Below are 72,089 nucleotides of genomic sequence, written 5' to 3' on the forward strand. Positions count from 1 at the left end.
TCTAAAAGTAGAAGTTGTGGGTGTAAATTTTTGATTGTTGCAAGTAGTCGTAAACCAAGAGAAAGACCTTGGACGATAAGGGTGTGTCCTGGTGAAAAAGGAAGACATAACCACCCGTTCTTAGTGTACAGAGATGGTCATGTAAGGGCAAATAAGATCAATGTAGATATTCGGGAGCACATACGACAACTTAGTGCAACCGGCGCATGCAACCGGCCTTTATCATGACTTCTATTAGAGAAAAATTTCCTGGTTTTTTTACTAGTATGAATCAGATTTATAATGCTAGGCAATCAATAAGGAGGGAAGAGAAGGAGGGTAGGACTCCCCTTCAACACTATCTTTATATGGCCACAGAACTTAATTATGTGGTCTGGACAAACTTGGATAATGAAAGGGGATTGCCGTGTGCTTGTTATTTATATATGTCCATCGGTTCACATAGTGCTTTGTATTTGGATGACATTCATCCATTTTGGAGTACTTTGACGCACACAGAGGTAGGAGATGACACCAACAAAGGAGTACGACACGCGAACGCTGATGACAAAGAGTACTTCCAATCTTTGGTCGATGAAGTTTTAAAATCTGATCCCGCAGTTGTATGACATTTGTCTCAGGTACTTGAGTATGAACTACACCCTGATAGAGCCGATATACTTGAGCCTTACGCAAGTCCACCTAGAAAGGGAAGACCAACCACAAGCAAAACCCTTAGAAGAAATAAAAGCGCGTTTGAATATAGTAGATCATCTTCTTGTGGTCGAGGGTCTACATCTTCATCCCGCAGGAGATCAAGTGGTAGATCTAGTGGTCGGGAAACACAAGCCTCAGTTGGAATTAATTTTAGCTTCAACTTATCTGGTCGAGTCGCGGGTTTCCTGCGACTGACGACTCGACCCGCGGTGGGCTCGGATTTCATGCGACTGGCCCAATTTTTTAATTTTTTTTCGTTTTTTTTAAAATTTAAAATAATACGATTCGAATAAAAATTACCTCGATTAATTGTTTGCGGATTAAATTTCTTAGTTTTTGCTCCAAAAATTTTATGTTGTAATTTTGTTTTTTAAGTGTGATAAAGGAGTTATTTAGTGAGGTTGGAGTATAAATAAGAAATTTTAAGTCCAGTGGCAAATTCGTAATTTTTTAAAATCTAGGGGCAAAATCGTAATTTTATTGAGAGTGGCGATAAAATAAAAAGAACGGCGATATTTAAAAATTGTTTATTATTTTCCACACGTAATCATTATTCATTATATTCTAAAATATCCGCTACTTTCTCTAAGAAAAATATATCCACTACTTTAATTATTCAAGTCTATTATAGTATTTTAAGAATGACATATCATACTCCTATATCACTGTTCTTTGTCTTTATCTATAATTGCTACTTCGGATAAAAAAACTGTGCTTGCTGTTTAAAGCATAGCTTAAGACACCTACTTTTATAGAAGTATTGGAAAATTGACAACAGTGTACTTTGAAAATACTTAATTTGGATCTTAAAATATATATTTTGAGTCTTATAACACATATTTTAGTATTTATAACAACTTTTTTGCATCTTAAAACATCTATTATTTTTATTAAAGAAATCTACTTTTGAGTCTAAGGAAAAAAAACAAGAGTGTAGATCCTAACAAAATAAAATAATGCAAATTTTTATAACAAACTAAAAAGCAAATGAGGTTATATCTTTAGAATAGAGAAAGTACCTTAAAAAATATAGAACACCTACTTTGAATTTTGCTTTGCACCGGGCCTCAAAAACATTAGAGATGGATCTGACTGTACACTACCTCTAAGTTTAAAGGTTAGGGTTTGAAGTTTTAACATATATAGTTATAGTCATATAATACTCGTACACCTTAAAAAAAAGGACAAAAAAAAGCGTATAGTCAATTAAGTTCTCAAATAAAGAAAACCCTACAAAGAAATAAATGATTGACACTAAAAGTGCATTGAGGAAAGCTACTAATATATTTTGGGAGAACAATTGAATATTAAATGATTTAGAACTTTTTAATACCCCAATGCTCCGTCATTAACCCCTTTAGGCTTCAGCCAAGACGACAAATACTACGATTGAAAATAATAACGAATCAATTAAGCTGGTCGGCATCTATATAATACAAAGCTAACTCTATCATTGTACGTCAATCCATAGGCAAATACATTTTAACTTGTAATTCACTGGTCAACTTATTTTACGTTATTTAGGAAAAAAATTCTCATGTGCATTGTAATCTTATATATAAAATGATGGTACAAATTAAAGGACTAGTTATTTTTTAGGTACGGTTTTCTGAGTCGACTTATTGGAAGCTATTCTCAGATCCTAGTAATACTAATACCTAAAGTACATGCATGTTGATTATTAAAGGTGTTTATTTTCAAATTAGATATTTCGGGTCGGATCAAAATTAAATTTTATGTTTGCATTGATTTTCATGTCTTTAAAGCAAAATCAAAGTCTAATCGATTGTATAAGACTGAATAAATATCAAAAACTGTTTTACAATCAACATTTTTATAGTGAAAACATAGCGAGAAATGTTGATAAAAGAAGCTCCATGAAAAGTAAAAAACTCTTGGCAATTAAAGTGGTCAACACTTGTATTTCACCTTAGAAATGAGTCAACTTTTTGGTGATGACTGATGATTGAGAACGAAGACGAGCTAATGTTATTTTAATAGTTATTTAATTAATCAAATATAATAATTAAGACAAATGTCATGCCAACATTGGGTACTGAATGATTCCCTAAATGAGCATGATTTTGTGGGAGTTGTCAAAAATCAAAGTTCACCATGTTAATGGTCCTATTACAAAATTGACAAAAATGAATAATCTCAAAATATTCTCTTAATCGGAGTAAATACTCTTTTACTAAGATAAAATCATGAGTTCGATTCTCAACTAGTCAATTCCTTCCTTCAGTCTGTCTTCTAATTTAAAAATTAACAAAATAGTCGTAGGGCATACAAGGAATAACACTACGAAGTAATTCGTTATTGATTGTTATTATTGGTTTTTTAGTTGGCTTGTTTGACCAGCTGAATATGCTAGCTGATTTTCTTGGTTTTTAAGCCATTTATTTATGAATATGCTTAGTAAAATTAAGTACTGATCGTTGACTGTTTATTAGAGAAAAAGTGAGCTAACAAACTAAAAGCCAAAGCCAAAAGCCAACAAAAAAACTCACCGGGTTGGCATTTGACTTTTGGCTTAATAAACAGCTATACAGCTGACTAAAAAGCTACCTTAATAGCACTTTTATATTGTTTGAGCAACAAATAAGCTAAAAATCAAAAGTCAAAAGTCAACCAAAAAATCAACCTAAAAGTCAATCTTCAAACACCCCAAATCTTTAATATCACATTTCTAAAGTTGATTTCAATTGGTCATATGTTTGATATCGATGTAAATTTTTATCTTAAGTTGTAACTTTTAGAAATTATTTTTGATTTTTATTAACTTATTATGTAACACTAACACCTTTATAGTTAAAATACTAAATGGTACATTGTAATGACTAATTATAATGAAATGTCGTGTGACATTACCATAATACTATCTTCCTAATTAGTAATGAATGGGTATGAATTATGTGACGAAATAGAATGATTAGAGTAAGATAAGAATAACTTCAAACCTTGTCAAATAATTTTCTAGTAAAATTATATTGTATTTCATTTTCATTCTCATTATTTTATTCCAATAAAAACACCATAAGAAGTTTTGTTACATCAACTAGGCCTCATTGCCCTTTAACTTCAAACCATGGTACATTATATTTTCATTTTCATTTTCATCGTATTCCCATTATTTTTATTTTCCATCTTACACCAATAATAGAATATCTATTTGGTCAGAATCACTTAATAAAATGTGAGAAGTTTTGGAGTCATTGCCCTTTTATACTATGTCAAGATCTGCTAGGCCCATCAACCAAACTAGACTTCGCTAATCTTCGAATTAAGGGAATGTTTGGTAATTAATTGTTGGTCTTCAGCTATAGGCTGCTTTTAGCCTTTTACCAATAGGTAATATTTGCCTTGTTTGTTGTTTAGACAATATGGAGTATAAATTAGATTTAAGTTATCTCTCATAATAATATTTTGTAAAAATTATTTATTAGTTTTTGGCTATTTGTTAGTCATAAAAGGTTTTTTTTTTGTTTATAGTTTGTTTTTAGTTAGTTTTAAATCATTCGCACAAATTTTTAAATTCTAAAAGACGATATTGTAATATTAATATTAATTTTTTACCACTCAAAAAGAAAACATTAATTTTTTAAAAAATAAATAAAATGAGATATATTACAACAATTGCCCAAATATGTGTAATTACTAATTACAGATAGATCACAATTTCCCAATAAAGTAATCATCCTAAAATTCACATCATACAACTTACAACTACCAACAAATCTAAAAATAAACACAGGACATCTGAATACAATATCAGCTACAACAATGATACCATTTTGTTCCCAAAAGACTTATAAGATAGTCTCTTACATAAACCAATCGATCAGTTCTACTGGCTGTCCATGTGAAAATGCAAAGACTAGGCCTTGCCTTCGATCCTTGCATGAGTAAGACCAACACAAGCATCCACAAAATCATAGTCAATAAAATCGGTGGAGAGAATCTGCAATCGATCAGCAATATTCTTAGCAAAGCATTGCTTGATGAACAATCTCAAATACCCATGAATTCGATTAGTAACAGGTTTCACCCACAAAATTGGGTTGTCTGCTTGAGGTGTAACTGTATTTTCCACCCGATAAAAAAACTTCCTAGACGACACAAGAGGTTGATCCGCCAAATGCTTGAGATTACTCTTGAATTTCGTAGATGGCATATCAGTATCAATCCAATTATCTTTCAAGTACCCTGAACTCCAAAGGGCATCACCTTTCTTTGGGGCAGCAGAATTTCTTGGCTTCCATACACAAATAGCCCGTTTAGGTAACACCTCGGAAACTGGCTTATCAAAAACATGATCATCCTGGTGAATAAGGTAATCCTCAAGTTTCTCGATAAGATACTTGTCGAATTCAGGTGGATCATTACGCCCAAACTCTGTCCTAATATCAAGAATGATAATCTCAGATTGAGTTTCGGACAAGAACTTCTTGACTTCATCCAAGACAACATCGACACTGTAAGTCGTGAGGATGCCATGGCAAATCCTACGTTCCTCCTGAACCCGGATGTCAATAACCCGAGCACCCTTCACAAGCTGCTCATAAATGGTCAAGGATTGACATTGAGCGAAGGGGCGGGTTATAAATGGTATCCCAATCCTGTTGGTGGCTGAATCATGAGTACCAGGCCAGACAATCTTGTTGATCGTGAGCTTACCAAGGTCAAGACCTGCCATCCAGTTTTTCCTGTCAGAAGGGTGATAATCACATCCTGGAAAATCACATCCACAACTTTCTTTTAAATCAACCAAACATTTTTTTTCTACTGATAATAATTTCCTCTTCTCAACTTGTTTAGTAACTTGACCACCCATTTTCAAATATGATCAAAGAAGGCGAAGAAGATCGGTGAAGATTGAAGAATGGTTATGATCTTCTTGTGTGTATGTCTGTTATGGACAGGTACAAGTTGTATTTTAATACCTAACATTTTGTTAATTGAAGACTCAGAAAGCTCAGTTTGATGAAGGAATGACTCATGTTAATTTCTGTAATATTTTTTCTTTGCACAGTGAGTTAATATTTGATCATGACTTGAAACACGTGGCTTTGGACAATTAGTTTATATCATAATCATATATTTACAATTGTTCAATCTAACAAATGAATTAATGGTGGAGATTTTTTATCAAGGATCTTTCCCATGGTTGGTCCACCCGTATTTAACAGCTTTTGTTGGCTTTCTAATTAATCTGTGTTTGTGGTTTTTATTTTTTCTTATGTAATACTTAATTAATTAATTAATTAATTAATCATATTAAATGATGGCTAAAGCAATAATATCAACTTTGACAACCCAGTAATCATATCCTTCTGGGTCCTTGTTCCCCAATTAGGCAAGTAAAAAGTCGATGACTTTATGTCAACATAGTGCAAAAATATAAGTTCAATCATGGCAGCAGTATCGGTCGCAACACGACTCTTGTGCTAGTCTCAGCACATAATATTGTGGTCGTGGAGGGTCATGTGGGGCGTTTGTACTATGGTCACACACAGTGTTCATTTATAGGCTTTTGGGTCGGCTTATTGATTAACTTTTCGTTTTTGACTTGTTGATTGGTAAATGGCTTTAAACCCAAATGAGAGACTCAATGACTGTTTTCTATGAAAAAATAAAGAAATTCATCAACTTTTGGTACATTGGCCCACAATCTCTAACAAATAGTGAGAATAACATCTCCATGAACAACTAACTTATGCTGCTAACTTAACAACCAACAATAATAATTAATAATCAATGCAACTTATTTGTCAAACAAGTCAACTGAACTAGTCGCCAACCAATTGTCATACACCTTGTGTGTAACAACTCCCTCATGAATACTAAATCAACAAAATGCTCAAGCCAGTTATTAGGTCATTATATATTGTAGTTGTGGTTTCTCCATCCCACAAAACTTGTATCCAATATTCAAGTTCAAGTAATTACTATTTTCAATTACCCAACAAAAATTCAGTCATTTCTAAGAACATGAGATTTATTCCCAAGCAACATTCATAGTAAATAAACAAAGGTTAATTCACAATTGATAGCAACAAAGACGAAACATCATCTTCTTAGTAAGAGCAAAGAGTAAGTTCAAAGTTTTACCATTGCTGGCGGCAGAAAGACTTCAAGAGATCAATTCCCAAGCAAAAAAAAAAAAAAGAAGACTTGAACCTTGATACCAAGCAGAACATGTGATAGATTCTAGAATATGAGTCTTATTAGAGTATATAACATCTTATGTTTTTTATTGAGTTGGTGCCTTGATATAGTACCAAAAGTCAACATGATAAAAAGGCCACAGGTTCAAATTCCAACTAACCCTAAGATTCAAGTGGAATATTTCGCCCTAAGGTACGAGAAGGATTTGTGCTGCATCCACACTTCTAGCCCAAAAGAGTTCTCGTGTGAGGTGGCTTGTTAGAGTATATAACATATTATGGATCTCAACCATCAGTTTTAGCTTTTGGTTGAGTTGGTTTCATGACAATGAGGAGTACTAGTTAGAATTCTCACCTTGGTTTTTGAATAGGGAAGTACTAGCTCAAAGACAAGGTGATAACACTTCAATATTCCTGCAGCCATTCATAAGAATACTGCACTTCTGTTCCTCAAAAGAGTCATTGTTCTTTAATCATGCATTGATGTTCTCTTCTTAGTTCTACTTGGAAAGAAATATCCCTTTAATAAAATTGGATTTCCGGCCTATCTACACATCAGAGTATAATAATACAGGTCTGCACTCTGCACTCAGGAACATGAAGTATAAAAAACTGCAATTAAGTTAGCAAAACCTGCACAAGGACTTTAATATGGCTTAGTTCCATATGGCTTTCACAGTGCTAAGGTAAACTCATATTCACATCAGGCATCTGACCAGGTACAGCCATCAGCAGTCTAAAACAATCAAAAGCAGCAAAGGAACAAACATTGATAATTAACAAGATAAGCATGATCATCCCAACATATGGAATCAGCTACATGATATACAATTCCTTCCTAAACTCCCAAACCTTTCAATTTTCCCCCAGCAGTCAAAACCCTAGAGAACTGAAACCATTATAATTATAACTCCTTTCTAAACTCCTTATAAAACCTCATTGCCTCTCAATAATTTGAAATTTCCACCTTATGGATACCCTATCACTAGACCCGAATTTATTCAATGAAACAACATTTTTGCAATTATTTTAGCAAATAATTTCCAAGAAACATCAATCATTTACTATAACATACCCAGATAGCACATTATTCCAAATTGAAACAGACATTTTATCAAACACCTTTCGTGCTTCAACGTGATCACCACATTCAAAATACACATTCATAAAATGATTAGAAACTAATGTATTGGTGTGTTTTATACCAGGACACTTTAAACAAAGATGCACCCATTTGCCCACTTAAAGAGATCTAGCCTTCGCACACCGTGTTAAGAGAAATTTAAAAGTTTTAGACTTTAATCTCATACCTTTTCTAGGTAAGAGACCGAGTCATTTAACGGTTTCTTTAACCATTCCTTGGTTGCAAAGATCATTCAATGGTACATGGTTGAACTTCTCAAAATTAATTGTCGGGTCTTCAAAGGTTTAAGACAAAATTGAGAAAATCATGCCCTTTTTTTGATGGAAAAATGGGACTGGGAGCATTGCAGTACAGCACCAAGTCAAGTTTGAGATTCTTGATTAAAGAACTAGTTTAGAACGTGGAAATTTTTACACTTTCTGTGGCGGTTAACGAGATTTAACATCGCCGGAAAAAGATTTTTAAGTCTTGTAGTTCCAGAGGCTATTTGTTTGACCCGTCTCATGGAAGGCAAAACGGGTGGCGGTTGCGGTATCTTTCTCATATATGCACCGCGGGAATGATTATGAAATGTTGGTATAATTTTGATAAAATTATTTCTTCATAAATTTTGATAACTATATTTATTTTTATTTAATAATTTTATTTTTTTCACAAAACTTTATTTCATTTCAATATATTAACACTTAAATATGTGGTATTAGGAGGTAATAAAAAGTTATAAAATAAAAATTTTTTTATGATTAAATTTTCATTACTATACAAATGACATGATACATATTATGAAAATTTACATCACAAATCATTTTCATTACCACCAAATAATATCACTAACCAAGCAGGAAGTTTCTACGAGTTATTTTGGTGAGAGACTAAATTTTAATGAGACGACCTCATATTAAAAAGTTTATATGTTAAAATTTTCTATTATTAGACTATTTAACAAAAATATGAGATACGATTTTCGATAAAATTATCTCATACAAGAATTTGAGAGAGAAGTTAACAAATTAGAGTTAAGCATCCAATGAATATTCATCCTTATGTGCTATTGTGTTAAAAAAAATTAAAAAAAAAATAAAAAAAAAATAAATTCTTAAGATAGCATAATAGAAGTACATGTGATATTTTGTATGCGCTTGAAGCTTGGACAGCCCATCACTATTTTGGTGAAGAAAATCTTGTAAAGTCTCATAAAATATGTAATATTAAATGCTTAAACATAGTGAGCAATAAAGCTACAATGTTATGTACACTCAAATGAAAGAATAAGAAATTACTTTTATTAGGTTCTTCATAGGCTAACCTACTGTTATGAACTACTTTAGCCATTGATTCTCCATCATTGAAATTCTTAGCATTTACTTCAGCTTGCATTTACTCAAATTATTTACTCACAAAAGATCTCACGCTATAAATAAATCATAATTACTTATAAAAGACAAAGGTCACTGTGCACTTGTTGTTGAGTGAATTATGCAATTTTTCTCATATATGTACTGATTTATTTGCTATATATAGCCACCAAAGACAACCTTTAAACTAGTTAGACATTTATTACATGTCAAGTCATTGAAAATGATCTTACATGAAAAAGAGTTAGATATATAAAATTTAAACCTAACAACCAACGTACCGTTCACATTCTTAAAACTTAGCATAAATCAATTTTGCAGTGTTTGCACTAACTTCATTCTGAATGGTCTAGTTTCGACCTAGACATATATCATTCTTAAATCAATTTTATGTATTTTTTTTCTACTTAAATTCTTATTTTCTTAATCTCTTTTAGTTTGCTTCGTGCATGTTTTATGTATTAGTTGTTTCTATATAAAATATAAGTCTATATTTTTTATGGGTCAAGTCCACTTTCTAGAAAAGGCCCGCTACCTCTATAAATACACCCTTTTGGAGTAAGTTTAAAAAAAAAGAAAATATGATTTTGTTTACTCCTAAGGCAACTTATACTCTCTTTCTCTCTAAAATACTGCTACATCATAGTATAGCTATATGTCTAAAATACATATATGAGAAAAATTGCATAATTCACTAATTTGGAGGTGATTTTGCTTACACCTAAGGCAACTTATATTGTCTCTCTCTAAAATACTACTACATCATAGTAGCTATATGTGGGTACTAATTTGGGCGTTAGAGGTACTACCCCGGGGTTCTAGGTGTTATTTTGAAGATATTTCGTAATTTTTCGGCCAACCACCGTTCTACCACCACAATCACCCAAAGATACCCCTTAATTTGATTGTTTTCTATGTTTAACTGGAACAAAAGCTTTTATAAGAAACTATAGAAGAAATACAATGAATAATAATCGCTCTATGCCGCTTAATTGGTCTCTTTTTTATTTTAATTTATCATACTGCATTTACAATAGTTTTATTTTAAAACATAACACCACCACAATAATATATCATTGTTCTTTATATTCCTTCTCTCATTTTTAAATAACCCCACCAATAATATCCAATCAAATTTATTGATCTCCGAAACATACCCAATTGAGGCAAAATCTCAGGAACCGAAAATTATGTTCTATGTATAATTGTAATTTGTAAGAGAGTCATAAAGGTGTAGAGTAAGTAACAAGAGATTATGTCTCGATATACAATGTGAAAGCTTTGAATCTAATACATCAACCTCCACAAACTTGGGCAGTGAAATGATGAATCTCATACTTGGAAGTTAAATCATAGAAAAGGATGTTTACTCATAAAGGCACATGATCATTCACACTACTATCTTTGGGTCACTACTCACATGGCATGTACAAAGCTACCCAAATGGGATTATGAGTAGATAAAACCAAGACCAAAATTGCCAAATGCAAGATGCAAACAATATTTAGCCAAAGCACCGAATATAATACTTTATATGTTCCTTTTAATTTACACCAATGATTTAAATATGTAAGAGTGTAATGATTTAAATAGTGTGTTTTGAGTTATATAGTCATTATTATCGTATTTAGTGTATCTTGCTCATAGACACTATCTGGGGAGAAAAGGAAGACGACAACTCATACTCATAAAAAAGATGCAATTAAAGAGTTCGACTATCAGATTGAAAAAGACTTTTATATGATGTAAATTCAAAAAGACGAGATAATATTATTCATATATATATTTTTTTTCTAGACAACTAATAACATCTAATTATTTAAACCATTATGTTAATATGTTTTGTAGCTATGTACCTAACAACCATATCTACAATGAATTGTACACGTGAGAATAATACATTAGAAAATAGTTCATTAGTCATACTTTGAATTTTGAAGCTATGTTGTGTGGATTAGTGCAAATCTATTCCTTACCTCTTTAAATATCCAACCTTTCTTTTAATTCCTATCAACATTGACATCATCAAATCAACATATATTATTCAAATGCATAAAGAAAGACTTGTGTTTTGAGTAAGAATATTACAAGAAATGAAACAATTAGTCATTAATGAACATAAAAAAATAAATAATTTGTTTGATTATTAGAAAGCGGAGAATCTCTAACTGAAATACTTGGTTAATGACTTTGACTCTACTTCTATTAGGAAGTGGAGAATGTGTTTTATTAACTTTATCTTTACATCAATTGGAAGTGATTTATATTAATGACTGTTTAAAAATAAGATTAACGGTTCTGATAAACATGAATGAATAGGGTAAGTTTTGATAATGTTCAATATGTTTGATCCAATAAATTTGGGGGTCTCAATACTAAATTACATAGTATACGTTAGAAAAATATCATAATTTTTAAAATTGTGTAGGGCCTTCAAAAGCTTTGTCAATTTTTACTTAGGCCTCTGCAAATGAATTGTATAAACTTATAATTGGTAGTAATTTAAATTGATGACTTTGGTTAACTAATTAAATAAATGATTTAGATAAATAAAAATATTTTATAAAAATAATTGATAAATAATATTTATTTATTTGTTTGAACAAGTAACATCACATGCTATAAAAAGACATTAATATTCTATTAGTTTAAGTAGTACTCTAAAAACAAAACTTATATGAAAATTAAAAGACTCGTTTCATATGGCTATTTTCAGTTTTAGTTGCTTTAATCATGTTTAACTTTTATAAATAGCTCAACTTTACAAACTAAACATGCTGATTCACCCAATACTCTGTTTAATTTATGTATGGTTAATATTTATTGGTTGTTCATTGTTTATCAGTGAAAACGAAAAATATTTTTTTTTTATGTAACTTGAAAAAACTTAAAGTTTATTTAGGGTTTGAATATTTCTAAACATGAACCCCAATTGCAAAGACCATGCCACATCAATAATTGGGGAGTGAAACCAAAAAATAAATGGTAAGTGACCCAGAAAAATATGAAGAAATACTAGCAAATCTACAGGGGTCGGACTAACAAAAAAGAATGCAAGTATGCAACAATAAACCGCGAAGGTAGGCTGTATGGGCCGAGTCCCTGTCGACCACCCGATCAAATTTCCATTATCTTTTTTTATTATTCTTATTATTTAGACTCATACAAGAATCTTGGCAGCTATATTACATTTTATCTCTGAACTTATTTTAAGAGTTTTTGTGAATAATTTAGAAATTTGTTATACACAGAGTTTTAGTACATTCTCAATGGTGGGGAAAAACATTCCACATGTAGAGTTTTATTTGCTCAGAATCTACTCTCATTGGTGAGAAAAATTCTAAAAGCTCATAAACTTTTTTTACACTCTATATAAGTGGAAATTTTTTAAGATATAACTTTTTTTAGCAAACAGATTAGGAGTTCACAATTTACTTCCTTCGTTCCAAATTACATGCAATATTAAAAATATTGTATTATTTATTTATCATCTTTAATATGTGATTAGTTTCTAATCTATAAGTTAAAACAAAATCAAGTAAGATTTTGTTTGATTCGTCTCAATACAAAAATTATTGATATCAATTTATTTTTAATTTTCATTATATAATATAATTAGAGATATTAAAAATTAAATTATAGTATGAATATGTATTATAACTTTAAAGTTTCGCACTTTTGCTAATTACAGACTCAATGTTTATTTTCTGCGAATTACAGCTACCAAAGTATCAAACTTTACAGGTTCAGGCTAAAACACAAAATTCCGACTATTTTGGTGGTCAGACTTTTAGGTTAAGTGGTCCGAGTTCTGTGTTTTTGGCCTAAACTTGTCAACTTTGATACTTTGATTGCTGTAATTCACAAAAAATAAACATTAATGATATGATTTGTAAAAATATTAAATTTTAAAATTGTAATTTGCAAATTATTTTTATGGCATTAAATTGTCAAAAAAAATTAAAATGTTACTAGTAATTTAAAAGGAGGGTACATACACTGGCATTTTACACGAGGCTACCAATCCCCATTTTTACAACCGTCAGATCCCATCGTCAATCTCTACCCATTGATCTCTTCTTATCCGCTACACCTATACTTTTTTTCACGACCCAAATTTTTTCTCTCTCGTAATACTTGGGCAGATAGCCATTTCGAAGCTTTTTTTTCCCCTCTTTTTCTCTCACCCTTCAACAGTCTCTTTCTTTTCCCTACATTTGCCCAGGTTATTTTTATCATCATTATTTATGTTCTCTTAATTTATTGCTTTTCTATATCATTAGCTTTTATTGTATTTTCTCTTGCATTAAAATGTAATTAATTATTTTATAGATTTGATGTTTTTTGTATTTGATTGAATGACCTGCTCTCAAATTCTATTCTTGAATGCTCACATGCCCATTTTTGCTGAGTTTTTTGTTTTAAGAAAAAGTGAATTTTGATTGATTTTGTATTAAATACAGATGATTTTATATCTGGGTGTTTATGGGATTTGGGTAATTTTAGGATTTTGTATCGAAGTACCATTTCGGGATGGAAAATCAGGTGGGTGTTAATAATATATATGGAAAATCTGCTTTAAAATCTTGTTCTTGTATGTTTATATGTCCTATAATTTTTTGGAGTTGTTGAATTTCTGTGATTTTCTTCGTATAGCTGGCTATTAGGGTTTATTGATGTATGCTAAAAAAATTAGTTCAAAAGAATTCGATTGGTTCTGATTGGTGTATAGTTGATTTAATGCTTGGATTTTGGTTAATTTTAGGACTTTAAGAAGGTAATTCGAGGATGGACCATGGGGTGGAACATAATGAGGAAAATACTGCAAAAGTGAAGGTAGTTGATGATGGGTTGACAGAATCGAAGGAGGTTAGTGTTGATGATGATGGGTTGTTGGAAACAAATCTTAAGGAGGAAGCTGTTGGTGTTACTGCTCATGGTTATAACAACTCTCAAGAGTCTGAGGAGTTTGAGGAGGCAGTTGAATTACCTTTAGACGACACGAATGATGGGTCAAAACTGGATTCAGATGTTGTTGGTGTTGGTGTTGGTGTTAGTGCTAGTTTGAATGGGGAAAATGATGCAGATTTTTCGGCTGCTGAGGGAAGTTCAAGATTACTAGATGAAGCCGAGATGACTGATGCAGTAGAGGAATTTAGTGAGGGAAGAGATGATAATACAGAGAGTAAAGAGATTAGGGAAGAATCATCAATGGCAAACAGCCACGAGGATTCTGTGATTACTGTGAGTGATGATGGTAGTATGATCAATGATTTTTCCGCGGAACAGTCTCAAGGTGAAGGGTCAGAAGTTGTGGAGATTGAAGCTGTAGAAGGTGATGAGGACGCTGTTGATAAATCTGTTGTCTTTGAGGCATCAGAAAAAAGCAATGTTGGGCCAGTGGATCAAAATGATACTGGTGCTAGCCTAGCCGAGGATGTCAAAGATGTAATAACAAATGGAGATGTTGATCATGTCAATGAAACAGAGAAAGACGTAGGGGATCCTTCGGATGACGTTCATTTCCAGACTCCAAAGGCGAAGCCTGATGAAACTATTTTTAGGAATTTGAAAACTGATGATGGTGATGCAATTTCATCAAGCATTAGTGAGGAGAGTGCAGGAGTTGTATCCGAGAAAGTTTTGGACAAGACCAGTACAGAGAATGATGATAGTATTAAGGAACTTGAAGCTGAGGTTTTAATCCCCGAGCATCAAGATGATGATTTAAAGATAGAGGACAAGTCGTCAGATACTAGTTCTTCACTTAATGTTGAAGCTTTAACTTCTAAACCAGAGATCTCCACTCCTTCTGTTGGATCCTCGTTGAAGGAGATAAAAAACGAGAGTGCCTCTTCTAATTCGGGAATTCAAAATAATGCTGTTAATGAGATGCAGTCTTCTGGGACAGTTGGTCGTGATAACAATCCTTTAGAAGTATCAAAAAATGAGCAGGAGAAACCAAACAGTCAAGCAAGGGAGGAATCAACGGTTAAGCCTGCAGAAAAATCATCTGCTGCGTCTGGGAAGTCTGCAACTCCATCTGTTCGTCCTGCACAACCTGCTGGACTTGGACGTGCGGCCCCACTCTTGGAGCCTGCAGCAAGAACAGCCCATCATTCGCGAGTTAATGGGCAAGCTTCTCAGGCACAAATCAACAGTGCTGAAGACACTACAAACGGGGAGATTGAGGAAGGTGATGAAATTCGGGAGAAGCTTCAGATGATAAGAGTGAAGTTTTTACGTCTTGCTCATAGGCTGGGGCAAACTCCTCATAATGTTGTTGTTGCTCAAGTGTTGTACAGATTAGGCTTAGCAGAACAACTTAGAGCAAGAAGTGGGGGCCGTGTTGGGGCCTTCAGCTTTGATCGCGCTAGTGCCATGGCGGAGCAGCTGGAGGCTGCTGGACAAGAACCCCTTGATTTTTCTTGTACAATTATGGTTCTTGGAAAAACAGGAGTTGGTAAAAGTGCAACTATCAATTCCATATTTGATGAGGTGAAGTTTGGCACTGATGCTTTCCAAATGGGTACAAAGAAGGTTCAAGATGTCGTGGGTACTGTGCAAGGGATTAAGGTGCGGGTGATCGATACTCCTGGACTTTTATCATCTTGCTCTGATCAGCATATGAATGAGAAGCTCCTTCACTCCGTGAAACGTTTCATTAAGAAATCTCCTCCAGATATTGTGTTGTACCTTGATAGGCTGGATATGCCAAGTAGGGATTTCGGTGATATGCCGTTGTTGAGGACTATAACGGAGATATTCGGACCATCTATTTGGTTCAATGCGATTGTTGTCTTGACCCATGCTGCATCAGCACCCCCGGAAGGGCCTAATGGTACTCCTTCTACTTATGACATGTTTGTCACTCAACGCTCACATGCGGTACAGCAGGTTATTCGCCAAGCTGCTGGGGATATGCGGCTAATGAACCCTGTTTCTTTAGTTGAAAACCATTCAGCGTGCAGAACGAATAGGGCTGGTCAAAGAGTTTTGCCGAATGGTCAGGTTTGGAAGCCTCATTTGCTGTTGCTCTCATTTGCATCCAAGATATTGGCCGAAGCAAATATACTTTTGAAGCTACAGGATTCACCACCTGGGAAACCGTTCACTGCTCGTGCACGAGCTCCACCTTTACCATTCCTCCTCTCTTCACTTTTGCAATCAAGGCCTCAATTGAAATTACCTAACGAGCAGTTTGGTGATGAGGATACTTTGGACGATGATTTGGATGTATCTTCCGAGTCTGATGAAGAGTCGGAATATGACGAATTGCCTCCATTTAAGCCTCTAACTAAAGCCCAGCTGTCTAAGCTGCCCAAAACTCAGAAGAAAGCTTACTATGATGAGCTTGAATATAGAGAGAAGCTTTTTATGAAGAAACAGATGAAGGACGACAGAAGACGACGGAGGATGATGAAGAAAATGGCAGACTCCGTCAAAGAAATGCCTACTGAGTACAGTGAAAACGTTGATGAAGAATCTGGTGGTGCTGCATCATTACCAGTACCAATGCCCGATTTAGCATTGCCTGCTTCATTCGACTCCGATAATCCTACTCACAGATACCGATACTTGGATTCATCCAATCAGTGGCTAGTCAGGCCAGTTCTCGATAATCATGGTTGGGATCATGATGTTGGTTACGAAGGTATCAACGTAGAACACATGTTTGTAGTCAAGGACAGGATTCCCTTGTCTTTCTCTGGTCAGGTCTCAAAAGATAAGAAAGAAGCCAATCTTCAGATGGAAGTAGCCAGCTCTATAAAACATGGGGAAGGAAAAGCTACAACAATGGGTTTCGACGTGCAGAGTGTTGGGAAGGACATGGCCTACACGTTACGCAGCGAGACAAGGTTCAGCAACTACCATCGAAATAAGGCTACAGCTGGTCTCTCAGCTACTCTGATGGGTGATGCTTTATCAGCTGGAGTGAAGCTAGAAGACAAATTAATCATCAACAAGCAATTGAGGATGGTAATGAGCGGTGGTGCTATGGCAGGTCGTGGAGATATCGCATATGGTGGAAGTTTGGAAGCCACTTTCAGGGATAAAGACTACCCTATTGGCCGTTTCCTTTCTACTCTCGGGCTGTCAATAATGGATTGGCACGGGGAACTCGCTCTCGGATGCAATATCCAGTCTCAGATCCCGATGGGACGATCTACAAATTTGGTTGCTCGGGCAAACTTGAACAACCGAGGATCTGGCCAAGTCAGTTTTCGTTTAAACAGCTCAGAACAGCTTCAGTTGGCACTTATTGCTTTCCTTCCTCTGTTCAGAAAGCTAATGGGTGGTCAGCGTCAAGATCACCCTCTTGAGTATTGATAAAAGAAGTGATCGATAGCATTATGCACGACAATAGGAAGTAAGTTCGACAATAGCTTGTCGTCAAAGTTTAGCAGTGAGTAATCTCTTCCAATCTTCCTTTTTTTTTGGTTTTCCATTGCCATTTTAATTTCCTTGTTAGATATTTGCGTGACCTTTATGCGTTTAAGATTGAAAACTCAAGTTCATGATCTTAGTATAGCTTTGCTTTTTTCGATTTGAAGGAATTGCTTGTTACATGTGAAAATAGTATGTACTTTCAATGCATATGAAATTTTGTTCAGTAGTTTCGATAACGACTCGTCCTCAGTTTGCTTTTACTGTATACCTTTAAAATCATGAATTGAAGGTTTGCCGAACTGTAAATGAAACTGATGTTTAGTACTCCCTTCGAGCTCCTGAAATCATGATTAGGGTTTGAGAAGGATTATATGACAACTCACCAATGTCACCATACCCTTTTATCAAACAAGATAAGGAGGTTGGAGTTGTCGAGACTAGAGTTGTTTATTCGGGTCATCTGGTTGATTTTGGGTTAGGTCTTTCGGGTCCCGTTCAATATAGGGTTTTATGTCCATATTGACTTTTACATATTTTTAAATTCATTTTGAAGTCGGTCAAGTCGGATTCGGTTATAAGATTGGATAAGTATCGAATTATTTGGTCTGTTTTGAATACCTCTAGTTGAGAGATGCTATTGTATTTGTGACTTGTGAGTGAAAAAAATCATTATGGATAGGAAACTCAAGTATATGAATTTGAGAAGAATTTATTTGCTACAACCTACAATGTTTTAATCAATCAACTCAAAAAAGTATCTCCATTATCATGGCCTATTCTGAACCGATGCTGTTATGATTATGTGTCTGTCTTTTCTGCTAGTCCTTATCATGCATCATACTCTTTTATCTTCTTGAGTTTGCGGATGAAAGTAACATGCCGATGAAAGTAAGAGGAAAAATGTTACTTTTATTAGCAAATTTTAAAGAATAGAAAAAAAAAAGTATTTAGACACTGTATCTTCCCCATTTGGACATACATGATGATGGATCGACCCTATTAACACAATTTAGCCGTCATTTTTTACTTTTATTATTCAAATGCAATTTGACATGTTGAAGCTTTTGTCATTAACAAATTTATAATGTTTTCAAGCATATGTTCTTCACAACTAAAATGCTTTCAAGCATGTTCTTCAGAGCAGATAAGAACTTTTTCGAGTGAATTTATTTAAAATTTACTTCTGGCTTTATTTGGTTGTTAGAAAGTCCTTTAGAATTCATCTGTTTGGAACATCAATCATCTCCAATTTATTAGTGTAATTAGAGCCTAATTAAATATTCTGTGTATAAATATTGTTGTAATTACCTCATAATATAAAAAAAAAAAAAAAATCACAAGAATTTTACTGTATTTTTAGCTTGGTATCCGAGTTGATGGTTCGATCAACAATTTAAAAATGGTAGGTTCGAAAAGAATGGCGTTCCTACCCTAATTGATTACTTCCACATGCGAACTTGACGGGGGTTCGCATGTGAGGGGGGTGTTGGGATGAGTTATCCCACATCGATAAATTGAAAATGGTGTGCACGCTTTATAAGCTATTAGAGACCTTCTTCCCATTGCCATATGGTTTTGGGATGATATATATCTCCTTAACTTATGAAGTGTGTGCACTTGTGTCTTCCCGTTAATATGCTGGCATTCACAATAAGTCCAGCCTAATTTAACATGGTATCAGAGCAAGGTTCCGATCACCGGCCGCCGGCAACCCATAAGACTCATCATCTACAATGGAACCCGATAACAAAGCTGTTATTCAAAACCCAGTAACTATGGAAGATTTAATGCAACTGTTTACACAGTTAAACTCCAAAAAATCCACCACAGAAACTCAGAATTTCCAACCTATTCAAATTCCAGAAAAATTGAATCATAAAAATTTCACAAAATGGGCAAAGCTAATGCAACTGGAACTCGGCGGCAGGGGAAGGCTCAATCACATCACAGCCTCCCCGCCAAGCCAAGAGGATCCAGATTACATAAAATGGTCACAACGGGATTCTTTAGTAATTTCGTGGATAATTGGAAACATAGATCCAGAATTGCAAAATCAATTCTTGGATTACCCTACCTCGAGAGATTTGTGGAAATGGATCGAAATATTATACGGCGGGACCAAAGACGGACTCCAGGTTTTTGACCTCATGATCAAAGCAAACAAAATCCAGTAAGGAAGAGATCCAATCGAAATATACTATAGCAAACTTACCGGAATCTGGAAGGAGATTGACAGACGTTCACCAAATCCGATGAACAGTCCAGAAGACAAAACGACTTACAATCAAATAACCCAGCAAAACCGATTGTATCAGTTCTTAGCAGGGGTAGATGAAACCTTTGATAAGGATCGACGGGATATTCTCAATCGTGAACCTCTTCCAACACCAGAGGAGGCATTTGCAATAATAAGAAGAGAAATAAACCGGCGAGGGATTATGAGCACCGAACCACCAAAACCCTCACAAATCGAATCATCGGGAATTGGTGGTGGGTTTACTGTAAGGGGAAGAACGGAGAAACCCAATTTTCGTTGAGATAATGAGAAATCAGGACTCAGATGCACCCATTGTGGGGGTGCGAGACACACCAAGAAGGGGTGTTTCGAGATTATCGGCTACCCAGAATGGTGGGGAGATCGAAAGAAGAAAGGAGAGAGGAAGAGCATGGCGGCTGTGGGTACCAGTGAGGCACCAGCAACAGGCGGAGAGCACGGAGGAACGGCAGGCGGCTGTGGAGCCTCCCTCTCTGCGTCAGGTATGACAAAGAAAGCAAAGGAGGAAGGTATGACTTTTGGTCTCCAAGGATCAAATTTATATGGCTCAAATTCTCTTGTTTGCCCTAATTCCACACGTAAACCTAAGTGCTCAAGCCCATTTTGTTTTAGGCCCAATACCTATATCAATTCTATCGCACAAACTGTGAAACATGAAAATAAAACCAACTCATACCATGTAGGACTAGTTTGTAAATCGAATGAAAATTCCAGATGGATTTTTGATTGTGGAGCAACTGACACTATGACATTTGATTCCAGTGACCTTGAAACTATTCTCCCACCAGGAAAAAAAAATAACGTACAAACAGCCAATGGAGAGGTAGTTAAAACAGAGGGGTTTGGTGTTATCAGGATTTCAGATAACATCAAATTATCAAATTGCCTTTTCATACCAAACTTATCCCACAAGTTACTTTCCGTTAGCCAATTGACAAAAGAATTAAACTGTATTGTTAACATAAATTCTTCTAGTTGTACTGTCCAGGATGCTCAGACAGGGGAGATTATTGGGCATGGTATTGAGGAGGGAGGACTATATTATGTTACTCAGATGTCTCACCAGGGTAAAGCAATGCTTGTTCGTGGGACGGTTGAACAGCAGCTTTGGATGTGGCATAAGCGACTAGGTCATCCGTCTTTAGGATACCTTAAGAAACTCTTCCCTAATCTTTCTAGTTCAAATGTTCCTTTTGATTGTGAAGCTTGTATCCTTGCTAAGAGTCATAAGCATTTTTATCCGAACAGTGATAGTAGAACTGATAAACCTTTTGTTTTAATTCATTCGGTTGTGTGGGGACCAGCTCCCGCGTTCAATAATCATGGTTTTTTATATTATGTTACATTTATTGATGATTGCACTAGAATGAGTTGGGTGTATTTCCTTAGAAACAAATCTGATGTCTATAAGACTTTTGTCTCTTTCTATAAAATGGCACAAACACAATTCCAAACCCAAATTAGAATTCTTCGATCTGATAATGGTACTGAGTATAAGAATATTGACATGAACCTTTTTAATGACACAAATAGCCTTATCCACCAAACCACATGTCGTGATACCCCACAACAAAACGGGGTAGCAGAAAGAAAAAACCGAACTCTATTGGAAATGACCCGGGCCATAATGATCGAATCCGCTGTCCCTGCTTATTACTGGCCTGAAGCCGTCGCCACAGCCACTTACCTTGCCAATCGCCTTCCTACAAAGAGCCTAAATTTTTCTACCCCGTTAGATACCCTAAAAACTCATACTAATATTCCTTCTACTCATTCATTACCACCTCGGGTCTTTGGTTGTGTTGTGTATGTTCATTTGCCTAAACGAGAGAGGAATAAACTTGAACCACGGGCTGTTAAGTGTGTCTTTGTGGGATATGGGATTACTCAAAAAGGATATCGCTGTTTCAACCCAATTACTAAACGATTATATATTACCATGGATTGTGATTTTGTTGAAACAGAATTCTATTACCACCACCTTCCATCTAAGGGGGAGACACCTAATGAGGATAATATAGATCTAAGTTGGTTAGTCTACCCAAAACTGAGTGATCTCGACCCAAAAGAACAAGGAGGCGATACCACGAAGGCAACTGATAACATTATACAGTCTGATTTCACCAATATTGTGCCTGATTCTACTGTGTCTGAGTCTCTAGTTCAGAAAGACATTGAGGTACGTACTTTAGACTTGGGCCATATTAATGATTCTTGGACACCTGAACCTGCTGATATACCTTCTGACAGTGAAAATGTAGATTCTGTTGATATACCTTCTGATAGTGAAAATGTAGAATCAGGCAACACAGATCAATCAATGGGTTCTAGGTATGAACTGCCACCTAGGAGCACAAGGGGTATTCCCCCAAAGAGGTATGATCCAGAGTTTGAGTCTCAACGTTCAAAATATCCTGTGAACAATGCAAGGGAAGGTGACTTGTCTATACAAGCAAAAAACTTCAATACAGCTCTTTACTCAGAAGATATTCCCAATACAACAGAAGAGGCATTAAGGAATGAAAACTGGAGATCAGCCATGGAAGACGAAATAAATGCACTAATCCGGAACAACACTTGGGAAAAGTGCACATTACCCTCTGGAAAAAGACCTGTTGGCTGTAAGTGGGTCTTTACAATTAAGCACAAAGCAGATGGCAGCATTGAGAGATATAAGGCGAGGCTGGTAGCGAAAGGGTATACACAGACTCATGGGATAGACTATGATGAGACCTTCTCTCCAGTAGCAAACTTCAACACCATTAGAGTTCTTTTCTCGATTGCAGCAAACAGAGACTGGCCCTTGTATCAGTTTGATGTAAAAAATGCATTTCTTCATGGAGACCTGTCTAATGAGGTATATATGGAAGCTCCACCAGGTTTCTCGCATGGTTTTGGTAAAGGTGAAGGGTGCAGACTAAAAAAAAGCTCTTTATGGGTTGAAGCAGTCACCAAGGGCATGGTTCGGAAGGTTCACTATGGCAATGAAGAAATTTGGGTACAAACAGAGTAATGCAGATCATACCCTGTTCCTAAAGAGAAGAGGCACGAGAGTAACCTGTCTTATCATATATGTTGATGATATGATTATAACAGGAGATGACAAAAAAGAAATAGAACAGTTGAAGAGCAAGCTGTTCAAAGAATTTGAAATGAAAAATCTCGGAAGTCTGAAATATTTTCTGGGAATAGAAGTGCTTAGATCAAGAAGGGGAATTTTTATATCACAGAGAAAATACATCTTAGACCTCTTGACAGAGACAGGTATGATTGACTGCAAACCAGCTGATACTCCTATGGTGATGAATCATAGACTCCAGATCTTTGAGAATGCTGAGTTGTCAAACCAAACTCAGTACCAGAAGCTTGTTGGGAAACTGATATACTTGTCTCATACCCGACCAGATTTAGTCTATGCTATGGGAGTAGTTAGTAGGTTCATGCACAAGCCTCAGAAACAGCATCTTGATGCTGTATACCGAATTCTGCGATATTTGAAGGGAACTGCTGGAAAAGGGGTTTTGTATAGAAATCATGGACACCTAAATCTACATGCCTTCACAGATGCAGATTGGGGAGCAGACCGTGATAGTAGGAAATCTACTTCTGGTTACTTTGCCCTTGTGGGAGGGAACTTAGTCTCCTGGAAGAGCAAACTACAAAAGGTAGTAGCTATGTCCAGTGCTGAAGCAGAGTTCAGGGGAATTGCGAAAGGTATCGCTGAAGTTCTTTGGCTCAGAAAACTCTTAAAGGAACTTGGGTATAACCCCAAGAAAAGTTGTGAGTTGTACTGTGATAATATGGCAGCCATACGAATATCTGAGAATCCAGTGCAACATGACCGAACTAAACATGTAGAGATAGACAGGCATTTCATTAAAGATCATCTAGACGAAAAAGTAGTAACTCTACCATTTGTTCGGTCAGAAGATCAACTAGCCGATATTTTAACAAAAGCTGTTTCCACACAAGTGTTTAATCAAGTGTTGAGCAAGTTGGATGTTAGGGATGCTACCATTCAACTTGAGGGGGAGTGTTAGAAAGTCCTTTAGAATTCATCTGTTTGGAACATCAATCATCTCCAATTTATTAGTGTAATTAGAGCCTAATTAAATATTCTGTGTATAAATATTGTTGTAATTACCTCATAATATAAAAAAAAAATCACAAGAATTTTACTGTATTTTTAGCTGTTGTCGATATTATATGGTGTGAACGGTAATGGAAAATTCGTGTAATTTTGATAGAAATCTTTTTTGATAAGTTTAATGGTCATGCATTTCATACAGATTTGTTCTGCTTTAATCATCTTATTTTCTTCGCAAAATTCATTTCATACATTATTAAGAAATGTAGTACTATCAATGCGATAATAGAATATTATGAACATAAAAACTTTCTTAGGATTAAAAGTTTCATCACCACGGACATTACACGGTAACTTTTATCAAAATTTACAAAAAAAAAAATTTAGCCTTTAGTTATTAGTTAAAATCCTGAGAGTTGAATTGTGAAAGTGTTAAGTTGAATTGAATTGAATTACAATTAAACTAAAGGAGAATGCAAACTTGTAGGGAATTTTTTTACTTTCGTCAATGAAAAAGGAAAATATTTGTGAGCTTTAAGCTTTTTGGCTGCGGAGGCTTTTTTTATTTTTTTTTTTAAGAAAGTGGAGCCTTTTTTTTTAACATGTCATATTGTCATTTGTAGATGTAGGTCATATATTTTAGTACAAAACTATGTTAGATAGTTATGTCCAGGAACATATTACTCACGTTGTGCTACTTAATTTGTATTTTTAATAGTGATATAAGTATTAATTTGTAGTTGATAATAATACAAATAACAAGTATATTGAAGAAAAATATGAATTTAAATATAAGAGAATGGATTTCTGATGAGATTAAGTAGATTCATTGTCAAAAGAGGAAATAGAGTAAAATAAATTAAAAACCGAAAAAATAAAAATTGAGAGCAAATTAAAGAGAGGAGCGTATTGATAAAAGCTTAGTTTGATGTTTATGATAATGTTAGAAACTCCAGATGAGATACAAACTATCATATTGTAATGTAAATGAATGTGTCTTAGGAAATATATTTAATCAGAAAACAAAGCAAAGAATTTGATCAAGTTCTTTATTTGTTCATGTGTAGACTGTAGAGTGAATAGTAAAAAGGAAAAATTACCTAGAATAATTTGATTTTTTCATGATTACTCAATAATAATTTTAACTATTGATTAACCATAAATAATCTGAATTTTGGAGAGTATCTTCCTAGAGTAAATCCGTTAACATGATGACTTGCTATAGCAAGTTTTTTTTTAAAAAAAATTAAAATAAAATATTGAAAAAATATTGAAAAAAGTGAGAAAAAAATTTATGGGTTTTTTATTATTCAGAATTTTTATGTATATTTATAAAATTTGTCTCTAATTTTATATTAATTTTTTGGTAAATTACCTAGTATAACAGGTTATCGAGTTACCCAAGTAATCTAAAGGGAAATAGCCCAAAGTTGAGGTTGTTCATGGTTAATCAATAAATAAAATTATTGTAAGAAAATCATTAAAATGTTAGATTATTTTAGGTAATTTTTTCTAGTAAGAATCATTTCTTAATTGATTGTTGTAAGTAATCCTCGTACATATCACTTATTCATAGTGAAAATGTATACTTTCATGCCTCTAAATTGTATTAAAAAATCAATTAAATATGAAGCAACACAAACCTTACGAAACAAAGCAATATTTCACGAAAAGACAAACTTAAAAAGTTAGTATGACAATATTGTTGAACGAGCATGTTTGTCCTGGCTACTGGTTCAATTGTTTCAAATTACTTTAGTTGTCCCACGGCTCACCACATATATAACATAAGAGATATGCTAATACACTAAATATTTCAATACCAATTGACTTACGCTTCTGAATACGCTCAAACAGATTTACTTGGATTTGCTATAGCCTTGTGAAGTTGTGGACTGTGGTTATCTGGCCATGGGTATCATATTCTTTTCTTATCACGCTCATCAACCTAACATCCTGCGTAGTGCATAGTACTTGAATAATGTAACCCTATTATTCTTCACGTATGTGTATGTCTCACTATAATTTGATTGTTCGTGTTGAGTAATGTAACCCTACTCCCATCAACTTGAATAACATACTCTCACGGCATGTTCATAATTGTTGTTAAATGATGGGAATAGAAATATCTCTTGACATATTTGATGGCCATGGTTATACTTGTAACCGTTACTAACCAGTAAACAAACGGGCCGTCAATGTCTTATAAAATTAATCTTATTTTTTTAGTTCGTTTCATATAATTTGTTTCATTTTTATTATTATAAATGATCCACACCCTTTAATTCACATCTACACATTTAACTTATATTTTTATATCCATATACACATATGTCTTAATACCCATAAAACATACTTTGTTAACTACTTTTACTCGATTTTCTTGATTTTTACTCCATTTTCTTGATTTTTACTCCATTTTTACTTAACGCTAATGTACTTTATATAAGTTCATGTGGTAGTTTGATCTTTAACTGAGGTCTCGAATTGAAAAAAGAATTATCTTTGTACCTAATTTAACAGGTTCAATTCGATTGAGATATGATCAACCTGACACATTCTTTTTGAATTTGTATTTTAATATTTTCGAGTTTTACAACAATATATTTGATTTAAAAATATAATATTTCCTATGTCAACTTTTAGGCTTTAAGCTAATAATTCTAATCACACAATTATGAATTAAAATGGTATTATTGGTCCACTATCCTGAGAAAACAAATATTGACTTTTTAACAAAAAATTATTGCAAGAGTTTTTTGGACATTTTAAGTAGCGACAAATTGACAATTAATTGTTTGCAATGCATCATAGTTACTTTTTAGAATTATGATGTTAGCAAAGCAAATCCTACATATAATTAAGATTACACCTTAAAACAAATGTAACTAATACACAAACTACAAAGCATGACGATAACTATATTACTACTTTCGATTTAGTTTATTTGTCACACTTTTGATCAAAATAGTAAAATTTTCATTATTTTACAATGGATGTTAATTTTTTTTTATCAAAATATTAAACTTTTTGATTTTAATAAAATTGTAACAAACAAATTAGAAACAAAAGGAGCAACTTCTTAGTATTCTCAATGAACAATAGTAACATTATAACCAACAATGGCATCCCCTTTATCATTAAGCCAGTAAGTTTGAGCCAAAGCATACCCACGTGCCATCCGAAAAAACCCAGTTCCTCCTACTATCGGCAATTCTCTTACCCGTTTCATAATCGAGTTCCGGCCCATTATGCTTATGGAGCTTCCATTCAATTTTCCTTCACAAAAATTGTAACTCAGAGCCATCACTAGGCCTACTTCATCCTGGCAAGCAGACCCATAAAGCCCTTGAGCCCGGCCCACGAGCTTCGACTTCGGGTCAGGCCCTACTGTAAGCGGGTCATCCGCCATCACTAGAATACCAAACCCATTTGACACGTGCGGGTTTTTCTGGATGGGTTTAGCTACCGGAATTGCAGTTGGATACTTGCCACTAACAATGTCATGAAAGTAGAATTGAAGAGTTGTTGTTCGCTCTTTGCCGGATACAACTGTTTTCGCCCACCCATGAGCATGGTCATGGGCCCGAGACAATTCTTGTTCTCTGGCCCAACTCGGGTTTGCTACAAGGGTGGTAATTAATATTATAACCAACCTCAGAATTTGAAGTATTTGCCTAGCCATTTTTTCAAGTGGCTAGACTATAGTTGGAAGATGTGTTAGTTAATTTGTTGCTATTTTGTGAGGAGAAGAGATGAATGAAGTGTATATATAAGGTGAGACATTGATGTTTCTAGAAAGATTCATAAAAGCTATAACAGAAATGAATTAAATACTCTTTTTATTCTTACGATATTGAATTAAAGAGAAAATAAATAATTTTTAAGCAAAATTATAAAAAATTGAGAAATTGTAATTTTAAATGAATAGAGATAATAAATTATATGGATGGTATTCAAAGAAAATTTAAATACATAATTGAAACTAAAAAGAAAATAGTGATATCCACTTTTAAATAAAAAAATAATTCAAAATAAAAAATAATGTAATTTGAGTAGAAGAAATGGAGTATGCTTGGGGTGGGGGTGGTCAACAACTTTAAGAACATGGTTCAATTTCGACTGTAATGCTTGCTGATTAGGTGAGGTAGCAAATAAAGTACTCGTCTTTGTCAAATGTTAAAGATTTTATTGGTATGAAAGGAAGTAAATATTTCTTCAATATATAAGAACTTTGTAGGAAATATATGGATCATATTTTGTGGAAAGATAATTGAGTTGGATTCATTGAAATTAAGAAACATGAATATTTTTCTAAAATAATATTAATTTTTATTACCCATGAATAACTTAAGGAAGCGTTTTACTAGTGTTAGAGTGATTACTTATAACCTTAAAACGATTACTTACAATCTTAAAGTAATCAATTAAAGAATGGGCTAATTATATGGGTCTATCTCATGGTGAAACGGTTTCATACTAGACGAGCTGTGACATGTTAAAAATCAAGCTATAGAAGATTATATGACCAAAAAAAATTAGTAAATTAGTTAATAAACTAAAGTTGATATTATTTTGGAAAAAAACCCCATAAGTTAGTATATTCATGGTTAATCAAAAGTTCGTATTATTGTAGGGAAATTAACGAAAGATTATATTATTCACCGTAGTTTTTCCTATAAATTATTAATTTTAGATAACTATTTAAATATTAGATATTTTTATTAAAGTTTTGTAAAATTTGTATGACATGTCAAATATACTTTCTCGCCAATCGCCATCTCAAACGAATATATGTTCTTATTCTTCAATTTTATTTTCTGTTTTATATTTTTCACCTATATGCACATGGTACTAATTGTGAGGAATATAAAGAGTGTTCCACAAAACTAGTCGGAAAATTAAAAGGAATTGGAAATGAAAGAGTTGATTAATTATTGGCAAATTATCAATGATACCTCTGAATTTTGACACTTTAATAATGGTATCTTTAAGTTTTTTTTTTTATCAGTGGTACCCTCGTATTATTGAGCGTTTTACAACCGTAACCTTATTTGAATTTTTTCTTCCAAAATCATTCAAAACCGTTAACTTTCTTATATGTTTTGAATTGAAAAATAAAAGAAAAAGAAAAAAATTGACGATCTTGGACAGAAAAAGTTTAAAAAGGTTACAGTTGTAAAACACTTAATAGTACAAGGGTACCATTGATAATAAAAAAAACTTAGGGGTACCATAGATAAAGTGTAAAAATTCAGGTGTACCATTAATAATTTTCATTAATTATTTTACTCCCTTTGTTCCATACTTTTAGCCCTATTTAGGTTTTGGTTACTGTTCATCAACATGTTGTAATTTATTTTGTTCTTAATTTATAAGTCAAAATATAGTCAAATGATTTTTTTTGATTCATTTTAATTTGTACTTCATTATATTAATTTTTTATAATTTTTAGTTATATATGTATAATTAGAACTATTAATAGTTAAATTATACATATAACATTAAAAAACGTAAAAGGTATAAATTGGATTAAAACTATGGGATGAGTCCGTTTCTTTAGAAAAGCAGTCAAGCATGAAGCACGGGCCACGCATATGGAAAAGTGAAAAGACAAAGAAGTTTTAGAAATTTTGTTTGGTGGAAAATGGAAATAACCCTTCGTTCATATTATGATCATTTGAGTGGAATGGACAGACAACTAGAATTATTGTTACGAGAAATGCAAGAAAAATAAACAAAAAATAATAAATATTACATATGGATTCGATTTATTTATAATGTGTTGGCTATGTCTATAGGTAGAAAAAAATTGGAAACATGAATTATTGTTACGAGAAACGCAAGAAAGATAAACAAAAAATAATAAATATTACATATGGATTCGATTTATTTATAATGTTGGCTAATACATTATACAAATAAGTAGGTTAAGATGTATATATAGAACACTAAAAACCCTAATTAGAATAAGTTCTAAAATACCTAATTAGAATTGATTCTGGTTCATTACTGAAATTGTTGAACAAATACGGAGATCTCCGCCTTTGCACATCTGTGGAACGAGTACATAAAGATATCTCATATTATCACAGTTACATCATACTAATGCGAAATACTTCATCTATTTCTTTAAGCTTGTTGGTTTGAATTTACTATAAATATATATTTTTTACTTACTTTTAAAATTAGTAAAACAAAAGTAATTAGAGATAAGATAATAAGATAAAAATTATGTGGATGGACCATGAGTAGATAAATTGATAAAGTGAATAGGGTTGTGGGTGATATTATAAGAGCCATTCGAGGATTGAGACTATTACTAAAAATAATAATTTTGTAGCAAACCAAATTAAAAACTCTAAATGCAAAAGTGGGCCAAGATAAAGAAAAAAAAAAGAAAAAAGAAAATGTACTATACAAAAGAAGCGATTAAAAAAGTAGTAAAGCAAAAGTGTGTAAGACCGAGATAATCAATCTAGCATATTTTCTTTTACCGTCAAGCTATTCTCTTGACACAATGTTTTGATGAAATAACATTAAAATAAGAAGTTTATATGTTTATAATTGTATTATTTGATCTATTAATTTATATATGTAGACCGTGTTATAGAGAGACCGTCCCACACATAAATTTGGGTTTATGCATATTTTAAATGAGACGGTCTCATGATGAGACTATTTTTATTAAGCTGCCTTAAGTATATTGATCGTCATAAAATTATCTCTTATGACTCTAAAATAATTACTTATAATTTTAAAAAATTATTTTTTATATGTATTTATTAATATAAAATCGTCTCATGATGAGACAATCTCATAGAGCTCAAATGTCCAAAAGGACCACCTTCATTAATTTTGGGCCAAGCCACTAAATACTTGGTGAATCTAAAATCCGTTATTCTTAGCGGATGTTGTCCCATGACGTTTTCGATCCAATAAAATACCTTCGAAATTTCAATTTCAGGTAAGCCAATTTGAATTTTCTTATTAATCAAATCACCTTTTCTTTAGAGAACATATATCTCAAAAATCAAATTTTTAGCTATATTGTATTTGTAATATTTTAATTATACATAGTCTAAAATTATAAAAAGTTAATATTAATAATAATATACATATTATTATGAATCAAATAAGAATTCACGCGACTATGCAAATTAAATAATATTTTAAGAATAAAATACGCCCTCTAATTCACTACTAGTGTCACATTTGCTCTTTGAACACTATTCATACTTGATGTTCTTCACCGTCCCTAAGTCTTGCCTCTGCCTGGACATGACTTTTGCAAACATAAAAATATGCTTCATCCCTTCTTTGTTATCAAGCTTCTGGTAAAAGTCCTCTTACGAACGATTTTTTGCATTAGTATTAATGGAATTAGACTAATTTGCATGTTTTACATTTATCATATATGCAAATTTATATTTTTGGAAAAACTCATACATTAATGGATGCAATAAATCAAATTATTCCACTTACGCAGTTGTATTTAAATGTACTGTTTAAAAAATTATAATGGGAAATATATAATGTATTGTATAGAACATTATATATTGTTTGATAAAATTCTGGAATTACACCGCGTAAAAAATTATACTACAAAATAAATTACATTTATTCCAATGTAATTGGAATTTGGAATCACACAATTTAGAAAATTATATTGCAAAATTACATTGTGTATAAAATTATACAACAATTTAGGAAATTGTTTGAATACATAATAGCCCCTTTTCCCATCAATTGTTATCTAAAACTAAAATGACATAAAATTCAATTAATTGATCATTAAAATCAGTTATTTATATTGTTAGACTACCATAACTACAATTTTAAATTTTAGGAAAAATGTGAAATATGGTTTGCAATCTAAAATTTCATTAAAATATTAATATATTTAAAAATTCGTGCATTACACAGGTTTCTATCTTAGTATATTATAATAACATCAAATATGCGACTAAAGACCAAATAAGTGTCATTAAATCACTTTATAGTGAAGCTTAAAATAAAAATCAACAATTATTATCCTAAAAATATAAATCAGTGGCATTTTTTAATGTTACTATATTTAATATTGCAAAAAGTTAAATTTATTAGAGTGGGTGGCTAGTATAAAAAGAAAATTTGAAATACTTAACCAAAAAAAAATAATTAATTAAATAAACTAAGTTTTAAAAAATTTCAAAAAGTAAGCGTGAAAATCTCAAACCTGTGGTTTGGAGCTGTTCGCAGTTACTAACTGAGAACAGCATGTAAGACAAAATAGCTGTTCGCAGTTAGTAACTGCGAACAACTAATTTGTCTTACTTGTTGTTTGCAGTTACCAACTGCGAACAGACCTGCTTCACAAATACGCAGATTAGTTTCTGTTTTTCGCATTTTACCCCATTTCTCAAAACCCTAACTTCATTCGACATTCTCCCTCTAAAACCATTAATTCAATCCATCAAATCTTACATTTCTCTTTCAATTTGGCACTTCAAAATTAGTGTGGGATACTCTAACTTGCTCAAAGGTAAACTTTTGTGTGTTTTTTTGGTTTATATGTAGTTGTTTATGGTTTTAACCAAATTTTCTTATTATTTCAAATGTAGGTTACTAGTTGTTAAATCAAAACTATTCTTAATCATCCATAAGTTTTGAAGGTAATTTTTAATTATTTTTATAGCTTTATGTTGTTTTTTGAATTAATGTTGTTGAATTAGTGGAATTCAATGTTGATAATATTATTAGAAATGTTAATGTTGATGTTGGTATTAGAAATATTATTTATGAATTGATTTATTATTTGGATTTTATGTGCATTATATATGTATGAACTTAGTTATATTATGGTTTTTAATAATTTTTAGACCAAAAAAGATTATAATCAAATGAATGTAATGTACTTGTATGGGCATGAGTTGATGTTGATGTTGATTTTCTTTGTATTAATGTAGAAAATAGCATCATTTCGCGTGACTATAGTATGTTTTTGGAATGATTGTATTCGAGAAAGCAGTAGCAAAGTTCATTATGTTGGGGGAAGACGTAAGTTGTTTGCTTGCAATTCGAACATGGATTTGAACCACTTTAAACGTTTTATATGTTCTAAGATTGGTTTGGACTCTACTAGAAGTACCGTAAATATAAGCTTTAAATATGACAGGAGTGGAGAATTGCTTGTCTTTCCTGTTGAGGATGATGAGGTTATAGATGCTATGTGGGAGCATTCAAAGTCCACCCAAATTCCCTCTTTGGAGTTATACGTAGAAGAAGTACCATTAGGGAATGTAGTTGCTTCTAATCCTACTCCTACCCCTATGCCTATATTAACTCAGGAAACTGTAAATCCCATCGTTTCTTCCGCATCTTGTACTTTTTTTCAACCCCCTACGAATCAAGTTCAATTGATTTAATAGTTAACTTAGGAGAAACTGCTGAGATGGGACCTTGGGATGATGGAAATGAGAGTAATGAGCTCATTGACGATCCTTCTGAGGACGATATGGATGGCGATGAGTATGCGCTAGAAAATGACACAACCTTAGGCAACATTCCTACAATCATAACATGTCGATGAGGATCTTACAGAACCGTTGGTCGTGGTGATACTGCTCCTCCACCACAACCCCCACCAGATGTTGCGTACGGTTCGAGGTGGAATTTTGCACGCTGGACGCTCAAGCACACCGATAGCGGTCTCGGATTCTACCGAGATCAGTTAGACCTGCTACAACCCAACCAGGTAAAAATTTCAGTACTCATTAACACTAGTACAATTTAATTAACATATCACTTACCTTTTCATAACATGTATTTTAGTTTTTGTGGGACCCATACTCTGCGGAAGACTACGCAACTGTACCCGAACACTCGGGGATTCATTCAAGTGCGTGGAGGGCTTCTGTGCCACTCATATGCTTCGACATTGTCAAAGTACATCTACCAGAGTGCATAATGCGCCAATATGGGTTGGTACAGGGCATTCCACCGCCTTGTGACACTGAACCCTAGCTGCACCTAATTTCGCGCAAAAATCAGGGTAGGGCAAACTGGATGGAGATCAATTGGCGTCACATCGCTCGTTGGATGGTAGACTAGAGCTGTTGGCACAAGGTGCACCGATCGATGTTCATGGCGCACCTACTACACCAGACTACATGCCGTGGTTCCTCTCATCACGCACCGATGGATGACACCACGTGCCATCTTCGCAGCAGCACATTACGCACCTGCTGCGCCTACGATGACCCAATTTGTAAGTCTTCATTTGCATTTATATGATTAAGTTGCCGATTAAATAATATAATGTTACATTAACTAAATATTAATTGCAAACACAAGGTGCAACAGAAGTGATGCGGTACAGCCACAAGGAACCGATGAGGAAGATTGCGTATGGCATGCTCGTCGGCTCGCAGTTCCAGCACTTCGTACCGGAAGTCGCTGCTGAGTCCTCACCGACTACCGCCCATACGCACGTCTCACCTCCTGCTTATGACTACCATTTGGAGGAGATGGACCATTCATACCCCGTTGACGTTGCGGGGACCTCGCAGGCTGGGCCATCACAACCATCACAGTACCAGTCCCCTCCACTGCCAGAGCGACACCCGAATGCCTCTTACTATCGTAGGAGGCGTAGGAGACCAACTTAGTTGGATAACGTAGATGAGGGTCGTGAGTGTTAGCGTTTAACTTTTGCGTATTTGGATCGACTATGTGTGTATATATATATATATATATATATATATATATATATATATATATATAGTTGTATATTTCAAATATTTGTATATATTTTGTTGTATATATATGTTTAATTACTTTATCATAGCCTCCAGGCTTTGACTTATGAATGATCGGAGTTTTGGCGATGAACCATGCCGCCTGAAACATACATTGTCTTGTAATTACTTATTCTAATGTCTCTAGTGCAAATACAACAAATAAAAACTCAAAAATTAAGGAAAAAAAAATATTAAATAGCAAGTAAGACAAATTAGCTATTCGCACTTACTAACTGCGAACAAATATTTTGTGTTATAAGTTGTTCGCAGTTACTAACTGCGAACAGCTTCAAACCACAGGTTTGAGATTTTCACGCTTGTTTTAAAAAATTTTTGAAATTTCGTTTGTTTAATTATTATTATTTTTTTTTTGCTTTAAGTATTTTAAATTTTCGTATAAGAAAGACATAACGCCATTTGGGTCGCAGTAAGCAAAGCTCAAACAAACACGTCCGGGCCAGTCGACCCACAGTATGATGAACTTTCAAACAAAAGATAGAAATTTGTAGTCTCTGCTTGAAGGTTGTGAAAAATGAAATCTCGGTGTGAAATGTGAATTGATCGAATAAATTGACCTATGCTTAATAAGGATTTATCACGCACCTAATTTAACGTGGTGTAATTTCAATATTTTTTTCTTAAATATATATATCTTTATCATTTCAAATTATTCTAAAAAATACTAGTGCGCGTATTATTTATATAAGTGGACAAAAAGTTAAAATTATGACTAATGCATGTAATTCAAATTATTCTTACAAATATCTCTAGTACGTACACATAAATTTCGTTCAAGTAAAGTTGAATTATTACTCCTATTTATTTAATTCCAATGCAAAGATAGTATTTATCCTTTTTTGAATTTTAAATTAGACCAAGATTCATAGGATTTATAAGGATCATTTAAGATCTGAAAATAGATACAATATATAGATTTGTTTGCATTTTGATAACTTTTTAGTATAAAAATTTGACCTTTTTTTAATATGAAAATTTGACTATTAAAACTTGTTAAGATTAGATTAATGCTATCAAGTGAAAAACCATTTAAAATTGTAAAAACTTAAAATCAATTTAAAGGATTTGTTTTTCATAGCTACAATATTTTTATATTTCCAATGAAAAAAATAAGTTTTTATTGGCAACAATATTTTTATATTTTTTTTGTCGCATCTTCTTTTAATTTACTGGTATAGGTTTTCGTCTTTCATTCCTTTCAAACCTTTTTAACAATATCTAAAGCGGAATAAACTAAATACGATCAAGATAATAAATGAAAAAAAAAATTAGTGAAGCAAAGAAAACATATAACCTTTTTTAGCCTAATACGTACCATTGTAACTGAATGTCTGAATATGTAAAATTAATTTTTAGTTTTTAATATTTTAAATATATTCAGATGGAAATTATTTCTTTTTATTTATCCTTTTTTATTTTTTTCACGTTTAAATGATTTTTGAAGTATATATATTGTAGATAAAATATATATATGTGACATGTGGGAAAGATTCAACTTGATATAAAATACGTATTTAAAGATAATAAAACTCGAAATTTATTTTGAAAAGCATAGAAAAAATAATTTGGACAAACAAAAAGTAACTACTTAATTTACCAACTATTCGGTGTTGAGCAAGTTATTGAAAATATCAGGTCAAAACACATACTACTACTCTGGCAAAGAAATTTAATTAAAAGAACTGATAAATTGAGTTAAACACAAACTAAATTGAAATTAATTGTACATCATAATATTCCAAAAGCTTTCTAAGGGTGTATAATGGTAACATTATAACCAACAATGGCATTACGAGCAGTACTATTATGAGAGTAAGTTTGGGCCAAAGCATATCCACGGGCCATCCGGAAAAGCCCAGTCCCACCAACAACCGGAAGCTCCCTCACCGAATCGGCGATCGTATTCCGGCCCAACATAACCACGGAGCTCCCATTGTAAATCCCGTCAACAAACCCATAAGTCAAACTCATCATATAACTCACACCTGTTTGTGAGGCTGATCCATAGAATCCTTGGGCCCGGCCCACAAGCTTTGAATTCGGATCTGGACCATCAGTAAGCGGATCATCTACCATAAACAAACGGCCGAAGCTCGACACGGATGAGGTGGGTTCTATGGGTTGAGCGATCAACGCAACGGTTGTGAAATCCCCGGTTTGGTTGTCGTGGAAGTAGAATTGTAAGACGGTTTTCTGCTCGTGACCATAATCTTCTGTTTTTGCCCATGTTTGAGTGTCGGGCTTTTGAGCCCGAATAAAGCCCATGTAAGATGTGAATGTTACAAATATAAAAAATGTAATTAGTACAAACTTGCTCATGCTTGCCTAATTTGGGTATCCGATTTGTTTTTTTTTTTTAATGAAAAATGGTTTCTTTGGGTTTGTTTAGGGAAGGTAAGAGAGGGTATGTAGATAAAGAATGGATGATCATAGAATATAAAGGAGTGGAAGACACATGTATTATGACAATAAAGTGAATGCTTATAGTTAAAGAGATATTGACTTTTATCAGAAAAATTAATATTGACTTTTATCAAGTTTATTAGATTCAAATTGGATTTTATTTTATGTTTGACCAAAAATATATTGACTTTTCTCATTTCTTAAATACTATTGTGAAAGGTATAATAGAGCATAAGAGAACTAATGTGGGATAATTGAATGCTTACAAGTAATGTTTGAATGCCTTTAAGTTATGTTTGAATGCATGATGTTTCTTACCATATTATTTTGGATGACCAACAAATTGATAATTTAAAGTTAAAAATGCAATATTTCTAATGTACATGTATTGAGTAATTATGTTATTTGTTTCTTTTCAGGATTTAGAGTAGACTAGAAATTTTTACTGACAAGTGAGAGAGATAGTTAATAATTCCAATAGATAGTGAGAATTAAAATTTATCACAAAAATAAAAAAAAAGGCTTTCAAGACTCAAGAGTTTCAACCACTAAATTAATCCAAAATTTTAGTTTATGACTTGTATTTTGGTATCTTGAGTCCGGGTCCTCATATGTGTAGGGCTGTCTCTGAATTTTTTGGGACCCTAGGGCAAATAATAAGTTGGGGCCCTCTTAAATATTTTTCATGTATAAATCAATGATTTTTTTAGAGGTAATTTTATATGTGAAATTGAATTAAACACTCATAAAGTCATAATATAATTTAAAATATAAACAAAACAATAGCTCCCAGTGCTCGACTTAAGTGATCTAGATTTGTATTAGGCCCCGTAATTATTTCATCCAACTTTTTTTAAACATAGTTTTCGTCCGAAATTGAATAGATATACTGTAAAAAAAAATTACATTCAAAAAACAACTCAAAAATCAGTAAACTACTTATAATTTATAAACAACTCAAAATATAGAATTGTGATCAATGCTAACAACATAGTCGTAAGCATAATCTGCCCTTTCATTAAACTCTTAATGAAAATTCAAAACAAGAAATCAAGCATGTTCCAAATCAATTAATCAAGAAAGCAAAAATCAACATTAAATTCAAAAATCAACATGAAATCAAATTGAAATTCAAGAAATCAAGAATCAAAATCAACCTAATATTGAAATTGAACTTGATTTGGGGAGAGAGATGATGAACTGAAGCTCAATGCAAACAGAAAATATAATCGATAAAGAGAAAATTCAAATTGAATCGAAAATCAGAAGATGAACTTGTAATTGAAATTCAAGACAAAATTCAAAACTAGAAAGGGAAAGGGAAAGGGAATTGGAATTACACTTCAATTAAAAAAACTGTAGAGAAGACAAATCGACCGTATATACCGACATATACACCGGATGAAATACACAAGATAAATTGATACATGAGTAGTTTTGGGAATTGAAGAGGAGTTAATTTTGGGAACAAGGAATTAATGGAGGAATTTGGGCCATTTATTATTGGGAATTAATAGAGGAATTTTGGGAACAAGGAATAAATGAAGAAATTTTGGGAATTCTTCTATCTATCTATATACTATATTAATATAAAAATAATTATGACACATATCGACTTTATAGTGAAAATTTTCCTGCTCTTTTCGAGTTCTATTTAAGCAAAAATTTTAAGCATATCATATAATATCTTTCTGCTTAGATTAGTTTAATTGATAAGTACAGAAGATTTTAAAACTATACCTTATAAATTAATATTTTATCATATACAATCAATTAAAATATTTTGTATCTTTTCAAACAATGGAGAATTATAAAATGAAATAAATTAGCTATTTATGTAAAAAATATACTTTTGATAAAATAATTTATATATTTATAGTCTTAATATGATTAAGAAGTTATATGATAACTTAATTACATATATGTAATTAACAATTTTAAATTAAATAATTCACAAAATGTATTTGCAAGGAAATCTATTTAATAATGAATTAATTAAGGAGCCAAGACACTGATTTGAAGATAGCACTCGTTTTTTAATTCCTTCAACTCCAACTTTCCATATCAGTTTTTACAATTAGGTCCGTTTTATTTATTTTTTTTCGTTTATAATGGGCCCTCTTTTAAATTTAATTACTGATTTTTTTAACTTGGGTCTCAGGTGGTGGTCTTTTTGGTGTATCCTCAGGGTCAGACTTGCATGTGGGGGGACTTAGAGGTGATTAGAGAATGTATAAAGTATTTATCCGATCAATATGATGATATTTGAGTGAAGGAGGAAACCAGAGGTAAAAATCGACTCAACTTACTTATATTTGACCCCAAGTTGAGTCGACTTTATATTATGTCTTGAACATGTTAGTTTAGCAGTTAAAGTCGAGTTGCCATTTTGGCTTACCACCAGAAACCCGACTCAACTTGAGGGTCTCATGCAATTTTTTTTTTTTTTTTTTTTTTTTTTAGTTTTCGGCTTTTTGCTCAATGAAAGTATTAGATGTAATGATTTATAAATACCCTTTAATAGTTACCTAATTCTCATTCTGTAAATCTCCATTGAAGTTTCAAGAAAGGTTCATTTAGAGATTGTCCTTTGAGTCCTTTCCCAATTGCAACGACACCAAGAAATATCAATTATCTAAAAATTTAAAATTAAAGTTTATCTAATGTTACTTCTAGAAAACAGTATTTTAATAGAATTTATTCAACGTTATAAACTACCACGCCTCTCCATTTCTAGGTCAACGGGTGGCGTTGTATCATCACATGTGTATGAAATATTTATTGCTTGATTATAGTCATGAGTAAAAAACAGTTTTTTTGAGATAAGATTCTTAAATTGAATTTCGCACAGCCCTCTTTTTCCTTATGCTATTTATAATCCAAAAAACGTAAAATTCCCCACAACATAACATGTAACATGTTTTTAGTGTGATATATTTAGTGATATTTAATTTAAATGTTACTGTTTTAAATTTTTAATGATATCTAATGGATGTAGTGATATTTATTAGACTCTTTAGTATTATAATAAAAAATCATACCAAAGCTTTTTGCGGTAAAAGATCTAGTGACATTGATTATAGTAACAATTATATATGTTGATAAAAGCCACATAAAGTATATTAAATCACGTCATAGTGAAACTTAAAATAAAAAATAATTATTATTATACTAAAAATATAAATCCGCAATATTTTTTAAATGTCACTTAATCTTATTTTGGAAAAATAATTTTTTTGTAATGACTGTTTTATAGAAAAAATATAAATCATTCGATTAATTTCCTATCATTGAGAGCTATGTCATGCTCATATGATATCATCCGCGTCTTACATGCATGTATATATTGATGTAACTTCTATACTTACTCCGATCTTGTTTTGTCATTGTTTTTACATACACTAATATATACCTGATTCTTATTTGTCGCCACCTTTTTCATTTTATCGCCACCCCCTTCGAATGAAATTACGAATTTGCCCCTGGAATTTAAAAAATTACAACTTTGCCATTGGACTTAAAATTTCTTATTTTTATACTAATAATAATAATAATAAAAATAATAATAATAATAATAATAATAATAATAATAATAATAATAATAACATTTAAAAATATAAATAAAATATAATAATTAAACAAAAATAATAATTTAATAATAATAATAATAACAACCACAATAATAATAATAATAATAATAATAATAATAATAATAACAAAAATAATAATAATTATAATAACAATAATAATAATAATAATAACAATAATAATATAAAAAAAAAAATACTAGTCGCACAAAACGTGCGACTGTACCTAGGTCGAGGCGCACTTTTTGTGCGACTCGACCTAGGTACAGTCGCATGTTTTGTGCGACTGGTTTTTATTTTTTAATTTTTTAATTTTTTTTAATTTCGACTTATAAAATTTCTTTTGTTTAATTAATTTATTTTTTAAGTTACTTTTATTTAAATAATAATAATAATAATAATAATAATAACATTTATAAATATAAATTAAATATAATAATTAAAACAAAAATAATAATTTAATAATAATAATAATAACAACCACAATAATAATAACAATAATAATAATAATAATAATAATAATAATAATAATAATAATAACTCAAATGGCAAATTTGTAAATTTTTAAAGTTCATGGGTAAATTTGTAATTTCATTAAGAGGGGGTGGCGATAAAATGAAAAGGGTGGCGACAAATAGTAATGCCCAAGATATATTCGGTCTCTTCGGCAAATGATGATTAGTTGCAATTATTATTTAAATTGATAATTTTAATGAACGTCTATAAATAAGTAAAAAGGTAAAGGTAATAAAACTAATTTTATAATTAGCCTTACTTGAAACATAACTCTAAAAGATTCGTTCAGAAAAAGGATGAACAAAACAACTCAAAGCTTGGTCCGTTGTAGTTGAGATTTTGATGGCCTGAAAACAACTTCTAACCTTTATCTAACTAGGCGTAAAACAAGATCGTTTAAACTAACTAAAAACATATCAACACATAAAATTAATCTATATGGTTTATCTTGTCCTCCTTATGTTGAAACATGGGGAGGAACCAAGAAAAGGAGAATCTAAGATAATAGGTAATCATTGAGCATTGGAAAAAGTAAGAAAACGTAAATAAGAATTCTTTCTTTTTATTATTTTATCATTTTTATTTACTTTTGGTATTTCATTAGTATACCATTAACAAAATTAGAATACAACACTAATAATATCACTATTTAATTACTTTATCATTCTTATTTACTTTCTTATTTTTCCCAATGTTTAACAATTACTTTAGATTTTTTTTCAGAGTATATTACTAGCAACTTTTTTCAAAGAGTTAACATAGAAAATATAATACGAGTACATATAACAGAATTCAACATAATAATATATTATTCGCAACTAATATATTTGTATTTTTAGAAATATATATATTTCCCCCTTTTTCTTGTAGCACATGAGATGCATGGTGCCTTACATGATATACACAAAACAAACCAAATAACATCAATATATGCATGAATACCATCAAGGGTGGAAAATTGTAACATTGTATCCTACAACAGCATTCAAAGAAGTAAGATTAAAGGAATAAGTATGAGCCACAGCATACCCACGGGCCATCCGAAAAAGCCCGGTTCCACCCACAACCGGAAATTCCCTTACCGGATTCATGATCGAATTCCGGCCAAAGATAACCACAGTACTCCCATTATAGATCCCATCCACGAAGCCACAAGTCAACCCCATAATAAAATTCACACCTTCTTGAGAGGCCGTACCAAATAGACCTTGGGCCCGCCCAATTAGCTTTGAGTTCGGGTCAGGGCTTATAGTTAATGGATCATCAGCCATATTCAGGGTACCAAACGCTAATCGGTCTGTGTTGTTAGAGCCGATGGGCCGGGCAATTAAGGCTACGGTTGGAGAATCCCCGCTTATGATATCGTGGAAGTAGAATTGTAGGACAGTTTTGCGCTCGTGTGGCCCGTATGCTTCTGTTTTTACCCATGTCAATGTTTCGGGCTTTTCAGCCCGAACTGAACCCATACATATCATAATTAATATCAACACCACAAAGGAAAAGAAAGTAAATACGCGCTTATTAGTCATCATGTTTCTCTATTTTAGTTTGTTGATTTTGTAGTATTATGATTATGATTAGCTACGGTTGTCTGAGATGAGAAAAGCAAATGATTTATATAGGCAATATGTATTTGAATTTAGCTTTCTTTAAGTTTGGTACTTCTAATATTATAAATGGACATATAAATTAATGACAAGCGCTTCATAAAGTCACAATTAATCTAATATGTATTTTTTTAAAATCAATATTATTCTATTATTAGTGTCACGAACCAAGTCGATCAACAAAAAATTTAATGACATATTTGGGAATGATGATTTTATTTGAAAATTTAAAATTGGTTCAAATTTATTGTTTGACAAATAAAAAATTTTAAATTTGATTTGGATTAATTCCACCATTGTTTTTTAAGTAGTTAGATAAGTTGGGAATTTGAGAATGACTAACCAAACCGGCCTTGCCATTCCCAAATTCTTCATTTATGATTTCATAACTGAAATTGATAATTTAAAATGAAATACATGTTCCTAAACATTACATAAGGTGATAGTTGAATTCCTAAAACATATTATGTATTCTATAGCGTTCTCTTACAAGAGAGCCATAGCTTTTAGACTAAAAGTGTGGTTATAGCACATGCATGCCCTTATTATACAATGTGCTACACGTTGGCTTCAGTGGCAGATCCAGATATTAAACTAAATGAGAGCATGGACATGACAAAACAATTCAATAAAAAATACTATTCTATAATCTATTTTGACGAGCTTTTATATTGAGAGATTAATTTTTAAAATTGTGAATTGAAATGCATGTATTTGTGATTTATGGAAGATTAATTAATAAGAATAGTAAGAGACAAGAGTTGCATAGAAAGTGTGTAGCTTAACTGGTCATAACTGTTCAATAAAGGCTCTAATACAAAAGGTCTCAGGTTTAAATCCTACAAATTATAAATTTTTTACAAAATTTCAGTGCCCTCATGTGCGAATGCAGGATACAATTGGATCCACTCGTGGTTGGCTTCAAATACAATGACAAGGAATCAATTTAATCAAAAGTTTAAGTTGATGGTTGAAGACTCAGGATATGTTATATATACTTTATCACAAGTAGCACACAATAACTTATTGAGCTAGAAATGTCGATGGAGTACATGATGCTCTTATCATAAATAGTGCTAATTATTTCACTTTGAAATGATGGGTGAGTGCATGGTTTTTAAATCCATGACTTTTCGTTATATTGACTTCCGATAACATAATATAATTTTTAAAAAAAAAATAGTTGAAGCCTAAAATATATACTATGTAATCTATCGATTATTATGGATCTTTAATTATTCTTAGGTCATGATTGAATTGAGCGTAAATATTTAAGTTGAGAAGTAAAGTCAAACTAATGAAATGAAAGCAAATAAAGATGCATTTGGAGTAGTTAAGTTAGTTGTGAAGAATGTAAAATGAACATGAAATAAAAATAATAAAGGAAATAGAAGATGATTTCTCTTATTTTGGAGGTAATACATTCCCCCATCCTCCCCTAGGATAAATATTTAGCCCACAAAATTGATGGCTATCTTCATTTTTCATTACTTTGCAACTATTCTTCCACCTGTACAACAATCAAATTTCACTAATTTCTCATTTATCAATTTTATTTTCTTACTTTAACTTTTTGACTCTCTTAAATATTTATATCTGATCCAAGCATGGGCTTAGATTCAATTTATCTGCTATATAATTTAGTTGCATATATAATAATGTATGAACTTAAGATCTATTGACATTGTAACTAACTGAGCTTAGATTATAAATTTATACTGGTCTACAAAATAAAATAATCACATTTTCATGTAACATCATGTTATCATGATTTCATTTCCCCTTATTTTAAGGAATTAATTAAGCTCCTCCCTGCTTCTAATTATATTTAACTACTACAATTACAAGTCTACTATAATATGTTTTTGATGTAAAGTCTACAATAATATTACTTACATTAATATTTCTAATTAATTAATAATAATGTAGTGTGACGATAATACTTCATAATTAGTGACTTTTTAATCAGAAGTGATAATTGCTACATGCTCGTTGATTAATTTATTCATATGGTTTCTTCCTCAAATAAAACTTCATAAAATAGATTATATAGAATATATTTGTTTTCCTAAAAAAATTCTTGCAAACAGTTTTTAAAAACATTATTTCTTAATAAATCAATTAATATATGAATAATTTTCTTTTGTTTGGTTTATTGGTGTTAATAATATAGTTTGGTCATTATTCTTGGCTTAATCAAATAGTGTAGCTTTTATTCATTGCTTATTCTATAACAAACCCTACATTAGCTGTTAGTTACAAGGTGTAAAAACTGAAAATAAAGAATCAAGAAATCGAAAGATTCTTTTCTCTCTCTAAACTTCAGTTCTTCTTCTTCTTTCATAAGCTACTGTAATAACACCTTCATGGAAGCTCTAAATTAAACTCTAACAATGGAGGTTGTAACATGGTATCAGCCTAAAATCGATCCTAAAACGTCCTTTTTTGTTCGTATTTTCTTATTCTCCTTTCTAGATGTTTTTTTTGCTCATTTTCTGTTCGTATTTTTTTTCCTTCGAATCCTAATTATAATGCTTGGATTCGTTGCAATAATATGATTGGAAACGTTCCATGATTATCGGTCTCACCGCTAAAAATAAAATGTCCTTTGTTGATGGTTCTTTGCCTCAACCTTCATCTACTTCTCCTGATTATAATGCTTGGATTTGTTGCAATAATATGATCATCGGTTGGCTCATTGCATCCATGGATCGTTTGACGGCCAAAAGCATCATGTATTGTAGTACAACACATGAAATATGGACTGATCTTAAAGATAGATTTGGTTAGGCTTCTTTGGCTCAACTTTACTCTTCACAAGAAGACCTTATGAACTTGGCTCAACAACCTGATCAACACATCTCTGATTATTTTACAAAAAATGAAGACTATTTGGGATGAACTTGATCATCTTAGTCCCTTGCCTTATTGTACATGTACTGGATGTATTTGTGGTCTTACAAAGAAATTTCTTACACTCCAGCAAAATCAAAGAGTGATGCATTTTCTTATGAAGGTTCATGATGATTTTCAGCAAGTTCGTACTAACATTCTTATGATGGAGCAACCTCCGACTATTTCTCAAGCTTATCGTCTTCTTCTACAAGAATAACATCACAAAGAGCTTAAACATCTTTCCCCTCCTTCATCGGTTTCCATGGCTTTTGTTTCCGACCGTAAATATCCATGTCATTGTCATTCATCACACAAAAAATCTTGTTCGGTCTCTGGTCATAAGCGCAATTCCCGGTATTTTTGAGAGCATTGCAAGATTAGTGGTCACTCCATTGATCCTTGCTTTAAAATCCACGGTTATCCTCCAAACAACAAACCTGATAAGAGAGTAGCTGCTACTGTGCATACTCCTATTGATGATGAATCCACTGCCTTGGAACATATCGGCCTCACTTCCTCACAATTTAATAGTCTTTTGTCTCTCCTTGGCAAACATAAGTCATCTTCCATTGATACGGTTCCTTCAGATCCATCTCTTACCACCACTACTCATCTAGTAGGTATATATAGCTTCTCCGCCTCTAAATATGATTCTTCTGCTTGGATCATTGATAGAGGTGCCACGTTATGTGTCATTCTTTATCTTCTTTTATCAATGTTAAATCACTCACTGACAATAGGCACCATGTAACCATACCTGATGGACGACAGGTACACGTTACCTTGGTTGGTGACATTCCTTTATTTGACAACCTTCTCCTAACTAATGTGCTTTATGTACCTCAGTTTCATTTTAATCTTATCTCTGTTTAACGACTTTGTGCTGACAATAATAATACTGTATATTTTTCTCACAGTCGTTGTTTTCTTCAGGGCCCTTCCATGAGAGAGCCTCTGGTTCTTGATAATCATTTTTCATGGTTTATGCTGCACATCACCGCAATTTTCTCAGGATGTTTCTCCTAAATGTCATGCCACAGTAACAGTTCATGCCAACAACAAGAAAGACTCCCCTATGCTATGTCACCTACGATTAGGGCATCCCACTTTACACAATCTCAAGTTACTTTTTCCTCATCTTGATGTAAAGTCATTCAAAAATAATATCATTTGTACTATTTGCCCTAAGGCTAGACAAGCTAGGCTCCCTTTTAGTTCTAGCTCCATTAAGTCTACTGTTCCTTTTTAATTAGTGCACATTGATGTATGGGGTTCTTATACTCAACATACATATACTTCTTGTTCTTATTTTCTCTTTATAGTTGATGTTTTTACTCGTTGTACATGGATATGGATATTTTTAATGAAAAACAAATCTAAATTTGTTACTCATCTCACAAATTTTCTTGAATATGTTGCTACGCAGTTTAAAACCTCTGTCCAAATCATTCGTTCTGACAATGTCAAGGAATTTTGTGAGGCCCGGATGTTACTTTTATATCAATCCAAGGGCATTAATCATCAGAAAAGTTGTTACGACACACCACAACAAAATGGTGTGGTTGAGTGCAAGCACAAACAATTATTGGAGATGGCTCATGCTTTATATTTTCAATCAAATGTCCCTCTCAAATTTTGGGGCGACTGTGTTCTTTGCGCATGTTATCTCATAAACCGCATGCCTCTATCGACACTCAATTTTATCTCACCATATGAAAAATTATTTGGACATCCTCTAACAACACCTTGTATATTTTTGGGTTATCCATTTGGTTAGAAAGCTTACAAAGTGTACAATCTTACTACACAAAAAATAATTATTTCTTAGAGACATCATTTTTCATGAACATAATTTTCCTTTTCATCCAAATTCTCCATAAAATAATCCTTACCCTACAATTTACTTGCCTACATTTACTGCACCCCCTGATTTCTTTTTTATCCTTGTGCTAATAACCCACGGTTCCCAACTTTTTCCCCATCTCAAGAAAGTACAACACTTTCCAAGCAAGCTTACCACCTTCCCAGTATACTATCTTTGTTGACAACTCACCTTCTACTCTACACGTCCCACCATCACAATCCCCTATACCACCTTCTTTGTCTTTACCTACTAATACTCTACAACCTATTAATGATTCTTCTTTAGTGGTAGACTTGTCTTCTTATTTACCTACCTCCCCTATACCCATTCGAAAATCATCCAGAAACTCTCCCCTATTGTTATCCATGACCATTTTCCTTTATCACACAAACTTTTCCTTGCTTCTCATTCCTCATACCATGAGCCTAAGATATATTGATGCAATTATGAATAGCTCGCAATTTAATATTAAACAAGAAGAGCATAATTGCATCATGGCATTAGCAAAGCCCATTGAACCTCCATGTACTAAACCGACTGAACGTGCTGATCATGGCTTGAATAAAGGAGATCAACTTCAAAATGGACTAATCATGAACATAGAAGCATGGCAAGAGCAAGAAGAAACAAAGGAAAGCCTTACAGTAACATGCAAGCAGAACAGAAGGCTGATTCCACGCATACAAGCAACAGAACAGCAAAGACATAGATCTGCCTGGCAGCCCGCCTTGCGAACATTGGAACGTCTAGCATGGTGTGTGTTTGAGCGTGGGATTTCAAAGAATGGCATCTTTAGACATAAAAGAAGAAGCCAAGACTCAGATTTAGCACGGAGAGTCCTCACAGAACCCACGAGAACAGCAACAAGTTCGAGTGTTCGCCCGATATTCGATAATGGCTGATTCAGAGGGCAATCAGAACTGCCAGCCATCACCTGCTGAGCAGCCGACCTTGAGGCCCTTCCACAGAGTCAAAATGAGCATCCCAGGATACACCAAGTGTAGTTTTGGAATCTCTATACATGGACCTTTCCATCAAAACCTTAAGTGCCTCCTAAAGATCACATTGAGACACCAAGAAAGGGAGCTGAAGGTCCCCTGTCAGACAGATCAGGCTGGAAGCATATTTAGCATTCTGTTTTAATGTTCTTAATTTTGCACGTGTTTTAATAATAGGCACGGAGTTAGTTTAGTTTGTTAGGCTCCTAAAACTAGCCGTTAGAAGCTCTATATATAAGGGCATCCACATTGTATCATGGACTTCAGTTTTGGTTAATGAAATTTTCATTCAAGTAATTGGTGCAATTACAATTCTGAGTATTATCTTTGTGAGTGAAGCAAGGAGGTATTCAGTCAATTTCCACGAAGGTTGAGAGAGTGAATCTCGACTCTAGTGTGAGGAGGAGGCCAGGGATCGAGTGAAAATTCATTGTCTCCATCCACGACATAGGACCATTCATCCGAATTGTCCTTGTCATCCTTCTGTTTTCATACAAACAGAAGGTTTTGTTTGTTCTTTGTATACCACGGGTAATCTTGGCCGTGTTCTTGAAGTTGTTAAGCGGGTTCTTGGATCGACCATCCCCATACTCGCATCACATATCCTGCTGCACTCGAAGATCCTCTCTGGGTTCAGGTCATGCAAACAGAACTTCAAACCCTTGACAAAAGCAATACTTGGGGTATCGTTTCTTTACCTCCTGGCAAACGACCAATAGGTTGCAAATGGGTGTATAAAATTAAGTTAAAATCTGATGGTACCCTTGAGCGGTACAAAGCTCGTTTGGTGGCTAAACTCTTACAGAATATTACGATGTTAGAAATTAACCCACATGTAATCTAACATATTAACCAACTTTAAATTCACGTTTAAAATTACGAGGTTGACTAACAATTGATTTTAGTAGGAAATCTTATTAGATTTGTAACTTACCTAAGCTCTCTATTCTCTTAATCTACTCTAAAAAAATTGACAAAGTTTCCAGGATAAATAAACCCACATTATTTTTCCTATTATAAGGACTGGTTTAATTTGTTATCGCAGATTTGGTTTTGTTATTACTAGCTAACATTCATATAGACCTTATATTTTGTTTCTGCACACAACATTATAGTAGTATTAGACGTTTTTTATTCCACGACAAGGAAAATATTCCTTACAAGCAGGCGACAAAAGTACAAATTAATCGTTTTGTAAGTAGAGTCAAATCTTTATTACAAGTATAGACGGTGAAAAATAAAACTTCAACCATTGAAAATTGAACATTATGGGAGTAAAAAACATCTAAGGGTGAAATATTGTAACATTGTATCCAACAATGGCATTAAAAGTTGTAGGATCAGAAAAATAGGTTCGGGCCTCAGCAAATCCACGGGCCATTCGAAAAAGCCCGGTCCCACCAACAACCGGAAACTCCCTCTCCGTATTCATAATAGGAATATGGGTAAATATGACGATGGAGCTTCCGTTATACATCCCATCAATGAAACTTAAGGCCAAACCCATTATCAAACTTATATCTTCCTTTGAGGTCCGACCAAAGAAACCTTGAGCCCGGCCCAGTAGTTTGGAATTTGGATCTGGGGTTAAAGTGAGTGGATCGTCAACCATAAAGAGGCTGCCAAAGCGGAAGTCAGTTTTGTTATCGTTTAAGGGTTGAGCAATCAAGATAGAGGTTGGGTTTTCATTTAATATGATGTCATGAAAGTAAAATTGTAGGACAGTTTTGTGCTCGTGATGCCCATATGGTTCTGTTTTCACCCATATTGGTGTTTCGGGCTTTTGAGCCCGTCCACAAATGGATAATGAAATGGCAAGGAAAGTGATGATTAACTTGATAGACATGTTCCTCTATTTTGATTGTATTGGTTAAACGGCTAAATGAATTGGTTTGTTAGAGGTGGAGCAAGCTATATAGTATATAAATTAATATTATGTCACATTTATATATTGTACTAAGATTAATTTAAGAAATAAAGAAATTAATTGGATTACGTGGATAATATTAAGAGTTTGAAATATGTAAAAGGTATAAAAAAAAAAGTAAATTTTTTATTAGATTGTTTCATCGTGAAACGAGTATATACAAGCAGTCAATTAGTATAAAAATTTTTAAAAATTAAATTTGAATTCATACTTGTATAGAAAGCAGTTTTTTTAATAGTTTGGCCAACTCAATTAAAGTCGTCTCTCTAAGAGACGACCTCAATAAAAAAAATATGTCTAAAAAGAATTGCACTCATTTCATAAAAGAAAATTATATCAATATTATAAAAATTGAATTCATAACTTTTTTTGAAAAGTAATATTTGCTCTCGATCTTAAATAAGATCCAATTTATTAGAATATTAGAATATCTTAGAATATCTTAGAATAATATCTCTTTGATTTCTTGCATATTTTTGTATAATCTTTGTGATTATGTAGAATATTAGGAAATATTTAGTTTCCTAAAGTATAGTGACAATCTTGTATATATTGACATTAACATTAATGAGAAAGGCAACCCGAGTCATTCTTACATGGTATCAGAAGCTTCGGTTTTTGATCCCGACTCTTTCTTCCCTTACTCCAAAAGCTGCCACCATTTTTCTTTCTTTTCTTTCTTCATTTCTTTAGTCTCTCTTCTCCATGGCCTCTCCCACAAAAATTCATCCTACTACCTCTTGGGCTCCTCCTCATTCTTACAATAGTGGGTATTCTGATGGTCTTCTTGGCCCACGACCGGCGCAAAGTTATCACACCGGGACTAATACTTCTATGAATTATATTTCTACGGACATCGATCATGCTATGAACACTCTCTCTTTATCTACTCCGGATGAGCAATTTTATATGGATACCGGTGCCACATCTCACATGACTCGTTCTCAAGGTACTTTACTTCCTTATTTTCCTTTAAAGCATCAATTCAATAATGCAATTGTTGTTGGTAATGGTAATTTAATTCCAGTTCTTGGTCACAGGCATATTTCTTTTCCATCTTCACAAAAATCCCTTACCCTCAAAAATGTCTTACATGCACCTAAACTTATTAAAAACCTTATTTCCGTTCGTAAATTCACTCAAGATAATATGGTTTCCGTTGAATTTGATCCTTTTGGGTTTTCTGTAAAGGATTTGGCCACGGGGAACATCGTTTTGAGATCTAATAGCACGGGTGATCTTTATCCTTTTCCTTCTACTCATGGAGCTTCTCCTTCCTCTTCCACATCATCGGCCTTTTCCGCTATTTCTTCTAGTATTTGGCATTCCCGTTTAGGACATCCGGGCAATGCGATTTTAAGTTCCTTGTATTCTTCCCGTTTAATTCAATGTAATAAAAATTCTCCTTTTGTTTGTCATTCTTGTCCTTTAGGGAAACACATTCAATTACCTTTTGTTAATTCTATGTCTATGAGTACTAAACCATTTGATATTATTCATAGTGATTTGTGGACATCTCCTATTTCTAGTCCATCGGGTTATAAATACTATGTTCTTTTTCTTGATCATTATACTAATTTTTTGTGGACTTTTCCTTTATTTCGCAAATCTCAAGTTTATGATGTATTTGTGAATTTCAATGCTTTTGTTAACACCCAATTTGAGCTTAACATCAAATCTTTCCAATGCGATAACGGGGGTGAATTTGACAATAATATGTTTCGTCAATTTTGTACTAGTCGGGGCATTTCACTTCGTTTTTCTTGTCCTTACACATCTTCTCAAAATGGCAAATCCGAACGCAAAATTCGCTCCATCAATAACATCATTCGCACTCTTTTGTGTCATGCTTCCCTTCCCCCGTCTTTTTGGCCTCACGCCTTAAACACGGCCACTTATCTCCTCAATATTCTTCCTTCTAAACTTCTTGGTAATCTCACTCCCACTCATGTTCTATACCGTAAGTCTCCTACATATACTCATTTACGGGTTTTTGGGTGTTTATGTTTTCCTCTTTTTTCCTCTACTACTATCCACAAGCTTCAACCACGCTCCGCTCCATGTGTATTTTTAGGATATCCCTCTTCTCATAGAGGTTACAAGTGCTATGATCTCTCATCCCATAAAATCATTATATCTCGGCATGTGCTCTTCGATGAGGCCACATTTCCTTTTTCTCAATCACCTTCCTCATCTTCCCCAAACTACCAATTTTTAGATGATAATATTCCCATTCATTTGCTCAAAACAGCCCATACACCACCTTCTGGACCTACTCCATCTCTACGCCCAATACCTCATTCCCCCACCCTCTGCCAACCTTCTTCAACTGGGCCTATCCTCATGTCCGGCCCACATAACCTCCCTCACTCTCCAACTTCCCCCTCCCCTACTGGGGCTGCCTCACGCAGCCCAGTAACACTCCAATCCCATCTTCTCTCTTCCTCCCCCACTGGGCCTACTCCTCTCAGCCCAGCCCCACCCCGTCTAGCTTTCCCAACCAGCCCAGCCCCTGTACCGTCTTCTCCCTCTTCCCCACCCTCAACTGGGCCTGCCTCACACAGTCCAGTCCACACACCTCCTCCTTCCTCCCCCTTCCCTATTGGGCCTGCCTCACGCAGCCCAATCAACCCCCCTCCTCCATCCTCACCAACTAGTGTCACTACGCGGAGTAAACATGGTATTTTTAAACCCAATCCCAAATACTACTCTCAAGCTTTATCTGTTTCTTTTTCACCTTTACCTAAATCTCCTCTTCATGCCCTTCGTGACCCAAACTGGAAGTTAGCCATGAAAGAAGAATTTGATGCCTTAATTGAAAATCATACTTGGGATTTGGTGCCGTGTCCTCCTAATGCTAATATCATTCGGTCTTTGTGGGTATTTCGTGTCAAGACCAAGTCCGATGGCTCTTTTGAGCGCTATAAAGCACGTCTTGTTGGTGATGGTAAATCTCAAAGGGAAGGCATCGATTGTGATGTAACTTTTAGTCCAGTTGTGAAACCTGCTTCTATTTGCATTGTTTTAAGTATTGCTCTTTCCCGGTCTTGGTCTATTCATCAGCTTGATGTTAAGAATGTTTTTTTACATGGTCACTTGACTGAAACTGTTTACATGCATCAGCCTCTGGGTTTTCGTGATCCTACTCGTCCTGATCATGTTTGTCTTCTTCGTAAGTCTCTTTATGGTCTCAAACAGGCTCCTCGTGCTTGGTATCACCGGTTTGCTACTTTTTCAACTACTATTGGCTTTTCTAACAGCATTTCTGATAATTCCCTGTTTGTTTATTGTCATGGCTCTGATATTGCTTATCTGCTATTATATGTGGACGATATTATTCTTACAGCTTCCTCAGATTCACTTCGTGAGTCCATTATGTCCAAACTTAGCTCTGAATTTGCCATGAAGGATTTGGGTCCTCTTAATTATTTCTTGGGTATTGCTGTTACTCGTACTGCTACGGGCCTCTTTCTCTCTCAAGAACAGTATGCCTCTGAAATTCTTGAAAAGGCTGGCATGTCTCAATGTAATCCTGTTGCTACCTCCGGCAAACTTTGTGCTAATGCTGGTTCTCCTTGTGAAGATCCTACCTTGTATCGTAGCCTAGCTGGTGCTTTACAATATCTTACTTTCACTCGCCCAGATATTTCATAAGCTGTTCAGCAAGTTTGCCTCTATATGCATGATCCTCGCATTGAACATATGGCTGCTATTCACCGCATTCTTCGCTATGTCAAGGGTACTCTTCCCTATGGTCTGCAGTTACATCGTTCTAATATTTCAACTCTTTTGTCCTATACCGATGCTGATTAGGGTGGCTGTCCTGACACTCGTCGCTCAACTTCTGGTTACTGTGTTTTTCTAGGTGATAACTTAATTTTTTGGTCAGCTAAACGACAACCTACTGTTTCCAAATCCAGTGCTGAAGCTGAATATCGTGGTGTTGCTAATGTTGTTTCTGAAACTTGCTGGATTCGCAATTTACTTCTTGAGCTGCAATGTCCTATTACCACAGCTACCCTTGTCTATTGCGATAATATTAGTGCCGTTTATTTAGCTGGTAATCCGGTCCATCATCAGCGCACTAAGCATATTGAGATCGACATTCATTTTGTTCGAGAAAAAGTTAAACGTGGTGATATTCGGGTGCTTCATGTTCCATCTCGTTATCAGATTGCTGACATTTTCACCAAAGGCCTTCCTCAAGTATTATTTGATGATTTTCGTTCCAGTCTCAGCGTCTCTAAACCGCCCGATTCGACTGCGGGGGGTGTATTAGAATATTAGAATATCTTAGAATATCTTAGAATAATATCTCTTTGATTTCTTGCATATTTTTGTATAATCTTTGTGATTATGTAGAATATTAGGAAATATTTAGTTTCCTAAAGTATAGTGACAATCTTGTATATATTGACATTAACATTAATAAGAAAGGCAACCCGAGTCATTCTTACACAATTGACATCGTTAATTTGGTCTTTGCAGACTCAACTATGTATACGACAACGAGCCTAGTAAACGCTTTAGCTTAGTAAGAAGAGAGATGATGAACTTGATGGTAAAACATCAACTAATAGCTCATAGAAATATTAGTTCATATAATTGGTTAGCCATCTAACTTCTGAAAAGATACTTAATATTTTAAAGAATAAGTCAACTTGTTAGGCCTTGTATATTATTGAATGTTTATGTTTGGGCTTTTGTATAGGTTAGGCCCAAATATGTTTATAACAAGTGGTATATAAACTTATGCTATTGAATAAAAGAAACACAAGTGGGAAAAATTAAACCCTAACACAACTAATAAATAATTAATATAATTGAGTGATTTTTTTAATAAAATTGAGATTTATTGAGAAATTGTCTATTAAATCAGTCTTTGAACAAGCAAAATAAATATTACACACTTACGCCAATGATATTATTTTATATTATCATACTTAAGTCTTTAATAACCAGCATTGACTTATTTTAAATATATCATATTTGTGCATACTTTGTTCATTAAATAACCAACCATATAGACTCTGACTCTTATAGGTGGTGACTACGAATATGCAATGAACAAGGGCTATGAAGAAAATAAAGGTTAAAGTACACTGTAAAAATGTAAAATCTTTTTTGTTGCAGATAAAATTTCTTTTCATATAATCAATGCAACCATAATAGAATATATTATTATATTATTATCAAAATAAAATTAGTAGAAGTATGTAAGAGAACATTTTTCAGCTATATTATATTTGACCCTTAAAAAGTTGAAAACAGTGGTTTTTTAACCAGTTAATTTCGTGAGAGACGACCTCAAAACAAAAAGCTCACATTTTTATCTTCTTTTTAATTTGTATTAATTAGACTATTTAACCTAAATATCTTATATATATCTCTCAAAGAGACTGTCTCTCACAATAATTTATGTTGTGTTAACAGTTTATCATTGTGTAATTCTAGAGTGGTATTACAAATTCTAAGAAATAAAGTACTTCAAAACTGACAAATAATTGTATTTGTGAATTATAATCATACATTAGAGTAACATTTCATATGACATAATAGTTGATAGATAATTATCTTTATATAGAAAATTTTGTATGAGACCGTCTCATCATAAAACGGATCCATACTAAAGGCCCATTAATAAAAAAAAAACAATAAAAAACTGAATTTTCACTTGTACAAGAAGCGATAATTTTTATTAAATAGTTTGAGCTGACTAAATTAAAGTCGTCTCACAGTGAGGTAGCCTCAATAAAAAATTAGTATTTTTAAAATGACTATAAAAAGTTGTTCTTATAAATAAGTGAATAAGTGATCACTTTAATGTTATAAGTAATCACTTTAAGATTATAAGTAATCACTTTAAGATTATAAGTAATCACTCTAAGACAACAAATATAAATTTGGTCAACTGTGAGACAATTTCATTTAAAAATTTGTATATTAACTATTATATTTCACAAAAAAGGAATATTCATTATAATCCATGATTACATAACCCGTAAATGTACAACCTAGCGGACATGGAATGACTAAATTGTACATTTTATTTTTTAACATTTATAAATACAAATATACAAAAAAAAAATAAAAAAATTAAAATCAACTATGAATTTGGAATCTTAGGGTGAAACATTGTAACATTATAACCAACAATGACAACACCCAAAGTAACATTAAAGTAGTAAGTTCGGGCCAAAGCAAAACCACGAGCCATCCTAAAAAGACCAGTACCTCTAACAACTGGTAATTCCTTGGCAGGATTCAATAGCTCATTCCGGCCCAAAATGACAAAAGAGCTGCCGTTAAAGATCCCATCTGTAAAGCTATAAGTCAAGCCCATCATAGAGCTCACACTTTCCTGCGAGGCCGAACCCGAAAAACCCTGTGCCCGGCCCAAAAGTTTGGAGTTCGGGTCTGGTCCCACTGTCAGTCGGTCATCGAGCATGTACAAGTTACCAAAGGGAAATACGCTGCTGGACTCTTCGGGCTGATATTGGGCTTGGGCTATCAAGGCAACAGTTGCAGAGTCTCCGATGGAGATTTCATGAAAGTAGAATTCTAGGTGAGTTTTGAGCTCATGACCATAGGGTTTGGTTTTGGCCCATGATAATTTTTCGGGCTTATAAGCCCAAGAAAAGCCCAACTTTGCTGTGTACATTGTGAATATAAAAAAAATAAAATTATAAATTCTTGACATTGATCTCTCTAATTTAGTTGCTTAATTTCCTTACTTATATAAGGAATTTTTGGCAAAATAAGAGTTGAAAAAGTCAATTAATCAATGAAGGGTATCGCAAATTGCGATTTACATTAACTTCTCTTTTTCTAACAAAAGTCAACGCTCACAGGTTATAATTTATTACAAAAATGGATCTGTTAATTATAAAATATTACACTTATGCTTAAGATATAAGTTTTTATATTCTTTAGCGTTGAAGCAAGTATCAAAACTCTAACTCACGGAGATGAATTTGATTACATTATTGAACATGTCATGTCTTGTACTTTGGAGAAGGAGGATGTGGATAAAATGAGATGTGATGAATTGAGGTTTGGATTACTATATGAGGTGATTAATGTGAAGTAAATGGATGCTTTGGGCAAAGCAAGGGAGGCTTTGATCATGACATGTAGAGGCTCTACTAAAATGTTGGACCATAACTTGAACGAGGCAATATAAAGCACTAGTCAGAGAGTCCCAAAAGCGTTGTGCTCGTTCAAGTAAGGTCAGTGCTTGTTTGAGCAACGTCAGTGCTTGTCCGAGCAAGCAAGCAGTGTGTGATTGAAGGTAAGTGCTCGTTCTAGCTGGGCACTTGCTCGTTTATTTTTCTGTTTTGTTTTCTTTTAAAGTTGCGATGAAGGCAAATAAAGGCTATGTACTATTGTTGAGTTATTGTTGATTGTAGAATGTTGTATGCTATATTTAAAGGGCATAGAACTTCTTTAGAACAAACAAGTTGTAAGTGATATTAGATAAAAAGGAGTCTAGGTGATTACCAAAAGAGTTTCTCTTCTTCTTTTGAGGATGATATTCATTGTTTGTGAGATCTTTGCCTTGAGAGTTTGTTCTCAAGAAGGAGTTTTATTTAATTGGTATATTGTTGAATCATTCATAAAAGTAAACATTGTTTGAGGGGAGGTAACCTCCTTATATTGTTGTGTATTGCCTCTATTGTTGTTATTTTGTTTTTTTTTTTGTGTTTTCTATCTTGTTCATCACTTGTGTGAGGCCTTAAACACTTTCATTTCATTTAGGATTACTAAAAATTTTACGCTTTGTAACTTTTACTATAAAGACTATAATTGAGGTACCTTTTACATTAAGGGAGTATCATACATTCTACTAAAACAATAAAAGAATATGCCCCATGTCATTTTAATATATCACGTTCTATCGTCTAAATTTATTAGTAATTAAATATGGAAACTTTGATTTTTGATTCAACTTTATTTCTTAATAATAATAATAGTACGAAAAAGGTTAATTCAAGAAACTTTGATTTTTAAAGTACACTTTTAAAATTAAAAAAAATTGGTAACTTTGATTTTAATAAATTTTAATGACTAAAACTACTAATTATACCTTATTTACGATACAGAAACTGTAACACCCCGGCCCCTCGGACCGCTGGTGACTACTCATACAGACTGTAGACTAGCCCCACAAACCAACACAAGTCTTTCCAGCGCACTTTGGCCTCACTCGTGCGCACCCGGGAAAACTTCCTAGGAGGTCACCCATCCTAAGATTGCTCCCCACCAAGCACGCTTAATTGTGGAGTTCTTAGCAAATGGGCTCCCTAGAAAAGAAGATGCACCTTGTTGATATGTGTAGTCTATCAATCCTTTTTCAAGCTAAATCTGGGGTATTACAGAAACAATTTGAATTAAGAATAGTTTTCAACTAAAAATAACCTTATAAATAAAAACCCTCAAATTATGTATTAATATTCATAATAACGTCAAAATATTCGTCAACTTAATTATTCAGCTAACTTCACTATTTACAAAATAATAACTAAAATCTTATCTAAAATAATTTTACAACGATAATTATGTTATAGGGAATGATATTTAGAGCATGTCATCAATAAAATATGTGTATGGTTATACCATATATTCATTTCATCGAAGAAAATTTGATATAATGTTTGCCTAATAATTTATATTTTGTTTAGTAAACCTTACATTAACATGCTTAAATTAATCAGTAAACATAGCAAAGACTATTTTTCATTAGTAAAAATTATTTTTTATCAGTATAATTATTTCAATTAGTGAAATAGGTTCATTTTGCTAATAATCTTTTAATTAGTAAAAAATAGTTATAATAAATTAAAATGGTTAGTTTAGAAAATTAAATAATTATATTTAATAAATATTTTTATATATAAATTAATGAAGTAATACATTCGTGCGCACGAGAATATATGCTACTAAATAGTAATAATCATCACCATTATATTCAATATATTTAGATCATAGATACATAAATAAATAATTACGTACATTAGTTCATATGATAATAATAGTGTACGTGAAACTAGAATTAAGTCTTGTCGTTACAGTAAGCATAATTCTCACTTACTTTTCTCTTTCCTTACTGGTAATCCTATAAAAAAAGTGTGTACAGTAATTGAGAAGCTTAAGGGTGAAAAACTGTAACATTATACCCAACAATAACAATCCCAGTATCATGATTCCACAAATAAGTCTGGGCCAAAGCATACCCACGAGCCATACGAAAAAGCCCAGTACCTCCTACAACGGGAAATTCCCTAATGGACTCCATAATCGGGTTCCGGCACAATAGACTGATAGAGCTCCCATTATAAACTCCTTCCACAAAGTTATAAGTTAAGGCCATAATTAAACTCAATTCTTCTTTGGAAGCTACACCATACATACCTTGGGCCTGCCCAACATGCAAAGAATTCGGGTCTGGGCTGACGGTTATTGGATTATCCGCCATGTAGAGCTCACCAAACGGGTTCGATGTTAAGTTGGTTTCTTGGCGTTGGGCTATTTTTACTAAACTTTGGGCTTTTCCATGGGCGGTTTCGTGGAAGTAAAATTGTAGGGTAGTCTTTTGTTCATGGCCATAAGGTTCGGTTTTGACCCATGTCGAATTAGCTTTTGCAAAACACAGTCTCGTATTATAAATTGTGAATACAAAAATTAAAGCTAATAACGACTTAGCCATGTACATAATTTTGTTAGTTTTTGTCTTTAGATTTGTGATTGGCCCTTAATATTATGTAGTTTGGTATCTTTAGGATGGGGGTAGGAAACTATATATAAGGAATCACTAGGAAAATCCTACAAAGAATGGTCAAAGGGATAGATATTGAGTGGTTTAGTTAGCTTAGGGATGGACATGGGACATTTATTGGGACTAAGGAGTGATGAAAAAATGTCTTATTGATTGTTGCCTATCTTTTTGTCCTCTTTTTAATGTCTACAAGTCACTTTAACAACATGGAGTAAACGATAATTCCTTCACCAATTACTATAATAATTGAAGGGTAAACATTTAAAATGAATAGTAGAATGAGTTTTGCGGCTCCTTTTGAATGTGTTGATACTTGATACTATTGAAGAAATGGATCTTTAAAAATTTGATCAGGAACTCCTCGTAGTTACTGTTGGGAGTTGAGACTTTATTCATTTGTCATTAATCCTTTATTCGTAGGATTTTATTTCCATCAACTGTTGATTTTATATTAAGACTTCTGACAACTATATTCTCATTAATAGGGTGCTTTAATCCTATTAAATCACATTTATGCTATTTGGCTAAGCTTAATTTGGTTTTAATATAAATGTTGGGAAGTGCCTAGTAGGTATTTAATCCTTTAGAGATACAAAATTCTTAGTTTCTTATATCTTCAATTTCTATTCATTGTGCTTTCTTTCAAAAAAAAAAGAACTTCTATTCACGGTGCAAGAGTATTATTTGTTTCACACCTTAAGTAGTAAAGTGTATATTGTTTCGAGTAGGTGTGTTAACCCTGGAAAAATTCCGTCTATTTACACTTAGGATAGTCGGAAGATAATTTTCTTATAAAACAACAAGTTTGTATCACGCCATACCTTTTCTTATCAAACACATGCTATACATAGCTTGAAATACATTTTTCATATACAAATGTTACACTTATTATCATTGATAATATAGGTTAATGACATTGAGAAGACCTTAAAAAAGGCATGTTTCCAACATGTATTATTACTAATGTTCCTAAGTTTGGTACTTAGAGGATTCATTAATCATCATCATTAACAAATCAAAATCCGGCTTGAAAATAGGGTCTGAGTGAGGGATAATGACAATCTAACAAACATTTCATACCTGTGTTTCTTTAGAAGAGAATATCGGTAAAATGTGTCAATTTTATCTCCAAAAGGTGATAGCTCTAGTCATTGACATAAATATTTTAAAAAAGTTAATCATTGAAGATTGCAATCACTTTTCATTTGATGCATTTTGTGGTATATCATGCATATACGTGGTAAATAAAATGGGTTTTGTGATGGAAGGAATTTCAATCGGAGTTATTTTCACTGGAACCCTAATAGTTTGACAAAACACCTTGCCTTTCTTATTCTAGTCCTGCTGGATCCTGACAGATTTGACTTTTGGAATTTTGGATACAATGTAATAGTAACGTGAAATACTATGGTTCTATACTTCTATATTAGATAATTCAATATGTATCACCCACGTTTCTTAGTAAGACTATTTCATATAATAATTTGTAAATAAAAATTATAGTAGAAATGCAATTTATATTAGTATGATGGATTAAAAACATTTATAACTCGACCAATAGAATAATGTAATTTTAATTTTAAAATATTTTAGAAATAATTTGATAGTCGGCTAAATATACACGACCGTCCATAAACACTTCATAACTGAGTTCAGCATAGTCTCTAATTGGAGGCACCGGCCTTGAGGCTCCATGGGCCATAAGCAAAGATACTGAATATGAGTGTGGATGCAGGCACGCAACACATGCCTTTATTATATATGGCGTTAAATATTTCATTTTCAATAAAGGTGATTGAGATTTAAATCTATTACCTCTTATTATGCTGACTTCTGATATTATGTCAAGGTACCAATTCAATAAAAAGTTTAAACTAATTGTTAGAACCTCATAATAAATAATATACTCTAACAGAAACAGATTATGAGCATCTTTTGTATGAGTTGTCTCACGGTGAAACAAGTCTATATATGAAGCTCAAATTAAAAGAAATTAATGAGTGTTGTAAAAATCTGGTTAGGCTCTTTAGATAATTTAAAACGGTCTCATAGAGAAATCATTGTTAAAAAGAATTTGTGGTAAGTAATAGAGTTCCTGATGCTGATATTTGAACAATCTGAACACGTTGACTAAATGGTTTTAGGCATTGCGATTATTGATTCATTGTGTTCAAAAGGGCTACTCAATCTACCATATGTTGACTCTTTATTTTTAACTTGTGTCTCATTGTGTTTAATTTGATTGACAATGGTGTTACAATGATGTCTTTGGCGGATGTAACTACGTAAGTCCTATACCGACCAGCCACCAACTATTACAATCGGTATAGTCTTAGTCGCTTATTTAATTTAGTACAAAAATACTCGATATTTCCAACCACTTATCATGATATTTGAGTAGTGGTTAATATCAACCACTTTGTAACTATAATATAATATGATAGGATCGTAATGGTATAAAAAATATACAAATTATCAAAAGAATATAATAATATGATTATACTAACTCTAACGTTGTTTTAGATTTGTATAGGTAATAGGTTGAAACTTAAAATATTTAATCCAATAATAATTTATTTTAGTTAATCTGTTCAGAACATTAATCATTATTTTTAATTAAATTAGAAAAGATATAGATTATGTATAATATGTTCTAAGATTAGTACATAACTCCATACCGTTATGGATTATGATAAATAAAATTATTTTAATTGATGACATATAAACATAAATGACACTCTATTACAGTAGTAGTGCTAGCAACTAGCAAGTAGTAACAGCTGTTATGTCCTGCAATAACATTATTTTATATAAATTCTGAGAGCTACGATATCAACAAATGGGGATGTAGCTCAGATGGTAGAGCGCTCGCTTAGCATACAAGAGGTACGGGGATCGATACCCCGCATCTCCAAATTTTTTTGACTTAGGCGCTGGTCTACGGAACCAGAGATTCTGGGTTCGATCCCCAGTGGAGTCGGTTTTTATCCTCCATCAATTACAGCACTTGCCCATTAATATGAATATCTATCTTATTTTATAGTCATATATTACCTGGAATCTTTTCATCAATGCCTTTAAAAAAAAATTATACAATATGTATAGTCTTTTAGGTTATGTATAAGAAAAGCTAAAAGTATAAATTTAAAGCATTTTTCCAATTTGAAAGTCAAGTCAAATTTATATTCTAGTTATATATAAATTGGTTAGTAACCCTTTGATCTAAAAATAAAAACCGTAATTGATTTTGGTGATAAATAATCTCATCATGTCATGCTGAGTCATGGATAACATTTATAGTTTATGCATAGCTACTTAACTAGTAGACAATACCATGATCTTAAAAAAAAAAATACTTCGTTCTATTCTATTCATTAATTTTCTTTATTTTTTGTCACTATTTACTTATTACTATTAATTATATTTTCTGTCACTATTTACTTATTACTCTTAATTATATTTTATTCCTAATTTATAGGTTAAAACATAGTTACTTGTAAATTAATTTAATTTCTCTCAATACAAGAATTATTAATATCAACTTTTTATAATTTTTAATTAAAAACAATTAGAGATATTAAGGATCAAAATATTACTTTAACGGATTGAATAAGAGGGAGTAACATTTTCCCCCTTAAGATCTCAATGTTGGTTGCGAGAAGAAATAATATAGAAGTTTTAATTTGCAATAATTCTGTTATTTACAAGACTAACCAGAAAAAGGATAGCATTACACTTGAAGCAACCGCTCTTGTTGGATTACAGGTAGACTGAAGGGAGGGGAGGATCAGGTGAAAATCAAACCACAACCTTACATGGAAAAGTGATACTTGCTCCAACCGAGAAATCAACCACTCTTAAGTGTTACAATAGAAGCTTTCCTAATATTCTAAACTATGTGGTAAATCTTGAATCAGTAGCAAATAAAAAAAGAAAAAGGGGAAAGGTAAAAGAGGCCTTTAATAATTGGGGGCTTAGCATTCCAGACAGCAATATGTGAACAAGTTCAACCAATTCAGACAGCATGGGCCAAGTTTATAGAATACTGATTAAATCCTTCTTTATCATTTGGAATAATCTATTCACACCTGGACATTAACAGAAAACACTTCTGAATCAGCAACAAATTTTAGTGATTATTTTATGAGTCATCAATCACCAAATCTTCTCTGTCAAACAAGGCACAATCACATAAAATAAAGGAGCACAAATAAGTTTGAATAATTGAATTTGGTGACAGATCAACTTGGCTGCAACTTGTTTGAGAAAAATCTTTCCATTACACCATAGATTTATAATTTAACATAAATTATGTAATATTCAATCCTACTTGAATATCAATGACCAGGAACGAAACATGGGAAATGAGGGGAAATTTCTGGTGTTAGTAGTACTAGTATAGGTCAAACGGTTAATACAACAATCATCACACGTATTTAGATCTCGTCTAGAAATATTAGTCACATGTGCCCCTATTATGGGATGTCCAGTGAGGGTTTCCTAATATAGCAATGGTTTGTTGTTCAGACTCGGGTGTTCATTCGGGTTATCGGGTCAATTTCAGGTCAGGTGTTACAGGTTGGTTCTAAATCGGATTTTATGTCCGCATTGATTTTTACATTATTTTTAATACATTTTGAAGTTGGGTTTGGTTCCAAGGTCGGGTACATATCAGGTCAATGGGTCTATTTTGAACACCTCTTAATAAGATGAATATGAAACTCGTTACAATTATTAGAAATGCATTTGATCATGGAATAGATAATATGTTTTTATTTGGGGGGGGGGGGGGGGGGGGGGGGGGGAATGATGCTGCTCATAGTGAATAATGGCACACATCTCAGTCCTCAGATGATACTACAGGTTTTGTAGCAGATATCTAAATTTAAGCACAAAAAAGTAAATAAAAATACCTAGTGACCTTGCAGGCTGAAGTAACAATTTCCTCAGCTCGAGTGAAAAAGGTATGGTACTGCAGAAAAACAGGCCATCGGATCATTTTAACTTAAAATTAGAAAGATAAACAAACTGAACATAAAGCATAATATTAGACTAGAGTTTGAAAATAGAGATGAATTGTATGTCTAATGTCTGTAAAGCATAGAAACATCTAAGGCTTTATTAAGGTAGGCAGAACTAATGGTGTTTTTCTCACTATACAAAACTTCACTCTGGGGAAGATGTTTATATAGAAGCAAACGGTTCAATATCAAAGCTTTAATGTGATGCTATGATAGCTATGCAAGGGATCAATAACAAGTCTTATTTGATAGTCCAAGGTGAAACAAGAAAATGGTCGAGAAAAACAATAAAAAAATTCCGAGCATTGTACTTGATACACTTGTACACAGCGGATTAAGAGTTGACATAGTTCCATAATCTAGTGTACATTGGATTAATTTTCCGATGCACTTCTGTGGACCGTAGCTAGTTAAGAGTAAACAGGTATAAAAGCCTACATCTATTTTCCCCTCGACATTTTTGGGTGAAGTAAATTCGTGAGAGCAAAGAAATTTGACGGTCTGAACATGTGCAGATCTTGCAGCGTACAGATTTTAAACTAAGAAGAAATGTACTCACCAAGCAGAAAGAATGATACCATCAAAATGAGAACAAGTCGCATAGAAGAATTGAATTGAATGCGTCTTGAGCTTTGCATCTTGCTAGTTGAACCACCAGAGAACTTATAAAGCTGCCAAAATAATTTTGCAGTTAATACGTAAGTATCACATAATCAAACAACAAAACATATGGAGGGTGTTTGGCAAAATAGTTTATCGGGAAATTTAAGCTTATTTTGATATAATTAGAGGGTTAGGTAGCCAAACTAACCAATGCTAATGTTGGTAATTAGCTTGTTAAAACAGCTTATTGTTATGAATAAATCGTTTTTGAAAAAGATGTTCATAGCAGCGGATTCCAGATTAAACCAATTAATAAGATCAACTAGTCAAATCAGCCACTGAAATCAGCTATCAGATACCAGTTATCAACCATTTTCCAAAACCCCATAGTGATTCCCAAGAAAGAAACAAGTTTTTTTAACATAGTGCAAGATAAATGGTACTTGTTTCATCCACAACTTTCTTCCTATCTTCTACATAATGCAAAACAAGCATCTTTAGGCTTCTATTTCTTTTATTGTGCGGAAGGGAGAAAAAAGATTTCATTCATAATCTCGGTTATGTTACAAAAATCACTCTTCCACAGCAATCAAACTTACATTCATGAAAATTAGCTCAACTGACCTTATTGATGCAATTCATTCCTCGAAACTGAAATAAACTTGACGCTTTGTAGCCCTTCTCTTTCGGTGTGGCCTCAATGGTCCTTGTATGAGTATCTTCATTAGGAATCACAATCTTCAATGAACCAGAGTTTGTTGAAACATTTGTCCTCTTAGCACCACGAGTTCTCTCGGTTTCACAATTCATATCCCCTCTCGTCCCAACGGCTTCCATTGCACTACATTCTAAGAGGGAATTAGGTTGCCCAATGTTAATGACAATATCATCTCTTAATGTAGTTGAACCTTTAGTGTGCGCATTAGACGCCATACTGCAACTACTACTACAACCAGCATAGTCCAAATCTTTTTTCTTAAGATTCTCCTGATCTAAACTCGTGTTCGAAACTTTATTGCTAGAACTCTTGCTGAATGTTCTAGAAGAACCCGAGAGGAACATAGCTAGATCATCTCGCTCATCTTCATCCAAATTCACCCATCGAAATGGTTGTTTTCCTTCTTCATGTAAAGTCTCCCTCAACGTATCCTCAACCCGAGAAATTTGGCTTTCAATGGCAACAACAAATTGTTGGTGCCTCGCCATTTTATTCTGATCACGGCAATTTCCATAACTTAAATTCACCGCCTTCTCAAATTCCTCCAACTACACTTAACAAAGGTCACCAAATGACTTCACAAGACAATAAAAATCAACAAACACACTACACTTCCAGCAACAATACAACATATCATTACCCCAATGCCATTAATTGGCTATATAAGAGTCAGATAGACGCAACCTTACCCTTGTTAATGATAACAAAGAGGTTCTTTCCAATCGACCGTTCGTAGCAAATATCATTTCTAGCTTCACAATCTGATACACTCCATCATAATCCTAAACCAAGTAACTATAAACCTTTGTCCCATCAAGATAAGTGACATCATTTCTAGCTACAATAGCATAGAAGATATGAAATTATGTAAAATTATAAAGCTACAATCAGCAAATACCTGCCATTTCGCAGTTCCTAGAGCAGTTTGGACCTCTCGACGAAGCTCATCTAAATCACTGGATGATATCCCTTCTTTCTTCTGTCTTACCCATGTCCGATAAGCTGATTCTAAGCTGAAGTCAACAATTTTAGCATAAGTACAAACTATTTCCCCTTAAAATTTCAATAGCACCTAAAATTTAATACAATTATACTCAACAAACAGTTTCAATATCAAACATAATTGACTATCAACTTAACCAATTTTCCTACTAACAATATAAGCTAAGAGATTCTTTCTCAAGTTTTTTTTTTTTTTTTTTTTTTGCCAAAAAATAACAATCAATAATCCAAAAAGGAATTAATCCACGACTTCAGGCAACTAAGATTTAACAAATTCATCCACAAGCATACTTAACACAAAAGGGTTTTTCTAAATCTAACCCCAATTAACATAATTTACAAGAATAACAAATTCCAAATACAAAAAACATAAACCCATGTAAAAACAATAAATACCCAGATCATACAACCTTAAATCAAATAAAAAACCCTAGGAAAAAAAAGGTAAACATACATATCAGTAGATTCTTGGACTTCTTCAGCAGCAGAGAAGAAGGCATCTCGTTGCCATAAATCAAAAGAGTTAGATACCAACATCTTTCAACGATGAAATCCGAAAAAGAAAATTCTTTAAAAGATTAAAGAAATAAAAATTAAGCCTTTAATCCGCCGAGGATGGAAATTAGTGAAAAAAATTAGTTTAATTAGGGTGGAATTTACGCGTCTCGGACGGATTAGGCTTTGCCTTATAAGTTTCTGGGTTTTTGAATTTGTTCTTGTTTTTGTAAATTTTGTGGGTGAAGAGTTTACAAGAAGATGAAACAGAAAAGCAAATTGTTGCTTTGGAGATGGAGACAACAAATTTGAAGGAAGAAGGGAATGCTTTCCTTTGGTTCCAACCTTCTTTTTATGTTGTGGTTTTGTTTTGTTTTTTTTTTTTTATTTTAGATTTTTATATTGAATATTGAATAAAAAATACTCCTGTATATTAATCGGATACGTTTTAAAGCTCCTATATTCAACTTAATTACGGAATTAACTTGATTAATAATGATTATCTAATCATTATAAATTTAATAGGGTGTGTGCCGTTGGTTATAGTTTAGTGACTTATATTTTTTAATACTTTAAAGTGATTATTTATAATTTGTAAGTGATCATTTATAATTTATTCATTCCAATTTAGTTGTAACATTTAAAAAACAACATTATTTATTCATCACTCTTAATTTGTAATTAGTTTTAATCTATAAGTTAAAACATAGTCAAGTCAGATTTTGTTTGATTCTTCTCATTGCAAATATTATTAATATCAAATTTTTATAATTTTTTATTATACATAATAACAAATAATCTTAAAGTGATAACTTATAATTTAAAATTTCTATTCACTAAAAATATCTCATTTCTATTTTTGTCATTCTTTTTTACCCTTTTACCCTTACTACAACAATACAATAACATATAAATATCAATACCTTTTATTGAAAACAGAGTTTTCCACCCACTTTTAAGTGGTCCCCCACCCCTCTTTGATTTTGGTGCAAAACCTAAATGTCTCATTCTCTATCGATAGGAGGGAGTATAAAAATTTCAAACTTTAGATTAGGTGATGAACTTTCCATATTTTTAAAATAATTGACCTAATAATCAATAAATTATTATTGATAAAATTATTAATAAAATTTAAATTATAGAGTAACCACTCTATTTGTTCCTTTTTGTTCGTGCATTTCACTTTTTCATATATTTCAAAGTAAATTTTAAGCCTCGATACTTCATAGTACGCATAATAAAAAATTATAAAAATTATATATTAAAATTTTTTGCATCAAGACAAATTTAACAAGATCGCATATAAATATATTTTGTTTTGAATATATATTTCAAAATTCAAATTAAAATTTTTCTCTCATAAAATTTAAAAAAAACTTAGAGTGAACAAATAAAAACGAACAGAGGGAGTATTTATTGCTACCATAGCTGCGGAGTATTAATTGACTAATTGTTCAACAACTCTCAAATGATATATAATTACTTTAAAAAATCAAGTATTTCCAAATTATTAGCCTTTGTACACCTAATTATCCCCTAAATTATTGTTTGACTTATTAATCAATTATTCATATAACAATTTATCAGTTTCTTACTAAAAGTTGTGAAACACAATGATATAATTTGAAAAAGTTATATAAAAAAAATCCACTTATAATATTGAAAATTGATTTTGTGACAACCTTAAGACACATATATTTTATAATTTTTCATCTATTAATTTTTTTTAGAGGAATAATCAAGTAATATGTTTTTAGTTAAGACTTGGTAGTGTTTACTTATTCCACTATAGACGAAATTTGTTAGACATTTTGCCAAGTCATCTCTTTTACGACTTTGTTCCTACATCAATAATAAGAATTATGAGTAGCTATACTATTTTTTATTTAATTGAATTGATTAGAGTAATTATGTTAATTTAAGTTTGCCGACATTTTTAATCAAATTTGGTACTCCAATTTAATAAGCTCTCATCATTCCATTAACAGCGCCCTACTCTTTGCGTTTGTTTAATTGTTGGTTGTTGTCTTATTAAATTGATTTGGTTAACAAATTGAAAGTAAAATTAATTTTTATTGGTTTTTAAACTAGTTAAATAAGTCTATTATGTAAGAAAATACTTTCTTCTATTCATTTTAAGTGTTTTATTTTCTTTTTGGGTCAAATCACCCTAAATGTTTCATTTTTATTATGGGTATGTTAATTTTACCAATTTATTCCTACTAAACTTAACCTTTTTACATCTTTACATTAACTAACCCCACTTTCACCACTATAAAATTTTAAAAACTTACATTTTTTTTTCTTACACATGTGGTCCCATATGACTACTTAAAAAATGGTGAAAAGTCAAATGAGACACTTAGAGAGAATAGGAGGAAGTATTTCTTTAACCTTCTTACCTTGCATCTTGATGTGAATTAGACTTGTTACTTTAATATATGTTTTGAATAAAACTAGAGAATTACTTATAAATTCTTTTAAAATTTTGACAGATGTTATCTATATTTATTGGTCCTGACTTATTAAACCAACAAAATAAATTAAAATACGATTAAAATTTTGTTTCCTATTTAGCTTATATAGTTGTTGATATTAGTTTTTTTTAAAGGAATCTAGATTCGTTGATAAAAATATCATATGACATTTACAACAGAGGAACAATCCATCAAATACACAAAAATTTTTAATCAAATAAAATTTAATATAGAAAAAGCCACGATCATTATAAATGAAATCTAACACTGAAGTTTGTTGTCTATCACATTTCTGCATGATACAACCTCCTCCGAGGTGGTCTTTAGATGTGTCTAGCTTTGAAATAGAGATAAGTTTAATACTATTAACCGTATTAGCAGAACTGACACTCATGATAACGTCATATACATCAAAACAAGTAGTTAATTCATATATTAATAAAATGCATTATTGGACTAAATCAACACATATACTTCCTATATTCTCAAATACTTGCTACATAACGATTTTTGATATTGTTTATCGTTTAAGCTTATTTTATATATTGCAGCTAATAAGTAAGAAAAAATATAACCAAATAGGATTTTGTTTGAATCGTCTAATTGCATACTTTCATAATATAGACTTATTATAATTTTTAAATGTGTATAGTTTAATATATAAATGTAGGAAAAATGAGTTACGGAAAAAGCTAACCAACAAATTACCCACTAAAGAAATGAGTCCACCAATAATAGTTGAATGGACCCAAAGAATTTTCCTCAGAGGACACGGATGGCTGCTGTCTGTTACACGGTGTCGTAGGCCCGCCAACTAATACCATACGAGTACATAGACCATAGTCAAACTGTATATCCGTGAACCGTGGGATCGTGAATTCGTGAATCGTGACTATCACTTTATGTTTTAACAATATGGAGTTATTGGAGTGTATGTTACCGTATACGTATGTATCGTAATCGTTCAAGATTTGAAGTTAGTGTTTGATGAATTAAAAAATTTAATTTTAGATTTGAATTAATTTTATAGTTATTTTACATCTATTAAAAATAAAAAATTTAAAAATGACTTTTCAAATTTTATTATTCTCAAATTTTTCATTTAGGATTTTATAATTGAAATCTACAATTTAAACTAAATAATTGTTTCCATCCATAACCTATGTTAAGTTATATTTTGCATTTTACTCCTATTGTTGGGATGATCAATCTCACATCGATAAATTAAAAATGAAGCAATATGACAAATGGGAAGAAAGACTCCAATCACATATAAAGTGTGCACAC

The 72,089-nt window shown here is 32.7% G+C and overlaps 9 protein-coding genes and 1 long non-coding RNA gene across 11 annotated transcripts; 2 read left to right on the forward strand and 8 right to left on the reverse strand.

The window, feature by feature from the left end:
- Window positions 1-4,254: 4,254 nt before the first annotated feature.
- On the reverse strand, window positions 4,255-7,211 carry LOC130798920 (uncharacterized). Its single transcript, XM_057662017.1, has one exon. It carries the CDS (start codon window positions 5,528-5,530, stop codon window positions 4,574-4,576), a length of 957 nt encoding a protein of 318 aa, XP_057518000.1. The 5' UTR covers window positions 5,531-7,211; the 3' UTR covers window positions 4,255-4,573.
- Window positions 7,212-13,441: 6,230 nt separating this feature from the next.
- LOC130798924 (translocase of chloroplast 120, chloroplastic) lies at window positions 13,442-17,989 on the forward strand. 2 transcript variants are annotated; one of them, XM_057662020.1, is made up of 2 exons: window positions 13,442-13,587; window positions 14,128-17,989. In XM_057662020.1, the coding sequence occupies exon 2, from the start codon at window positions 14,151-14,153 to the stop codon at window positions 17,691-17,693; it is 3,543 nt and encodes a 1,180-aa protein (XP_057518003.1). In that variant the 5' UTR covers window positions 13,442-13,587; window positions 14,128-14,150; the 3' UTR covers window positions 17,694-17,989. The 2 variants fall into 2 exon arrangements, with proteins under 2 accessions (XP_057518003.1, XP_057518008.1); XM_057662025.1 differs by lacking the exon at window positions 13,442-13,587 and adding an exon at window positions 13,639-13,907.
- An 8,869-nt stretch (window positions 17,990-26,858) lies between these two features.
- LOC130798932 (dirigent protein 23-like) lies at window positions 26,859-27,908 on the reverse strand. Its single transcript, XM_057662029.1, has one exon. The coding sequence runs from the start codon at window positions 27,798-27,800 to the stop codon at window positions 27,207-27,209; it is 594 nt and encodes a 197-aa protein (XP_057518012.1). The 5' UTR covers window positions 27,801-27,908; the 3' UTR covers window positions 26,859-27,206.
- Window positions 27,909-36,490: 8,582 nt separating this feature from the next.
- LOC130798938 (dirigent protein 23-like) lies at window positions 36,491-37,372 on the reverse strand. Its single transcript, XM_057662036.1, has one exon. It carries the CDS (start codon window positions 37,231-37,233, stop codon window positions 36,664-36,666), a length of 570 nt encoding a protein of 189 aa, XP_057518019.1. The 5' UTR covers window positions 37,234-37,372; the 3' UTR covers window positions 36,491-36,663.
- Window positions 37,373-42,278: 4,906 nt separating this feature from the next.
- On the reverse strand, window positions 42,279-43,015 carry LOC130798944 (dirigent protein 23-like). Its single transcript, XM_057662042.1, has one exon. The coding sequence runs from the start codon at window positions 42,950-42,952 to the stop codon at window positions 42,365-42,367; it is 588 nt and encodes a 195-aa protein (XP_057518025.1). The 5' UTR covers window positions 42,953-43,015; the 3' UTR covers window positions 42,279-42,364.
- Window positions 43,016-45,336: 2,321 nt separating this feature from the next.
- Window positions 45,337-47,270, forward strand: LOC130798950 (uncharacterized). The gene is made up of 2 exons (XR_009039154.1): window positions 45,337-46,542; window positions 46,856-47,270. It is a non-coding gene; the product is annotated as an uncharacterized LOC130798950 (long non-coding RNA).
- A 2,646-nt stretch (window positions 47,271-49,916) lies between these two features.
- On the reverse strand, window positions 49,917-50,655 carry LOC130798957 (dirigent protein 23-like). The gene has a single exon (XM_057662047.1). It carries the CDS (start codon window positions 50,628-50,630, stop codon window positions 50,070-50,072), a length of 561 nt encoding a protein of 186 aa, XP_057518030.1. The 5' UTR covers window positions 50,631-50,655; the 3' UTR covers window positions 49,917-50,069.
- A 6,046-nt stretch (window positions 50,656-56,701) lies between these two features.
- LOC130798962 (dirigent protein 23-like) lies at window positions 56,702-57,464 on the reverse strand. The gene has a single exon (XM_057662054.1). It carries the CDS (start codon window positions 57,409-57,411, stop codon window positions 56,818-56,820), a length of 594 nt encoding a protein of 197 aa, XP_057518037.1. The 5' UTR covers window positions 57,412-57,464; the 3' UTR covers window positions 56,702-56,817.
- A 2,181-nt stretch (window positions 57,465-59,645) lies between these two features.
- On the reverse strand, window positions 59,646-60,554 carry LOC130798972 (dirigent protein 23-like). Its single transcript, XM_057662064.1, has one exon. It carries the CDS (start codon window positions 60,421-60,423, stop codon window positions 59,860-59,862), a length of 564 nt encoding a protein of 187 aa, XP_057518047.1. The 5' UTR covers window positions 60,424-60,554; the 3' UTR covers window positions 59,646-59,859.
- Window positions 60,555-64,148: 3,594 nt separating this feature from the next.
- Window positions 64,149-68,740, reverse strand: LOC130798982 (uncharacterized). Its single transcript, XM_057662074.1, has 6 exons — window positions 68,285-68,740; window positions 67,727-67,841; window positions 66,735-67,376; window positions 66,067-66,178; window positions 65,400-65,458; window positions 64,149-64,574 (listed from the first exon to the last, which is right to left on the reverse strand). Exons 1-5 carry the CDS (start codon window positions 68,365-68,367, stop codon window positions 65,433-65,435), a joined length of 978 nt encoding a protein of 325 aa, XP_057518057.1. The 5' UTR covers window positions 68,368-68,740; the 3' UTR covers window positions 64,149-64,574; window positions 65,400-65,432.
- Between the last annotated feature and the right edge of the window lie 3,349 nt (window positions 68,741-72,089).

Source organism: Amaranthus tricolor, chromosome 1 (assembly GCF_026212465.1).
Source record: "Amaranthus tricolor cultivar Red isolate AtriRed21 chromosome 1, ASM2621246v1, whole genome shotgun sequence".
In the NCBI taxonomy this organism is placed as follows: Eukaryota; Viridiplantae; Streptophyta; class Magnoliopsida; order Caryophyllales; family Amaranthaceae; genus Amaranthus; species Amaranthus tricolor.

Excerpts from the sequence above, each read along its gene's own strand:
- LOC130798982 (XM_057662074.1), bottom strand. The coding sequence starts at position 68,367 with ATGTTGGTATCTAACTCTTTTGATTTATGGCAACGAGATGCCTTCTTC. Across the intron at positions 67,842-68,284 it reads GTCCAAGAATCTACTGATAT|CTTAGAATCAGCTTATCGGA; the intron begins GTATGTTTACCT and ends TGTTGACTTCAG. Across the intron at positions 67,377-67,726 it reads TAGGAACTGCGAAATGGCAG|TTGGAGGAATTTGAGAAGGC; the intron begins GTATTTGCTGAT and ends TGTTAAGTGTAG.
- LOC130798962 (XM_057662054.1), bottom strand. The coding sequence starts at position 57,411 with ATGTCAAGAATTTATAATTTTATTTTTTTTATATTCACAATGTACACA.
- LOC130798957 (XM_057662047.1), bottom strand. The coding sequence starts at position 50,630 with ATGTCTATCAAGTTAATCATCACTTTCCTTGCCATTTCATTATCCATT.
- LOC130798944 (XM_057662042.1), bottom strand. The coding sequence starts at position 42,952 with ATGATGACTAATAAGCGCGTATTTACTTTCTTTTCCTTTGTGGTGTTG.
- LOC130798938 (XM_057662036.1), bottom strand. The coding sequence starts at position 37,233 with ATGAGCAAGTTTGTACTAATTACATTTTTTATATTTGTAACATTCACA.
- LOC130798924 (XM_057662020.1), top strand. The coding sequence starts at position 14,151 with ATGGACCATGGGGTGGAACATAATGAGGAAAATACTGCAAAAGTGAAG.
- LOC130798972 (XM_057662064.1), bottom strand. The coding sequence starts at position 60,423 with ATGTACATGGCTAAGTCGTTATTAGCTTTAATTTTTGTATTCACAATT.
- LOC130798920 (XM_057662017.1), bottom strand. The coding sequence starts at position 5,530 with ATGGGTGGTCAAGTTACTAAACAAGTTGAGAAGAGGAAATTATTATCA.
- LOC130798932 (XM_057662029.1), bottom strand. The coding sequence starts at position 27,800 with ATGGCTAGGCAAATACTTCAAATTCTGAGGTTGGTTATAATATTAATT.